This window comes from Orcinus orca, chromosome 6, assembly GCF_937001465.1.
Source record: "Orcinus orca chromosome 6, mOrcOrc1.1, whole genome shotgun sequence".
NCBI classification, from domain to species: Eukaryota; Metazoa; Chordata; class Mammalia; order Artiodactyla; family Delphinidae; genus Orcinus; species Orcinus orca.
The window spans coordinates 13,493,773-13,564,478 of NC_064564.1; the positions used below are offsets into that span (position 1 = coordinate 13,493,773).

General features: G+C 50.7%; 1 protein-coding gene and 1 long non-coding RNA gene across 3 annotated transcripts; both read right to left on the minus strand.

Annotated features, from left to right (window-relative positions):
* Positions 1-10,057: 10,057 nt before the first annotated feature.
* Positions 10,058-38,214, minus strand: C6H8orf74 (chromosome 6 C8orf74 homolog). Of its 2 annotated transcripts, XM_049711265.1 has the most exons (4): positions 34,761-35,071; positions 33,142-33,334; positions 12,789-13,192; positions 10,058-10,414 (listed from the first exon to the last, which is right to left on the minus strand). In XM_049711265.1, the coding sequence occupies exons 3-4, from the start codon at positions 12,888-12,890 to the stop codon at positions 10,175-10,177; spliced, it is 342 nt and encodes a 113-aa protein (XP_049567222.1). In that variant the 5' UTR covers positions 12,891-13,192; positions 33,142-33,334; positions 34,761-35,071; the 3' UTR covers positions 10,058-10,174. The 2 variants fall into 2 exon arrangements, 1 of the variants encoding a protein (XP_049567222.1); XR_007478016.1 differs by lacking the exons at positions 10,058-10,414; positions 12,789-13,192; positions 34,761-35,071 and adding exons at positions 24,989-26,238; positions 36,757-38,214.
* A 39-nt stretch (positions 38,215-38,253) lies between these two features.
* Positions 38,254-43,930, minus strand: LOC117201654 (uncharacterized). Its single transcript, XR_007478025.1, has 3 exons — positions 43,771-43,930; positions 42,517-42,630; positions 38,254-41,991 (listed from the first exon to the last, which is right to left on the minus strand). It is a non-coding gene; the product is annotated as an uncharacterized LOC117201654 (long non-coding RNA).
* Between the last annotated feature and the right edge of the window lie 26,776 nt (positions 43,931-70,706).

Sequence of the window (70,706 nt, forward strand, 5' to 3'; positions counted from 1 at the left end):
GGATTGTGGCATTTCCAGGTACAAAGACTCAAAGGCAGGGAGGAGGCAGCCCTTCCTGCACCCTTTCACCCAGCATTCCGGTGTGCTGGGAGGGTCTGGGCTGGAAATTTGAGCCCTGGGTTGGTATCATCACCAATGACCATGATGGTGACCTTGGGCAAATCCCTTTCTCTCCCTGGGACTTATTTCCCTCAGTTGTACTATGAGGTGGCTGAAGGAGGTACCCCTAGGATCCCTTCAGCTCTGCTGTTCCGTGACTCTGAGGTCAAAAAGCTTCCTGGTCTCAAATAAATAAAGGTGATATTTGATTCTCAAATTTCAGGTAGAGTGACACTGGCTATACGGGTGGGTGGGAGGAATAGTAATTGTTGAATAATGGCTGGTAGCATTAATTAATGAATTTGCTTCTGTAATTAACCATTTATTTAACTCTTCATTTATCTAGTGTTCCGTGCCAACGTGGCAGATCAAAGTTGGCTGAGAATGCTTTGTCACTCCTCTCCCTGAAAGGCATGTCTATTTTCCCACTCCCGTGATTCTGAGCTGGACCTAACACTGCTTTAACCAATAGAATACAGTAGAAGTGATGCTCTGCTTTAAGACGACTGTCACCTTCCACTTCCTCCTTCTTGGAACCCAGCTTGTGATGAAGCCCAGGCAGCCACACGGAGAGGCCCGTGTGGAGGAGGGTTAGGGCTCTGAGTCAATAGTCTCAGCTGAGCTCCCAGCCAACAACCAGCACCAACCTGCCAGCCATGGGGGTGAAGCATCTTGGAAGTGGCTCCTTCAGCCCCAGTTGAGCTGTTCTAGCTGATGCCATGTGGAACAGAGACAAGTAAGCAGTCCACGTGGACCCTGCCCCTATAGCAAAATCCTGATTGTTTTTTTTTGTTATTTTTTTTGCGGTACGCGGGCCTCTCACTGTTGTGGCTTCTCCCGTTGCGGAGCACAGGCTCCGGACGCACAGGCTCAGCGGCCATGGCTCACGGGTCCAGCTGCTCCGCGGCATGTGGGATCTTCCCGGACCGGGGCACGAACCCGCGTCCCCTGCACCGGCAGGCGGACTCTCAACCACTGCATCACCAGGGAAGCCCTGATTGTTGTTATTTTAAACCACTAAGTCTGGGGATAGTTTGTTACACAGCAATCATCACTGAAACTTCAGAGCTAGTGCTGGTCTATGGGAACCCAAAGATACAGACGTGTCTTAGCCTACGCTCCTCTCAAAAGCAGAACCTAAGACAAAGGTTTGCTTGCAGTATACAGTTTCTTTGAGAAGTGACCTCAGAGAGCAGAAATGAAGACCAAAGGGGGAAGACAGAGGAAGGAAAGCCAGTATTTAGGTGTGTCCCTGAGTTGTCCACCACAGTGGGTGACTAGTACTTGAGCCCACTGGGACCGTCTGAGGAGCCCCAAACATTGTGTCTCAGAATCGTCTGCCTGAGGGATGAAAGGGAGAAGCATTGGGTTCCCCCCTCTATTGGCCGGAGGGGTCCGTGGGATGTTCAGTCCCCCCACACTTCCAGGATGTGAGTGTGTGAATGCCACGCGGGTTCCTGACAGTGCCGCAGGCTGTGACATGAGAGAAGTCCCGGGCCAGGAAGCAGGGGACATTGGCATATGTTGGAGTTAGGTACTGTCATCACAAAGTGGACAAAGTGGCATGGAACCATTGCTGTAGCCTCGGCTGGAATCAGAGGTGAGGCCGTGAGAATGGGAGGTGGCCCACGAGAGATGTCTAGAATGACACGGCCCTTTGAGAAGCTGACCGTGTAGTGCCCTTCTCAGCACGTGGGCAGTGGCTACTCCATGAAGCTGTCAGGCTCTCTCAGCCGCACCTGCAGGCTGGTGTTAATTCCGGGCTTTGAGTCCCAGTCACCAGCAACCTCCTGGTTCAGAGTTTGAAAGTGAGTCTCCTCTGGACGCTAAGATTTCCAACTGGCATTGTCCCGGAGACAGTAGCCACTGGGCCAGGTTAGTGCTTCTTGCAAAGAATCTTAAGCAGCGCTGCCCACCTTTCACCAACAGCTCTACTCTTTGGCTAGAAAAGTTCCAAAGCCTTTGTCTACCTGTCTGGCTTAAATTATTCACAAAAAGTTTAGAGGTACTTGGAGTCCTCTAGAAGGAAACACCTAAGGCCGGTTTACATGAGAGGCTCTTTCTAGCTGTGCCACTTCCCCTGCTCAGAGGTCATGGAGGTGACACTTCCAGATTCTGCTGGAACTCTGAAACCCACAGGAAGGGCAGCCTCCTAAGAAACTCATCTGGGATGATGGGGCCTGGAGAATACAGTCTCATCGTAGCAGGTTCAGGAAAGTATGTTCCTGGAACCTAGGCTGGGAATCACGTTGCCGTGTTCTCAGAAGGTTGGAGTAGGCAGGGGGCTCAGAAAGGTCACAAGGGTTACCTTGCCCCTCATTTCAAAAATGTGGGCACTGGGAATGGCCTCTGGTTTCTCAAGCTTTGGAGTAGGTGTAAAAGAACTTCACAGAAAATGTCAGAAAGCCCTTTGGGTTCTTTGGAGGACGTTTTCAAAGTAGCATTGTAAGGAGTTATAATAATAAAACATGAAGGGTTGACAGAGGTTTGCACTTAATGCATTTTATGGCCGAGACCCTGTTGAACAAGCAGGGTATGATGACGTTGCTGTTGGGGTGGATGTTTTCTGAAGAGAGGATAATAGCGTTGGGTAAATTCAGTTCATTGCTGCCTAAATCCTCCACTGGACTTTGAGGGTCCAAGTTCCCAAAGAAGAGGCTCTGTCCCGTGGACCCTGAATAGTCTTCCATCTAAGAGTAGATACTGTGTTCTGACTCAGAGTCCAGAGCAAAAAGTGTGACTTATACCCAAGAGCCATTACACCTGTGGGCAGGGCAGTGCTCTTGGCTACAGGGACCGTGCCTTTTGAGGCAATAGATGAGAAAAAAGCTCTCATCTCAAGGCTGGAGTTCTGCTGCATCTGTCGTGGCTTCGCCCCCTGTTAGTCAAGTGACCTTGAGTAATCATCTCACCTGTGTGAGCCTCAGTTTCCTTCTCTGTCATGGGAGAAGCATTCCCTGCCTCGCCGGCTTGCTGACCTCAGTCAGATAATGGGTGTGTGCACATTGGCTCAAACCACTGACGGGGTGGAGCTGCCTCCAGGTGATCGGTAAGGAGCAATCTCTCAATCAATCCCTCCTCTTTCTTTTCTGCTTCCCTTTGCACTGTGTCTTCCTTCTCTCAGCCAGGAATCTCAGCTACTAGAATATCAGCCTCCTAGAATCCTTACAGCCTCACACCTAGAGGGAGGGAACCCTGCCAGCTCTAGGTAGAAAAACACCTGAATCAATCACCATGGCTGGGGGTGTGGTGGGTGGGGTGACTATGGAGTATTTTGATTGGTCTAGCTTGGGTCATGTGCCCATGCCTGGTCCAATCACTGTGGCCGAGGGCAATGGAGTACTAGGATTGGTCTACTTGGGGAACATGCTCATCCTTTGGCCAGGGAGGGAGGCACTATGCCTGGGAGCGTCCATCAGAACCACCTGGTTGGTGCAGGAGGTGGAGGACAGTTTTTCAGAGAAGGAGCTGTTGATCTGGGCAGTTGAAACTGTAAATGTCCACTGAAGTGGAGGGCTGCTTTGTGAGCCTTTAGGCGCCAGGTGCCTGTAAGGCGACGTCAATATTTCTGTTGTTAGCCCTGTACCTGAGTTTCTGTGAGGAGGACCAGGGGCGAGGAGCCTGCTCCACTCTGAGTATCCTGGCCAAGAAGGTTGGGGACTTGATTTCTCACCTGTTATTGAAAATTCCAATGTCTTATCGATAAAACAGTTCTCCCCTTTAAAACAGAGAACACATGGGACTTCCCTGGTGGCGCAGTGGTTAAGAATCCACCTGCCAATTCAGGGGACATGGGTCCGAGCCCTGGTCCGGGAAGATCCCACATGCTGTGGAGCAGCTAAGCCCGTGCGCCACAACTACTGAGCAGGTGGTCTTTGGCAATGCTCTCTGGTCTACATGTGTACAATGTGCCTGACAACATGTGAAAGTCTAAGAAGACACAACAGAGGTACAATGGCTCCTGGCTCTCAAAGGAGTTGCAGGCTGGCAGGGGGACAGCTGGCAAAAAGGCATGAACGCTCAGGGGCTGTCAGCATGGAGGAGAGAGGGGGGAGGCCGAGGGGCTCAGAATGCCTGGTCTGGGGAGAGGATGGCCCCTGCTTGTGGACTTCTCCCCACTCCCTGCCATTGCCAGGCCACCAATACTTGAAAGGCAGTAACACTCTTTGAAAGGCAAAGAGTATGAGCTCTGTCTGGACTGGCTGGTGTTATCCAGCCCCTGCCCATCATTTTTCTCATCTATAACATGGTGATGATAATAATAGTACACACTTCACAGGGTTGTCATGCAGATAACATGTTACTACATGTCAAGTGCTTACAAGTGTAAGCACACAGCATGTGTCCAACTCACATAACTTGTTGCCATGTGTCACATCAAATATTTGCTTGTTACTTCATTGACTTTCTGTCTCCCCACCAGATTATAAATTTCATGAGCAGGGACTTTTTTACAGCTGGGTGCAGTATTCTCAAGGCTCAGAATAGTTGCTAGCACACAGTAGGTACTTACTAAATATTTGTGTACTGCATACCTGACAGTTAATCTTATACTTGGCTTGAATTATTTTAAGAGCCTCCTTCCTGGTCTCCCTTTTTCCAGCCTCTATATCCCTCCAATCCTTTTGCTCTTACTCAAAAGGTCAGGGTTTTGTTGTATTAAAGCCTTCAGCTGATGGGGTGAGGCCACATGCTGTGGAGATTAGGGAGGGCAGTCTGCTTTACTCAGTCTGCAGATTCAAATGTTAACCTCATGCAAAAACACCCTCACAGAAACACACCGAATAATGTTTGACCTGGGTTTTAGACAGTCTTTTTAAAGTTAATGCTGACCTTTGAGTTAGATGCTGATGATTCTGGAGTGGATTCATGTCTTGTTTTTTATATAGCCAATAACGCCGCTACAGTTCTCAGGGTGGATGGTAAATGCAGAGAAGCATTTGCGCATGTTACCATCTCATCATTAACTTTCTTGAAAAAGAGAAAGTCAAGACCTTTACATTTTCATTACTTATGCACTTTCCTTTTTTGTCAGACTCATTGCTTCTAAGGGTCGTTGAAAAGTGACAACGCGATTGCAAACACTATGATAAATAACTGTAGGTTTACACCATCCAGTAAGTGGCAAAGTTGCTCCGACTACTGCCTGTGAGCCCTTCAGCAAGACTCTTGCCTTTGAGGTCCCGCATGTCACAACTACGCCCTTCGCCTGTCACTCCCCGTCCCCCACTGGCTCTCCAGTGGCCTTGTGGCCTTATGCCTCTTGCAGGCCACAGCATCACCGACTGGATCAGCAACACTGAGCCTGTCCCTTTGCACCACCCCAGCCGGGGGCAGTGAGCTCTCCTGAGTTGCTTGTGTCCGCGAGCATTTCAGCATCCCCGGGAGAGCCGCAAACCCTGTCCTTGAGAGGGTTACCCTGAGACAGGAAAGGCCGGGAAGGAGTGGCAGGTCAGCCCTCGTCATCTTCCGGATTTAGCCTCAAGTTTACTGAAAGCTTGCTCACTGCACACGTGACTCACACACCAAGAAGCTGGCAGGGGAATGTAAATTGATACAGCCACTATGGAGAACAGTATGGAGGTTCCTTAAAAAACTAAAAATAAAACTATCATATGACCCAGCAATCCCACTACTGGGCATATACCCTGAGAAAAGCATAATTCAAAAAGAGTCATGTACCACAGTGCTCACTGCAGCTCTATTTACAATAGCCAGGACATGGAAGCAACCTAAGTGTCCATCGACTGATGAATGGATAAAGAAGATGTGGCACATATACACAGTGGAATATTACTCAGCCATAAAAAGGAACGAAATGGGGTCATTTGTAGAAACGTGGATGGACCTAGAGACTGTCATACAGAGTGAAGTAAGTCAGAAAGAGAAAAACAAATATTGTATATTAATGCATATATGTGGAATCTAAAAAATAAATGGTTCTGATGAACCTAGTGGCAGGACAGGAATAAAGATGCAGACGTAGAGAATGGACTTGAGGACACGGGGAGGGGGAAGGGTAAGCTGGGACGAAGTGAGAGAGTGGCATGGACATATATACACTACCAAAGGTAAAATAGATAGCTAGTGGGAAGCAGCTGCATAGCACAGGGAGATCAGCTCGGGGCTTTGTGACCACCTAGAGGGGTGGGATAGGGAGGGTGGGAGGGAGATGCAAGAGGGAGGAGATATGGGGATATATGTATATGTATAGCTGATTCACTTTGTTATAAAGCAGAAACTAACACACTATTGTAAAGCAATTATACTCCAATAAAGATGTTAAAAAAAAACAAAAGAAGCTGGCAGGAGCTGGAAGCCCAAGTGGAAGGGCACCAGTCGCATCCTGGCTTCTTTAGCAATTCTTTTTTTTTTTTTTTTTTTTTTTTGTGGTACACGGGCCTCTCACTGTTGTGGCCTCTCCCGTTGTGGAGCACAGGCTCCGGACGCGCAGGCTCAGCGGCCATGGCTCACGGGCCCAGCCGCTCCGCGGCATGTGGGATCTTCCCAGGCCGGGGCACAAACCCGTGTCCCCTGCATCGGCAGGCGGACTCTCAACCACTGCGCCACCAGGGAAGCCCTAGAGCAATCCTTATTAACACTCCATTAAACAATGACAAACCAGGCAGGACTCCAGGACAAAAGAGGTCAGCCAGGACTGTCCCGGACAAACCAGAGCGTGCGGTCGCCTCACTTATGGGGCGCTTTATCCTCGGGCCCTAGGGGATGCTCCAACCTCAGCCGGAGTTAGGGGTGGTGTGTGCGTCCAGGCCTTGCACGAGCGTGCGGCACAGGTGGGAACAGCAGACTTGGGGTCCTCCACGAGTTACTGCAAGAGGCTGCTCACTCCTGCTTCCTCAGGGCAGTGAGAGGGAGGGTTTTCCCAGTAGGACCACCCATTCTGTGGCCTTACCTTGATGTAGAAATCCCGGCTCTAGCTCCCGAGGTCTCCACTCCCGTCCCCGAGGAGGCCTTGGAATCCGCTCATCGCGGTGACTTTCCTCCTCAGCTCTGGCCCCTTGTGACCTCTCTGTTCCCCCCTCCTTCACTAATGTAACTCAGCTACACGTGAAGTAGATATTTGACAAGTACTGTAACCAGGACGTTTGCGTGTTTGAGAACGAGCTGGAGGAGGGCGGCTTCCTAAGCCTGCTCGGGCCCCGCGCCTGAAAGCCAGCATTTCCAAAGGCACTTGGTCTGCCCTTGGGTTGGAAGGGCCTTGGGGTTCTGTGGGGTGTCTTTCTCTCGGATGCCCAGCCCCCAGCCTCCTGTGCTTGGCCTTGAGCAGATGACACCAAGTGACTGTGGCAGCCAGCCGGGTATGAGGGGCATTTATCTCTCTTGCTAAGTGGGGCAATCTTCTCAAGAGCAGAGGCTTCCAGCACAGGGCCGGGCCGAGCCCCTGGAGGGTTCCACGGGGAAGGGCAGGGTGGGAGGGTCTCCCTCTTCCATCACAGGTAGAGCCTGCAGCTGTGCTCTAGGCCCTGGCAGGAGGAAGGGAGCGTTACACCTGAGAAGTTTGATAAGCTTCCCAACACCCCTGTGGACAGAGGAGGGAGGCTCAGGGTTTTCTTACATTTTTTATTCATTCACTCTTCCTCCCTCCCTCCCTCCCTCTCTCTCTTTCTTTCCTCCCTCCTTCCTTCCTTCCTTTCTTTTTCTTTCTTTCTTTCTTTCTTTCTTTCTTTCTTTCTCTCTTTCTCTCTTTCTCTCTTTCTCTCTTTCTCTCTTTCTCTCTCTGTTTCTCTCTTTCTCTCTCTCTCTCTCTCTTTCTTTCTTTCTTTCCTCCCCCAAACACTTTGTAACCTCTGCACGTACTATGTGGCTGAAACCCTCACTCTGACCCCACCCAACCCTCCCAGGGGGAGGGGCAGCGCTGCCCCTGAGGGTGAAGGCAGGGTCCGGGGTGCAAGCAGCGTGGACACGAGGCTGCAGGAGCCCCCTTCCTCCTCTCAGCCCCCGCAGCGCCCACCCCACCGCTGGCAGCTTGGCTGGTCCTAGGAGGAGGATCCCGGCCAGGCCAGTGGTCCACCATGGGGTAGCGACCTGGGGCTCCCACGGCAGGAGTCCTCCCGGGGAAGGTCCGGGTCCAGTGGGGAGGACAGCGCCCCTAGTCCGCTGCCCACACAGCTCACTCTCCTAGTGAACTGAGTCTGAAAGCGCCCAGAGCCTCAGGGTTCTCTCTGGGCACCGGCAGGGCAAGGCTGGGACACGGATGTGGACGAGGCTGTGGACAGCATGGTTGAGGCTCCCGCAACCTGGCAGAAAGACAGGGCAGGAGGGAGCTGTGGACCCCTTTACATGTCAGTGACCCAGCCCAGCATCAGCCAGGACTTCCAGTGGCTTCTGGGCACTAGAGCAGTGTTCCCAGCCCAGCTGGTTCCCAGGCTGGCCAGGGCGCCCAAGTCTCTCTTGCTCTAGATGGGGGTCCTCCAGCATATGGCCCGAGCTGGAGGGGTACCCACTTTCCCCCTCCACCTCCTCCAAACACACACACACACACACACACACACACACACACACACACACACACACACACACACACACCACCCACACAGGCTGGGATCCTGGTCAGGCCTGGACCGTAGTGGTTTCAGCCACACGGTAGACATGAATGTTGAAAAATGCTTGTGGAGTGAAGGATGAATCCATGAATGAACGAATGAATGAAAACATTTAAGGAAAACCTGGATCCTCCTTCCTCTGTCCAAAGAGGTATGGGGAAGCCTAGCACACTTCTCAGGTACGGAGCACTCTCTCTGCAGCAGCAAGGTAAGGTGGGCAGAAGAGTCGGGATTAGCTCTCCCAGAGGGGTCCCCTTCCTAGCCGGGGGTCCCCTGTCTCCCGGACTTCTTTCGGAGGCTCCAGGGCTGCTGACATGCCCGCTCCAGGGCTCCCTCGACCTAAATCCAGCCTGGCCTCCAAAAGCAGACCAACTCTGCCTGCAAACGTGTAAACCCAGGCACACCTTAGGGGCAAGACCCAGGGAGCAGCGGTGGCCCTGGAGAGCTGGGTGTGAGGGATGGGAGTCCTGCACAGTGGCCTGGCCCGGCGTGAGCAAGGACCACGCAGCAGACGGCCGAGGAGACAGAGTGGGTCTCTGGCCTGGCGAGAGGCAGCGAGGGGTCCCATCCTTTCTGCCCTGATCTCAGGGGCCACAGTCACCTGTCAGCTATATAGCTGCATTACCAAGCCAACAACCACAGGGTTTGTGAAGCTCTTTGCACGAGGCCAGGGCTGCAGGGGAAGATGCACAGATAAGGGTCCCACGGCCTGAGCTCCAGTCCTGATGCTTTCACTGCCTCACTCTACAGCTTTGAGGAGGTACTCAGCCCCCTCGAACCTTGAACCCCTTGAAAACCGAGAAGAGCCGGCCGTGCTTCGTCTCTCCCTTAGAATGTTAACGTGGGAGAGGGGCCTTCCACACTAGCCAGCAGGCCTCCCACTTGACAGGAGAGAGACCTGGGCTCAGAGATGAAGGGACACGAGCAAGGTCACGCAGCCGGCCAGCGGCAGAGCTGGGTTCAACGCCAGGTCTCTGACATCTAGGATGACACCTGTTCCTCTGCTTCCGGCTAAACGACGTGGATTCACACAGAAGGAAGAGTATCGCAGAGGCGTGGGCTCTGCGGCCCCCAGCAGGAGACCCGGCAGGCAGGGCAGGCTGCACGCGACAGATCGCCTCAGGGAGGAAGGAGTCCCAGCACCTGTTTCCACCCACTGTGCTGGCTGCAGGTCCTCCCTGGCATCCGGTGTTGCCCTCCCTCTTACCTGCTGAAACCCTCTGGGGGCTGTTCTGTCGTCCATGTCTGAGCTCAGGCTTAGTCAATGATGTTTGCCTGGGCTTACAGGACAGCCCTCTCCTCTACGCAAGGAAAATCCATTTGGGTTGGACTTTCACAGGGTGTAAGATGGTTTCCAGCAAGAAGATAGAGAAAATATGATGAGCGTTGTTTTATTTCTTTGAATTGCTAGAAACCTCTGATCTTTGGGGCGCTGAGCACACCACATAATCCTTTTCTATCATCAGTGGCTCTTCCTCAATCAGTCTTCAGACCGTGGTCACCGGGGCCTTCTACATCTTCTTTGCTTTTGCTTTCCTCCCTTTGTTTGCTTTGTACAAATTAAGAGCTTTATCTTGGCCTGACTGGCCCGTGACGGGGAGCGGGGAAGGGGTGGGAGCGTTGAGGTTTAGAGTCTTCTTCTGCAGTTTCAGGTCCAAAATATCAAAGGTTGTCTGTATCTCACACTGCAGCAGCTCCTTCAGGCATTCAATCTGGATGTGAATGGCCTCGTTGATGAGATTTTCTAGCTCCTGAAAGAAACGGAATGTGGCTGGTGAGCAGGGCCTGGGGAAGGCTCAGGCCGTCTGCAGACACAGTCCCACCGCAGTTGCAACTTCTCAACACAGCCTCCTCCTTTCTCAGTGTGCTGGCATCTTCCATCCCCCCCCCAGACCTACTCTCCATCTGTCTCCACCCCACTCTGTGCCCTGGGAGGCTGACTTTTAAGGTCTGCATCAACCAGCTCCCTTGACCTGTGGCTGCTGGCTGGGTTCAGCCAATGGGAGACCCTGGCAGGAGATCTGAGGGTGGGGAGACGAGGAAGTCTCTCACCTTCCTGCCGGCCAGCTGGGGTTGGATATGGCCATGGCCATGGTCCTCCACCTGCAGCTGCACTTCCCTCCCTGTGGCCCTCTCCTACAGCTCTCTTTTTGCTTCTTCTCTCCTTCCTTCAGGCGTACTGTGGCAATCACCCCATTTGAGTGTGTCATTTATTGTTCACACTGCTCTGGGCTCGGAGGCCAGCTCCATATCCCCTACTTTCTGGTTAAGTTCCAGATTTTATTTTCTCTGGGCCCCGCAGCATGGTATGTGGGATCTTAGGTTCCTGACTGGGGATCCAAACGGCACCCCGTGCGGTGGAAGCTCAGAGTCGTAACTACTGGACCACCAGGGAAGTCCCTGGTTAAGCTCCATTTAGATGCCAGCCCCCTTCCTTCCTCTTCTGCCCTCATCTCATTCTCACATCTCAAAGCTCCAGTTGCAGGCTTCATCGGAGGGGTCAGGGGAAATCGCTCAGAGAGTGGGTGTGTCCCCCACCTAGCCAGACTGGGGAAGAATGAAAACTCAGCCACCACGCGCCAGCTTCAACAGGAGACCCTGTCATCGCAATCAGGATCACGGCATCATAAAATCCTGGCGACAGGGACCGTGTAACTGTGTTTCTCCAAGTTCCCTGCCCAAGCAACCAATCAGTAGCGGAGAGGTCATGCTTGTCCTGGGAGTGTCAGGGGACATACCTTGAGTATCTGGTTACCTACAAGTCATTGTTTTGAGATCTCATATTTTAACTTAGAATCCCATGCAAAATCTCACATTTGCCCTAGAAAAATAGCGTTCTTCCCCTAGAGCGTCGGGGAGGATTGGGCTCCGAGAAGACGCACTATGTTTATCCTGCGGTGTTGAGTGTCCCCCGCTCAGGGCCACAGAGCGGAGGGGACTCTAGCCTACAAGCTCCACCTGGCAGGGACCAGCAGGCCTGATAATGGAGGCCTGCAGGGGAGCTGGGGGCAGCAGGAGGGGAGGCGGCCCCTTCCACCCGTGGCCTTGCCCACGTATCTTGGAAGGTCCCTTGAAGGAGGTGGAGACAGGCCGCTGCTTGTGTTCTGCTGGGTCCCCGCTCAATGCATGAAGGGCAGCCGATGCGCTATTTACCGGGAAGACTTAAACTTAGAAGAGTATCATTTGTTCCATTGTATTAATTGTTGTTTAGAGATTTCCCCAATGTTTTATGCATATTTAAAGGAATGCGTCCCAAAGCCACCCACTCTTTGGCTGACAATTCAGAACCAGGACGCTTTTGGAACACAGAGTCGCTGAGACTCCCCATTCCCACCCCAGCTCAAACCTCCCTGACACACGCACACCTACATACACACACGCACATACTTGTCCCTGTGTTCAAAAACAAGCCACAGTGATGCTATCAGTGCCTACATATAGTTAAAAAATGAATTTAGACTTGGCCAGGCCCTCAAGGAGTTGGCTGCCCTGGGACCAAGCTAGTAGCCATTTATTGAAGAGCTGGGCATCAGGGACTCTGGCTCCTGGAGCCCCAGGAGTCCTTAAGACCTGCCAAGAGGGCAGCCAGTTTCCTAGCTCCACACACACCCCTGGGCCACTGGCTCCGCCCCTCCCCCACCCCATCACATCACTGCCCTGAGCTGTCTGTCCCCTACGGCCCTTCCTTCTTTCCCCCACTCCCCGCCCCGCCCAGGCATCCTCCACGGACGCTGGCTCTGCAGCAGACGAAGGGCACTGAGGAAATCTATGGTGGTTCGCAGCCTGGGGGCTCTTTTGGCAGAATCTGCAGTGGAAAGGACTTGGACTTTGGGGCCAGCCAGACCTCAGTCCAAATGTAAACTCTACCACAGGCTAGCTTGGGGACCTTGGGCCAGGCGAGTAAAGTCTCCGAGCCTCAGTTGTCTCATCACTAAGATGGGGCCACGAATTATACATCTCAGGGATGTTTCATGAAACGTGCATGCAAAGCCTGTCCCCTTCTGCCCCCTCCTGGTGTGTGGACCTCTTGCGGGCCTCAGGGTCCAGCCCGGACGTCCTCTTTGTGGGAAAGGACGTTGGTGGGGGGCAGGCGAGCCTCCTCCCGCCCCAAGGACCCCACCTCACCTCTCTCTTCAGGACATGGTGCTGCCACCTGGGCAGCTCCGGGAGCAGCTCCTGCAACAGGTGCTGCTGCTCTAGTTGCAGGGCCTCCTTCAGCTGCAGCATGTAGGCCCTCTTCTGCACCTCGGCCGCGCTGAGCTCCACCACCCGCTGTTCGTGCTTCCAGACGGCCTGGTCCTTGCCCGCAGCCAGCGGGAGGGGCTGAGGCGGTACATACACCTCCAGGTGAGTGACGGTCAGCTTGACGTCCTGGTCCTGGCCCAGGACGTACTGGTAGAGTTTGTAGTGGCGGATGAACGTGTTGTGGAAGTAGTCGCACTGGGCCAGCAGGTGGGTGGTGTTCAACTGCCCCCGGTAATCTCTGAGCTTGTTCCCCAGGATCGTCACAGCCTCAGTGGTGGAGCAGCCTGTGGGCACAGAGGGGCCGGGCATCGAGTGTGAATATGGGGCTGAAGCTGCATTGATGGCTGGTTGATAGACTTGGACCCCAGAGTCCACGTCCTACCAGCTATTCTATGTCACCATCTATTAGGTCTTGAAAGCCGTGGAGTGCATCATGTTTCCCCTTTTACCTTGGCCTCTGGGATGCTCAGAGGCAATTCTATGCAGTAGCTTACCTTTATCCCATTTGTTCTGATATGGTTATCTCACGCCTTATCTCTATTTTGACACGTAACTCTTGTTTTAAAGACTTATTTCAGCTGTGCTTTATGTTGTTTCCACTTCAAACCCTTTGGGAAGGAGATGAGGGTATAAAAAAGGATTCTGAATCGAGTGGAGCATGAGATGATTGGAGAGACATTATATTGGTGACTTGGGTCACAGAGTTCGGCAAGTGTTGCTTAGACCGCGCAGAGATCAATCATTTCTGAGGGTAGCACTGGGCAACGCTCCTTGGAGGGTAAACCGCCTTCTCCCATGTCCTCCCTTTCACGCCTCTTGTTCACAAGCCTGTCAGAAGCCCGGGGTAGGGGTGTGGTTGGGGCTGGGGCAGGACTCTCTCCGGCGTATGATTGCGTCTTAAGACAGGGATGGTTCATTAAAGGGTCGCAGCTAAACGAGGTGCGTGTCCTGTGAACGGACCCCGGGCAGGGAGAGGGCAGAACAAGGGACAGAGAATGACCCTGGCCCCAGTGTGCGAGGAGACCTGAGTCCTCACACGGATGCCGTCCCCGAGGCGCACTGTGAACTCGGCCAAGTCTCACCCGCCCCCTGACTCAGGGTCAGCTCTTCAGATCAGGAGCTTGGGCACAGGCTTTGGGGGATTCCACCCATTCATCTATCCACCCATCCATCCATTATCCGTCTACCCACCCACCCATCCATCTCTCCATTCATCCATCTCTCCATCCATCCAACCATCCAGTCGCTCATCATCTATTCATCATCTCTCCATCAATCAACAATTAATTTGTCAAACTGTTACTGGGGGCCTATTAACTACTAGGCACTATGCTAGGTTCTAGCAATATTATCTTGCGTCTTATCAGATGCAGCTCTTGCCCTCAAAGTTCTCACAGGAGAGATACACGAGCAAACGTTAATACACGTGTAAAGAGGACCAGAATCGGGTGATGAGGGATGCTCAGCTAAGGATGGGTTCTCCTGGAGAAGACGATGCGTGAGTGACATCTCAGAAGCTGAGCAGGACTGAGCCAGCAAAGGTGGTGGGGGAGGCATGGCCTGGGTACAGCGTAAGCGAGATCAGAGGGGCAAGCAGCCACATGGCACGGGTGGGGAACAAGACCGAGTGTGTTGTTGTCGGCACCTGAATGTAGAGGCAGAAAACGGCAAGCGTTGAGTGGAGAGGTGGGTGGAAAGCACACGGGAGGGCCTTGAGTGCTGTGTTCAGAAGCCAGGGCTTTGTACTGCAGGCAGTGCAGGGCTTGCCCAGGGAGACTCTGGTTACATGGTGGCCTGTGGGCAGACTGCGGCCCAGTCCGGACTGGAGTGCCAGGTCAGCAGGCATGGGCAGAAGGGGCAGATTTGAGTGGCAGGACTGATGGCCAGATGTGGAGGGGGATAGAGGCCTGCCCGACTCCCAGGCTCTTCCTGGGGACCCTTGGGGAGTGGGGGCGGGGGACACCAAGAGTATATGATAAGCGTGGGACATTTACCTCTGTTGTGACCCCTGTCCTCAGAGACCTTCCAGTCTGTGGAAGAGGAGACTGTTGAACAGATGACATCCCCTCTTTGTTCTCAGCCCCCAACTCAGAGCTCTGTGCTCAGTAGGGGCCGATAGGTATCCAGTGAGTAAATGAACACATTCTGACATGTGAAGTGTGGTGAAGGAGCTGTTCATTTATCCCTTCAACAAATATTCGTTAGGGGCCTTCTTTCCATGTGTCAAGAACCCATTTATGGTCCAGGAAGGTGGTGAAAGGCTGGGGGGAAACACACAGATAGTATAACCCTGCTCAGGGCTACGTAGGGCTGGGCAGGTGCACAGTAGAAAGAAGTGACTTTCTCAGGGAAATCGGGGAGCAGTTCCCTGAGGAAGTGGTGAAGGAGCTGAGATGGGGAGTGTCAGAGGAGTTACTGGGCAAAGAGAGGTGGAAAAGAATGAAAGCAGAGAGGGGAAACAGCCTGTGCAAAGGCCCTGTGGTTGGATAAAGCGTGGCCCATTTGAGGAAATGAAAGGCTGGGGGTTGGAAGGTTGGCAGGCTAGAGAGCATCCGGTGGGTCCCACTGTTTCTCACAGGGGCCTCCCAGACCACTCCACCCCACACCACAGCCTTATCAACTGGTTACCTTCCTGTATTAAGCAAAAGTTGAAAGTTAAATTTACTGAAAATAGTTTTTAAGAAATTAATTTTGTCCATTGTTTTGCCAGAAAAATAACAGTTTTGAATGACATTTTAAGACTTGCTTGCATTGCTCTCATCATTATATATTTGTATACATTCTTCTTTGTCTACATAATTTGACAATTTACGCACATAAATAAGTCACATTAAAATTTACTCAGAAAGTATAGTTAAGTTCAATGTTGACAGCTTTTCAGGTTTTAATCTAACTTTCAAATGTTATTTAGTCATCTTTAACCTTGCATCGAATACAAAAGGTAAACTTTATGTGTATAAAGCAGATATACATATAGTATATAATCAGACGTACAGAATACCTAGGATATTAAAATTTGATAGCAGTGGGCAGTTAGGGAAAAACATCTAAAATGGCTTCTCAGAAGGATCCAGCAATCCCACTTCTAAGTATATACCCAAAGAAATGAAATCAGGGTCTTGAAGAGATATCTGCACCCCCATGTTCATGGCATTATTTACAAGAGCCGAGATACGGAAACAGCCTAAGTGTCTGCCATGTCTGTAGACGAATGCATCGTTAAAGAAGTTGTGATACACACACACACACACACACACACACACACACACACACACAATGGAATACTATTCAGCCTTAAAAAAGAAGGAAATCCTGTCATTGGCAACAACATGGATGGACCTGAAGGAGAGTATGCTGATTGAAATAAGCAAGACACAGAAAGATAAATACTGTGTGATTCTCCTTGTATATGGAATCTAAAAAAGTGGAACTCGTAGAAGCAGAGGGGCAGGTGCAGGGATCCACACCTGGTTCAGAGTTTCTGGGAGGCAAGGCTGAAGTCTGGGGGACTGGGCTGGGGGACAGACGGCCTGAGGTCTTCAGTCTGCAGAGGGTAACAAGCTGTGTAGGTCACATGAGAATGCTGGACTTCGTCACAGAAGCTGGGCTCTTGAACCGGAATTCATGAAACGCAAGGACATCCGAGGAAGGGCTTCAGGACTGACCGGGACCCCGGAATTGCATCTCGAATTTTGCATGCACATTTTTTCTGGGGAGACTGCACCTTAGAGAGAATCATTAAATTCCTAAAGGAAAAGTGAAGAAGCTCGGCTCAGAGCTGCGGACCACTCAGAGGCATTAAGCTGAGAAGCGAGATGTCAGGCAGGTATTTCCGTAGGATAGTACGTGGAGGACGGCGGGGACGGCCAGTGAAGGTGTCCCAGAGGGCAGGCAGCAGCGTGGGGTCATCGGTCTCTGATAATCAAAGCTGGACTTGAGGTCTGTATGGAGGCATCTTTGTGTGAACTTGGTGAGGTGAATCACGGAAACTTCTCTGGGCTCGGAGGAACTGGATTTGCAGGAAGGCACCCTACTCCTCCTCCCACCTGGCCAGGCAGCACGTGGGGCTGGGGTCACCTGCACCCTCCAGATGTGGGCAGCCCTGGCTGCCTCGTTTGGCTAGGCCAGCCCCGGTCTTCTCCACTCGGCCCTGGCAGCCACGCATGGAGCCCAGGTTTGAATCAAGTGCGCGAGCCCCATCGCGCTGACACCCGCAGGTATCCCAGCTGCCTGTCATCCTGGCAGATGCCCTCCTACGGGCTTGGCCATGGCCTCAGCCATAGGACACAAGTGTGGGCCTTGTCCCGGGTCAACAGGGAAGGACCCCTGGGCTGGATTCTAACTTTCAGCCCCAAAACATTCTTTGGACCAGTTCTGGTTTTCAGCAAAAATTGTCCCAAGCTGGCTCAGGAGACACACTTGGCCCCCAGACCACCCTCCATTTGTCATGGGTTGAGAAGCCCCTGATGACTCAGAGAGCCAAGGATTAAGTCTCAGGGAGAAGCCTCTGGCTTCGGGAGGACAGATCTGTCCTTGCAAGTTGCTCTTCAATTACAGGGAGTGGCCTTCATTTGCATTGGCTGCTAGGAACTTCCTGAAGACGGTCCGCAAGGGCCTGGAGGCCAGTACCTGCGCCGAGTACAGGGGAGGGGCGGAGGGGAACACGGGGCCAGAGCGTGGGTGGAATAGCCCAGTTGCTCCAGAATCAGGGCAAAAAGGCACTGGGCCTGGATGGGGCGCTCTGGGCTCCCTCCCGCCCATCCCTCACGGGCTGGGTCTGGGGCTGGGCGAGGGCGAGCACAGGGGTGCATCCTGGGGGCTTGGGAAAGGAGAAGAGGGGCTGTTCCTTCGGGTGGGTGAAGGGGAGGATCCAGCTGCCACTGGTGCCCCATGACAAACCAGTTTGTTTGCCCCTGCCTTGGTTGTGAGGGGAGGAACCCAGTCAGGCTGCAGCCTGGCCCGGCTTACCCTTCCCAATACCCGAGCACCTATCAGGGCAGCCTGGGATGGTGGGAAAGGAAAGCCCGCCGCTTCACCCTCCACTTCACCCCCATCCGGGGTCCGGAATGCTGCTCCCCGCCCCCTTTCTGCTCTTGAAAAGGTTCTGCCAAACTCATCCGCCCTGCGGCGCCCTTGCCAGCTCAGAAGGGATGTGTTTTCTTTGACGGGGAGAGGACTCTTGTTCGGGGGGCTCCCTCTGTGGCCCGCACGCCCTGCGTCATCTCAGGCTCTGCCCAACGCCTCCCAGCAAGGTGAGAGCAGATGTAGCCACCATCCCCACTTTACCTGTGAGAGAAACTGAGGCTCCAAGAGGTCAAGGGATTTGCTGCAGGGCGCACAGCTGCTGAGTGGCAGAGCCAGAATTCCAGCCCCAGCCTGACCGGGCAAGGCCCCTCTCAGCAACCAGACCTAAGAGGCTTGGGCTTGCTTTGTAGACCCTGGAGATGGACACCGGAAGGGCCGGTTTTCCAAAGGTTGTTTTGCAACAGGTGTTACATAAAAATGCATGGCCTTGAACACACGCTGGATCCAGGGAAATTAAACAGATGTCCTGAATATGCTAATGAGCTCAGCAAAATATGCTAATAGGCTCAGCAAACGGCCAAAAAGGGTTGAGCCTATGCGATGTTTCTTAGATTTAGTTGAGGCAAATACAGGCAGACCTTGGAGATATTTCGGGTTCAGTGGCAGACCGCTGCAATGAAGCGAATATTGCAATAAAGCGAGTTTCCCAGTGCGTATGCAAGTTATATTTACACTATAGTGTAGCCTCTTACGTGTGCAATAGCCCTATGTCTAAAAAACGATGTGCATACCTTAATGAACAAATATTTTATTTCTAAAAAATGCTAACCATCATCTGAACCTTCAGCGAGTTGTAATCTTTTTGCTGGTGGAGGGTCTCGCCTGGATGTTGAGGGCCGCTGACCAGTCAGCACTCTGACCACCGTACCAAGGATCTGGTCGTACTGCACCTTGCCAGCCACGTGCTCTGTTTTCAGGCACCATTCACAGTCACGAGGAGGCCCCCAGTGAGCCCAGGGCACCCCTGGCCTGAAGATGGCCTTGACGCTGGGGCCGTTCCTTAGGACCTGGTGTGGTTTTAAGAAGCACAGACTGGGGATTCAGACAGCTGTGGGCTCACAGCCTGCTTCTGCTTCTTAACCACTTGTGCGAGTTATTTTGCCTCTCTGGACATCAGTGTTCTCATCTGTAAAATGGAGGCAATAAAAACGTCTACCTTGGGCTTCCCTGGTGGTGCAGTGGTTGAGAGTCCGCCTGCCGATGCAGGGGACACGGGTTCGTGCCCCGGTCCGTGAGGATCCCACATGTCGCGGAGCAACTGGGCCCGTGAGCCATGGCCTCTGAGCCTGCGCGTCTGGAGCCTGTGCTCCGCAACGGGAGAGGCCACAGCAGTGAGAGGCCCGCGTACCGAAAACAAAAACAACAAAAAAGTCTACTTCGTAGGGTTAGATGTGGGCATATGTGATGGAGGTTTCCGAAGCGCCAGGTACACGGGGGCACTCAGTACATCACGTGGTTGTCAGCATCGTCATCGTGAAGATCCTAGGCGTGGCCTCCAGCTCCCCGGGGACTGTGAGCTATTCTGGGATAAATCTGGCTTTCCAGAGGATCCCGCATGCTCCTCGGGCAATGCATTCCTAGAGGAGCATTCAATCCTCTCCCTCCTGGGTCCTCACCTGGAAGCTCTCTCTACCTTGCTGGGGGTGGGTCATGGATGCTGACGTGCTTTTTCTCCTGGCCACACCGGCTGCTGAGGTCAAAGGATGGCTGGGAGTTGGCTGTCCCCAGTTAGGGGGTTCAGAGGGTAGAGGAAGGGGCAACTCTTCTGGCGAGACCATTTACTGAATAACCCAGTAGTTCATAGCTCTCCCCAACAACTCTGGCACATTCTCTTCTCTCTCTCCCTGCTACTGTGAGCTCCTCAGTGGCAGGAACCTGCTCGAATGGACCAGATTTCCCAATTCCAGAGGATCTTTCCAAAAAAACTCTGGACGTGTAGCTGTTGCCCAGTGTTCAGCTCTCAGTAAATAATAATACAACCAGCCTACCCTGGCATGCTACTTTAGAGTTTTAAAGCATTTAATTATCCATCAATTTATTTAATTGGTCATAATCAACTCATAATAGAGGTGACTGCTGTCATTTAACAGATGAGGAAACTGACGCTTAGTGGACCTATGCAAAATCAGGACTCCAACCCAGATTCCCCAGCTCCAAGGCGAGTACACCTCAGCTCCTGAAGTATTTTTGAGGAGTGAACAGAAGATATGACATATACAGAAGTACAGCACTTCCACTACGGCATTTTAATTTTAATTTTATTTTTATTGTGGTAAACTATACACGACATAAAATTTACCATTTTAACCATTTTTAAATGCACAGTTCGGTGGCATTAAGTCCATTTGCACTGTTGTGTAGCCATCACCACCATCCATCTCCAGGACTTTTTTCATCTTGCAAAACTGACACTCTCTCCCCGTTAAACACTAAGTCCCCATTTACCTTCTCCTCCCAGCCCCTGGCAACTCTAGTTCTGCTTTGTCTCTACAAATCTGATCACCGTAGGTACCTCATAGAAATGGAATCATGCAGTATTTATCTTTTTGTGACTGGTTTCTTTTCTTTAGCAGAATGTCCTCAAGGTTCATCCATGTTGTAGCATGTGTCAAAATTTCCTTCCTTTTGAAAGTTGAATAATATTCCATTGTATGTACAGACCATATTTTGGTTATCCGTTCATCTGTTGATGGATTTCTTCTACTGTTTGGCTATTGTGAGTAATGCTGCCGTGAACAAGGGTGTACAAATATCTGTTCCAGTCCCCACTTTCACTTTTTTTGGGTATATACCCAGAAGTGGAATTGCTGGATCATAGGATAAGTGTATGTTCAATTTTTTGAGCAAGTACCCTGCTGTTTTCCCGTTCACTAGGTTTTTTGTGTTTGTTTTAAACATAAACCAATAGTCACATTAAAGGAAAAATCTACCTACACATTAAGATTTAGAAAGACTTTGTTGTCCTTTTAGAGATTTTCTCCCTGTTCACTTTCCTGGGACTCAAAGGGCAAACACAGGGTCGGGTATTTTAAAGACTGTCATGGGCTTTTGCCCAAGTTCTTCTCTTTGTCCGTAGTGGTCCCCTGCCTTGTCTGCTTAGCAAATGCACCCCTCACCCCCATTCCTCAAGAAGTTGGCTAATACTAAAGAACTTTGGCAAGAAGGACTGCCAAAACTCTGGGGCCAGATGATCTCAGGGTTAATGCTGTTTTTGTTTTTTACTGTGTGACGATTTGCAAGTTACCTAACCTCTCTGAACCTCAGTTGCATCATCACGAAATGGGGACAGTAGTACCCACCCAACAGAGCTTGTTGTGAACATTAAATGAGATGATCCACGTGGAGGGCTTGTACGTCAGGACTGCTGAGTGAGTGGATGTCCGCTCTTCTCCACGTCCTGGCGCGGTGCTCGGGCGATGCTTGCTGGACAATGGCTGAGTGAGTGGGGCAGGATTAAGCTGATTTGGGAGGGTTCGGAGGTCAGAACGGGAGCCAACAGGCGGAAGGCTCAAAGAGAGAGATTTCAGTTCAGAAGCAGGAAAAAATTTCTAGAAGCAAGAGCTTTATCAGCGGAGAAGTGAGGAGGCATTTAGCTGGGGAGAGAAATCCTGAATAATGTGTGTGTGTGTGTGTGTGTGTGTGTGTGTGGTGGGAGGGGCCTTGGATCAGGTGACCTCTCGGGTCCTTTTGACTCTAAGAGGCCACGGTGATTTCCACTGAGCTGACAGTCCCCTGTAGCCACATCTAGGGCATCGTGTGTGCCCTCTGCAGCCACCTCAAGTTTGGTGAGGGGCCTCTGACTTTGGATTTCATCATCCTCCTCATCGTCATCATCCCCGAGATGAAAATGACCACCTAATCCCACCGTCTCAGGGACAGGGCACTGTACTGAGACTAAAAGTTGGCAACTTCTTACCCGTCCCTTGTCCCCTCTGCTGCTGGGGAGCTCAGAGACCGGCCAACATGTCCAGCCGACCGAGGAAGAACGTGGGAAGTTAGAGGGAGAACAGGGAGTCATTCCAAAGGGCCAGAGCTCTGGTCCCCAGGGCACCAGTACCACCTACCCACACTCGGGCACATCCATGCAAGAACACATTAGCCGACGGGCACAGCTCACCCTCTGGGCTGGGCCTACGCCACCCGCCGCATCGGAGCCGCCCTGCTGGGGCCAGGATCCCAGGCTCGTGCTGGGAGTAGCTCCAGGTGACCAAGTCAGGAACCCAGTCCCCAGGTGTGCCACCTGGCTTTCCAGGTGCTCAGCTCCCCTGGCATGCCAGCAGCCTCGTTCCACTCACCGCAGGGCTGGGGGCTCCTCAGCTTCTTACGTGCCCTGTGTACAGATCCCTCAGGTCAAGATGGAAGGTCGCATGGCCAGGGGTGGTGGCGGGAGGGCGGGGTAGGGGGTGTGCTCTGCTGTCAGACAGACCTGGGTTCAAATCCTGACTCCACTTTGACCTGGGGCAAGCTGGTTAAACTCTCTGGGCCTCAGTTCCTTCATCTTTAAAATAATGCCCATGATGCAAGGTCACAGTGAGGCTTACAGAGGCTACATGCGGAAATGCCAGGATCTCTGTGTCCCCCTACACAGCAGGGATAGCCCCTCAGGGAACGTTGGGGAAGGTTCCATGGCATGGTTTTGATTTCTGGCCGACTGACGGGCTCATCCTCTCCTGGTGGGCTGTGACCCCACTCGGTGTCAGGGGCTGTGTTAACACAGTGCCCCCCACTCCCCCTCGCCTCCGCCCAATGCATATGTTGAAATCCTAAGCCCCGGCCCCTCGGCATGTGACTGAACTTGGAGATAGCGTCTTTACAGAGGGCATTAAGGTTAAATGAGGTCATGTGGGTGGCCCTAATCCAATAGACTGACGCGTTTATAAGAAGAGATTAGGACAAGATACACAGAAGGGCCATGTGAGATACAGAATGAGGCCACAGGCCGAGGAGAGAGGCCTTGGAAGAAAGCAGCCTTGCTCACGCCTTGATCTTGGACTTCCAACCTCCAGAACGATGAGAAAACACATTGCTATAGTTGAAAGCGCTCAGTCTGCAGAACTTGATTACGGCAGCCCGAGCAAATGAATACGCTCAGGGAGGGACCTCTGGAATGAGAGCTGAACCTTTGCCCCAAGAGATGCTCTAAGATCTCAGTCAGTGGCTTCTATGGAAACTTCCACTCTCCATCAGCAAAGTTGCCTCCAAAGGCCTCTCCTCCAGGTTTGGTCTGAGAGGTGTGGGGTTTGGGCTGCCCAGGAGAAAGCCGCTGGACAGGCAGCCTTTCAGGAAGACAGAAGGGCCCCTGCTCTCTGCGGGGCCGCTCCTGAATGGCTGGAGGCTCGCCAACGTGGGCAGATGCTTGGGGGCTGGTGGCGTGGCCCTGGGCATGGCCGTGAGTGCGCTGGCAGGGAGAGGTTGTGCAGGGAGCCTGGGGGAGTCATTGCCTCCCTTCAGCCCCGGGCTGTCGGGGTCGGCTGGAGTGGCTGCCTTCCATCCTACAGCTGCCTGGATAACATTTCCGGGAGAATCAGGAGTGGCCGTGGGTAGGACTGCAGATGCCAGCGCCGTGACGCACTTCACCGGACACTCGCCTGGCCGCCTCGTGCCTCCACCAGCCGGTCATTGAGGCCCACTTCCTCCCAGACTCAGGATTTGGGGGCCAGGCCAGCAGGAAAGGGGTTCTTCCTAGCCCAGATGTCCAGGGGGAACACCAGAGAGAAGCCAGTGGCTGCCAGATGTCGACGACGACACGAAGCAGAAGCTGCAAAGTGGCTGAAGTGACGGTGGGCAGGTGGTCACAGGCCCCGGGCGAGCATCTGCGCTGGCTCGGGTGCCTGCAGCCTTGAGTGAAGCCTGAGGCAGGGGGAGGCTGCTCTCCACCCGCTTCCCCTGCTGCAATGTGCCCATCGGAGATAAGAATCGTGGGGCTTCCCCAGGCACCCTGAACCTCTGCAGCTCCCCGAGGTCCCCAAATGGCCCAGCATCTCTCTCCTTTCCTCTCCGGGACCCGAGGCAGGGTATGCAAGAGCTGCTGCTTCCTGTGATTTCCTCCCACCGGGATGGGGCTGGCAGCCTTCTGTCCCTCTGTGTCCAGACTGGTGACTTCACCCTGGGCCCCAAGGACGCAGCAGGATGGGATCTGCCTGGGGCTTCCCGGAGGCTGGCAGAGGAGGTGCCGACTAAAGGACTGAGACCAGGACGTCCTGGTGAGCCATTTGCCAGCACGGAATCAGCTTATGCTTTTGAATAATGGGCCACGCTTTCCCTCCCGGTTCTGAGACTCGATTGGGCCGGGAGATAAGCGGAGCTGGCGGCCGTCCTGGCAGAGCTCTGAATCATTGTTGTGCAAACATGACCCTCCTTAAGGGCTGTCTGCCAACTTTGTTACCTAGTATGCAAACAGAACTCAACCATCACTAGCCCTAGATTAACCCCCACCAAAAAAAAAAAAAAAAAAAAAATTCATCCCTGGAGAAGCTAGCTTCCAAGAAGAGGGACAGCCCACTGTGGACTTTAGCCGAAACAGAAGCTGGAAGGTGAGCTGGCCGGCTAGTGTGATCCCCCCCCGCCCGGCTGTGTGCATCCCACGGCCCACGACCTGTGATGGGTGGGATGTGCCTGGGGGAAGGGGCAGGCGGGACACGAGATGCGAAGGACTAGAGCTCATTTGGGATCTGACCTTCCTGCCCCTGACGGCTGGGGTCCCCTAACAGGGGGAATGAAGAGACACCATCTCCTCATGCTGGTGGGCACTGGGCCCTCCTCACCAGTGCGCCCGAGGGCGGGGCAGCTGCATTAGGGGCCAGTCTGGACCTCCATTAGGCGGGCCGATGACTTGAACCCATCTGCAGTCCTGCCTACAGGGGGAGGGAGAGACAAGAAATGGCCCAGACAGCAAGACCCCGGGTGGGGGGGGTGGGGGGCAGCGTGCAGCAACCTCTGATCCCAGACCGCCAGCCTCTGTTGTGCGGCCTGCCTCACCTCCACGGGGAGCTAACCTTTGCCTAGCATTTCCTACATGCCTCCCACTCTATTATACTCTGCAGGCCCTGCCTCTTTAGTTTTTCCAAATGCCCTATGAGTTGGAAATATCATGGCCCTATTTTAGAGGTAAGGAATGGAAGGCACAGAGAGGTAAAGTACTGCTCTCTAGGTTGCACAGTAATGTGTTGGAGGCAGACTGGAATCCAGGTCTACTGACTGCAGAGTTTGGTGCCTGATTGCTCGGCTATGCGGCCTTTAGCCTGGCCCAGCCTGGGCCTGGAGCTGATGCACAGTAAGGAGGAGTGTCTGGGGGAGAGAGGAGGTGCCCGCTGAAATTCCACCCCTGCCTCTGAGGACTGATACGCTTGTTCACGCTCTTGTGAGTGTTCCAGTTGTGGGTTTCTGGGAGGCAGTGTGGGCGTGGCTCTGCGGGGTGATGTCGGGCCAGCGTGGCCGCTTTCTACAGCAGCAGGCGTCATCCTGATGACAGCGTGGCGGGGCCTGAGGTGCGTGGGCCTAGCCCAGGAGGCCGGGTTCTCGGGTGGCTCTTCCCTGCTGCACCCACACTCTGCACCCTCCAAGCCCAGAGTCAGCTGGAGTCGGCACTCACAGTGGGTCCGTTAGCCGGGGGTGGAGCCGGGACCATCTTATCTGCGTCTTTTCTTGCAGCCCCACTTCGGGGACGAGTCTGCAGTTTGCTTTACCTCCAGGCACCCTGCTCCCTGCCCGTTGTCCTGCCCTGCTCCCTGGGACGCATCTGAGGAGAAAGGGCCTGGGACCATCTCTGCTGCTCTTGAGAAGGGGCTGAGGTGACTCCTGGACGTTTGGAGGCTGATGTGAAGCGGGATCTGCACACAGCATGGCCAGCCACACCTGATCGATCAGGCCATCTTGGAATCCCATCACCCCCATCGCATCTCCGGGTCTTTGTGGTCCCTCCTGAAACTAAGGGCCAGTCCTCACTGAGCGCTGACTAGGCAACAAGCGCTGTGCTGTCGGCTTCATCGTCATGAACTCAGTCCTATGAAGTGGGCACTCTTGTTTTTCTCCTTCTCTCAATGTGTAATTAGAGGCTCAGAGGTGGTGTGGCTGCCCAGGTCCTCATGTCTTGCAAGGGACTGAACTAGGATTTGAGTCTTCTCTCCAGGTTTGGAGCCTCCAGATGGACGCTATCTTTGCCGAATCCAATTTCAGGCACTGGGAGCCCACCCAAAGGCTTCTTCCTACTTGATGTGTGTACCAGCCATGTTTCACACATTTGGAGCTGATTTAAGAGTAAGAGGAAAATCTTGTAAGCTGAATGTCCCAGGATCAAGAGTTAAAAGATGCCAGAAGGGGAATTCCCTGGTGGTCCGCTGGTTAAGCTTCTGCGCTCTCACTGCCAAGGTCCCGGGTTCGATCCCTGGTTGGGGAACTAAGATCTCACAAGCCAACAATGGGCCAACACTGACAAGACGGAATCAGTGGGGATGATTGTAAAGCCTTGCATGTGCATTCAACATTGCCATGTGCAAGGACAGGATTGGGAAAATGGCTAGGGACGGTGCAGTGCCTGTCCAATATGCTTGTGACGTTGATGCTGATAAAGAAAATATACCCATAGGCTATATGAATGGCCAGGACAAGGGTGATGATAAAATCCCTGGTCACTTCATTGATCAAATCGCAGGTGGTGTTGTGTTGGATCTAGGTGCCATATTTTAAGAATGATATTGACAGGCTTCCCCAGTGGCGCAGTGGTTGAGAATCCGCCTGCCAATGCAGGGGACACGGGTTCGATCCCTGGCCCAGGAAGATCCCCCATGCAGAGGAGCAACAAAGCTCGTGTGCCACAACTACTGAGCCCGTGTGCCGCATCTACTGAAGCCCGTGTGCCTAGAGCCCGTGCTCTGCAACAAGACAAGCCACTGCAATAAGAAGCCCGTGCACCGCAATGAAGAGTAGCCCCCGCTCGCCGCAACTAGAGAAAGTCCGCACGCAGCAACGAACACCCAACGCAGCCAAAAATAAATAAAATTTAAAAAAAAAAAAAAAAAGAATGATATTGACAAACACAAGGATGCCCAGGGAAGGGCAGAAAGAGAGGGGGGACGGGGTGGGGAGGTGGGGTGGAGGGGTCTATGGAAATGATGCAGTGTTAAGAATGATAAAGACAGGAAATAGTCCAGTGGAAGATTCTGAGCAAGGGAGGTTGCCCAGTGTCTTCAGTCAAAAGCTGATGTGCTTTGGGCCTTTTCTCACCTTCCAAGATGGCCCACACTCTGTCTATGGAGTGTGTTTCTCTGTGAATAAACCTTTTTTCTCTTTAAAAAAAAAAATGATAAAAGGCACTTGGGGATGTCCAGTCAACATATGAAGATATAATGGTCAGAGTGTATGAAGCCCATTCAGTATCTGCAGGGCCAGCCCACTGCTTCTAGAGGACAGACTTTGGACGTGTGAGTAGAAGGTGCGGAAGACGGGTGTAACTAAAGGAGGAATTCCTAATGATGAGAGTGGTTGTATAAAGGAATGAATTGCCTCAGAAGGAGGGAGCTCCCCATCGCTTGGAGTGCCAGCAAAGGCTGGGAAAACCTCGCTGGCTGGTTGAGGGGTGTCCCTGCAGTAAAGGGAATTACATTTTCTAATCACCGAGTCTCCTAGCAACTCTAAGGTTTAGGTCTACCAGACACAGATAGACTGTACTGGTAAGGTATGTGATAGGCAGAAATACTGAAAGCCCAGTGCAATCTAATCTCCTCAGTTTGAAGCTGGGTTTGCATCATCATCAACTGTTTTTCAAGGGTTCAGCCTGTGGAAGGCTCTAATGGAAACTTGAAAGAGTCCGAGTTCCCACCTGCTTGGGGCTGACATTCTTCTCCTGCAGTCAGTGTTTGTTCTGGCCACGAGCCACTGCGGAGCTCAAACAACAGGGCTGAACTCTGGTAGCCAGGTGTTGCTGTGAGCAGTGGGGAGCGGGACCCAGAGGGATGCCAAGAAGGCCCCGAGGGGGCAGGGGGTGTCTCGGGTGGGATGAATTTCCCAGGGATTTCTGGGAAATTTCTCTGAAACCAGCCCATGAGCATTGCCATGTCTTGCTTAAGCCTACAGGCTGGGACCTCTGAGTTGGAATGCTGGCCTGGAGGAGAGACATGGAAGGGCACCCGGGCAGCTCAAAAAATAAAGAAAAAGGCTGATGCAAGTGCACATAATATGTATGGTAGGAACACTGCATGGCTTGAAGCAGAGGAGTGATGGGATTTTATGTGTGTCTGAAAAAAATCACGGTGCAGTTTGGTGAATGGGTGCAGACATACAAGATATGAAAGCCGTGGACTGGTTAAGAGGTGGTGGTGGATGAAGACGTGGTGAAAAATGGTGAGACTGGACGTTCGGGTGCTGCTCATAGGACAGGTGGGTGAGCTCTGGGTGCGTCTGGGACAAGGCATTGTGAGTCCTGTTTGCTTCGCAGCTGTTTACGATCTTGGTCAGAAGGCCAGTGGAGGACCTCAAATTACAGATTACAAAACTTTCATACTAAAACAATTGTTCAAAATAAAGAAAAGTTTCCCCAGAAGTACATAAGGCAGTGTGATATTGGCAAAACGATAGACAAATAGACCAACGGAGCAGAATAGAGCCCAGAAATAGACCCATGCAAATATAGGTGACTGATATTTGACAAAGTAGTGAAAGCAGTACAGTGGCGTAAAGACAATCTTCAACAGATGGTGCTGGAGCAAGTGCACATCCACATGTAAACAAACAACAACAAAAGAATCGACACAGACCTTACACCCTTCATAATCATTAACTCAAAACGGGTCACAGATCTAAATGTAAGATACAAAACTCTTAAACTTCTAGAAGACAACAGGAGGAAATCCAGATGACCTTGGGTTTGGCAATGACTTTTCATATACAACACCCAAAGCACGATACGTGAAAGAAGAATTGATAATCTGGACTTCACGAAAATCAAGAAGTTCCGTTCTGCAAAAGACAGTGTCAAGAGAATGAGAAGACAAGCCACAGACCAGGAGAAAATACTTGCAGAAGATACATCTAACCAAGGACTCTTAGGCAATATATACACAGAACACTTAAAATTCGACAATAAGAAAAAAAACCTGACTGAAAAAAAGGGTAAAAATCTTAACAGACCTGTCACAGAAGAAGATATACAGATGGCAAATAAACTTATGAAAAGATGCTTCACATCATATGTCACCAGGGAAATGTAAATTAAAACAATGACAGACCACAACATGCCTATTGGAATGGCCAGAATCTAGAACCCTGACAACACCAAATGTTGGCAAGGATGTGGGGCAACGGGAACTCACATCCATGGCTGGTGGGGATGCAAAATGATGCAGCCACTTTGGAAGACAGTTTGGTGCTTTCTTACAAAACTAAACATGCTCTTACCATATGATCCAGCAGCTACCCTCCTTGGTATCTACCTAAGGAGTTGAGAACTTATGTCCACGCAAAAACTTACAGATATTTCTTGCAGCTTTATTCATAAGTGCCAAAAGTTGGAAGTAACCAAGATATCCTTCAGTAGATGAATGGATACATAAACTGTGATATATCTAGACAATGGAATATTATTCAGCCCTTATATCTAGACATTGGGAAATTATACAGCCCTTAAAAGGAAGTAGCTCTCAAGCCTTGTAAAGACATGTAGGAAACTAAAATGCATATTACTTTGAAAGAAGTCAGTCTGAAAAGGCTACAGACTGTATGATCCCAACTCTATGACATCCTGGAAAGGCAATACTACAGAGACAGTAGAAAGATCTACCGTCTGCTCATTGAGGGGGAGGGAAGGATGAAGAGGTGGGGCACAGAGAATTTCTAGGGTAGTGAAACCATTCTGTATATATATATATATATATATTTTTTTTTTTTTTTTTTTTTTTTTTTTGCGGGCCTCTCACTGTTGTGTCCTCTCCCGCTGCGGAGCACAGGCTCCGGACGCGCAGGCTCAACGGCCATGGCTCACGGGCCCAGCCGCTCCGTGGCATGTGGGATCTTCCTGGACCGGGGCACGAACCCGTGTCCCCTGCATCGGCAGGCGGACTCTCAACCACTGCGCCACCAGGGAAGCCCCGTTCTTCATATTTTAATGGTGGATACACACCATGATACATTTGTCAAAACCCTTAGAATGCATAACAGCAAGCAGGAACCTTAATGTAGCCTATGGACTTTGAGTGATAATCATGTATCAGTGTAGGTTCACGGACTGTAACAGATGTACCCACTCTGTGGAGGGGGATATTGACAACGGGGGAGTCTGTGAGTGTGTGGAGACAGGGTTTCTGTGGGTGATCTCTATACCTTCTGCTCTATTTTGCTGTGAACTTAAAACTGCTCTAAAAAATAAAGTCTATTAAAAAAACAGTACAGTCTGAAACCATAAAACTCCTAGAAGAAAACAGTGAAATCTCCTTGACGTTGATCTTAACAATGCTTTTTTGGGGGGTATGACACCAGAAGTAAAGGCAACAAAAGCAAAAATCAACAGGTGGGACTGCATCAAATTAAAGCTTCTGCACAGCAAAAGAAATGATCAACAAAATTAAAAGCCATCCTACAGAATGTGAAGAAATATTTGCGAACCATATGTCCCATAAGGGGTCAGTATCCAATATATGTCAAGAACTCATACAACTCAGCAGCAAACACCCGAATAATAAAATATTAAAAATAAAATAATAAAAATGGGGAAAGTATCTGAATACGCCTTTTCTCATAGAAGACATACAGATGGCCAGCAGGCACATGAAAAGATGCTCGACGTCACTAATCGTAAGGGAATGCAAATCAAAACCACAGTGAGATCTCACTTCATACCTATGAGAATGGTTATCCTCAAAAAAACAAGAGATAACAAGCCCCGGAGAGGATGTGGAAAAAAAGGGCATCCTTGTGCACTGTTGGTGGGAATGTACATTGAGACAGCCACTATGGAGAACAGTATGGAGGTTCCTTAAATAACTAAAAATAGAACTACCACATGATACAGCAAACCCACTTCTGGGTATATATTCAAAGGAAATGAAATCACTCTTGAAGAGATATCTGACCCCCACGTTCATTGCAGCGTTATTCACAATAGCCAAGGTATGGAAACAACCCATGGATCCATTGACAGACGAATGGATAAAGAAAATGTGAATATATACTATATATGTGTGTGTGTGTGTATATATGTATATGTGTGTACACACACACACACACACACACACACACACGAATATTATTCAGCCATAAAGGAAGGAAATCCTACCATCTGTGACAACATGATGAACTTTGAGGGCATTATGGTATGGGAGAAAAGTCAGAGAAAGACAACTATTGTATGATCTAACTTACATGTGGAATCTAAATAAAAGTCAGCTCATGGAAGTAGAGAAGAGACAGGTGGTTGCCAGCAGCATGGGTTGGGATGTGGGCAAAGTGGGCGAAGGTGGGCAAAGTGGGCAAAGGTGGCCAAAGGTACAAACTTTCCGTTATAAGATAATTACGTCCCGGGGATATGATGTACAGCATGGTGATTATAATTAACAATTCCGTATTGTATATTTGAAAGTTGCCAAGAAGGTAGGTCTGAAAAGTTCTCATCACAAGAAACAAAATTGTAACGAGGTGAGGTGATGCTCGTTAAACTTATTGTGGTAATTATTTCGCAATATATTCATATATCAAATCATGTCGCATACCTTAAACTTATACAGTATTGTATGTCAATTATATCTCAGTGAAGCTAGAAAAAAATAGTACAAAGAAGAATTTCCCAAACTACTTAAAGAATAAGTGACCCACCTAATGCCCCACCCTCCAGGATCCTTTTGTGTGCATTTTCTCACGCAAGGACATTCATAACCACAGCCACCAGAATCCGGAGAGCACCGTCGACACGTCACTACTGTCCAATCCCAAGACCTGACCCAAGTTTCTCCAGCTGTCCCAATAACATTCTTTACAGCAAAAGGACCCAACTTGGGACCACCTGTCGTGTTTAGTGGACACGTCACCTCAGTGTCTTTCAATTTGGAACAGTTCCTCTATCTTTCCTTGCTTCTCAAGACCTTAATGCTTTGAAGCTTACAGGAGAGCGACTTTGTGCAGTGCCCCTAATTGGGAGTGGTTTTTTTTTTATGACATCACGTTCTGAGTCTTTGCTAGAACCATCACAGAAGGAGGCTGGCTAATTCTTTTGCATCCCGTCAAACGGCAGCATATTCTGTGTCCTCTTACGGATGGATCATTTGATTAAGGGGGTGTCTGCCAGGCTACCTCACTGTAAAAGCATTCTTTTCCCCTTTGCAATCAGTGAGGTTCTTGGGAAGTGTGTAAATATCCCATTTCCCATCAAGCATTCACCCACTGGTGCACCTACTGATGATTCTTGGCCAAGTATTACTACGATGGTGGCCATGGATTTGCTAAATGGATGAATTGGCAACTCAGAGCCTAAGGGGTGGACAGATGTGGCCACATCCCCTTGTGCCATGGATCACGGGGAGAGATGCTTACCCTCTTCTCCTGAAGCCCAACACAGGGTAGGGGTGGGAGAGATGCTCCCTCCATAACCTGACTGTTGTCCCCCATCCCTGCCAGCAAGCTGACGCCTGTAGAGGATTCCCTCAAGACACGCAGCAGAGCAAAAACTGATGCTGGGAGCAATTTGCAGTCTCTCAGCAGTACCGTGAAAAGTCAATGAAGGGCTTTAAGCAGAATAGTGACACATTTATGTTAAGCAGAAACAAAACAAAAATTCTAAATTATGGTCCCTCCTTCTCTCTTTTCTAAAACAAAAATTAACTTCCCTCTGAGCCTGCTCTCTACCAGCTGCCCCAGAGGTATGGGTCTAATGATGAAGTTCATACTAAAGTGTAAATGACTGACTGAAAAGCAAACACCTCCGGTTGCTTTGTGAACAGCTTGGCGTGGTGCAAGAGTTTCCACCAGGGAGATCAGGGATAAGACTCAGCAAGGACATTCTGTTTGCTCCACTTTCCAGAAAATCTGGATGGGGACCCTCTTTGTGAGCATACGAGGAGGCTAAATGCCAGGGAAAAAAAGGAAGGGGCTCCAGACTCCTCGGAGAGCTCCTGGGGTTGTGTGTCCTCCCCAAGCCTCTCTGACTCCTGCCCTGGATGCCCCGTACCTTTGGTTTCTTTGAGCAGCTCTTCTGTGAACTTGACCACCTGGGCCACCTCTACCCAGGGGAAGCCTTTGTCCGCAGCGAAGATGATACTTTCGTAGAGGGTGTCCAGCAGGATGCTTCTGCGGGAGTCTCTGAGCTCGTCAAACTCTTCCCAGTTCAACAGTCTCCGTAGGTGCTCCCGACCTTCTGGTTTCTGCAGGGCATGATATGTGAGGGGTAGTGGATGAGACTGAGGAAGCAGGATGCCATCGTCACTGGGCAAAACACTACTGGGGGCCCAGCATATGCTCCCCAGCATCCTGAAGTGTGACCCAGAATGGGGGTAAGCTTGGGCAGAATTCATCTTTCATTTCTGGACAGGTTTCCCTCACCTTTCTAGCACTGCTCCTTCCTCTGGGTGTTCTCATGCTAGCTGCTGCAGTTCCAGGTTTCTACACCTCCAGCAGGCCTCAAGTCCTGAATTATTATGATCTTTGCTTCCCCTTCCCTCAAACAAAATTTGACATTCCTCTGAGATGACTCCCAACTAACTGCTCCAGAGATGGCGATCTGATCATGAAATTCATACTAAAGTGTAAATGACTGGCCAAGAAGAGGTTGGGAGATGCAATGCTTTAGCAGAGAAATGTGTCTTGCTTGGTGAAGCTAGGCGATAGAGACTGGTCAGGGTACCTCTTATTCCCCTCTATAGGTTAGGATTCATTTTACTTGAGAGTTCGCCTGGCCCTTCCAGAAGGTTCTTAGAGATCACACTGACACATGTAGGAGAATCCAGTGCCTTTCAAGGAGGGGGTAAGAAAAGGTGTGGCATGAAGTGGGCAACCACCAAACATTGGAGCTCGCCTGGGGTGCAGGGAGGGGGAACTGATGGAAAACGGTGCCCGACTAATGAGTATCAGCCCCTGGTCACTCCTCTCTCCACCCCTGCAGCCCTTTTAGATCCCTAGGTTGGCACCTGATGGGACAGCTGGCTGGAAGATCCAGGGAAGGTGGTGAAATCACAGGTCCCGGGCCGGGGGCTTCCCCAACAGTTTGAGGCTGCCGGTCAGAGGCTGACCTGTGCACATAGCTGGCCTGGGGTCTTCTTGCCTGAGGTCTGCAGCAGAGCCTGGACACCCCTCTGTGGACGGCTCAGAGGCCCGGGCCCTGCAGGCTGGATTCTCTGCACTCCGCAGGTGCCCACCTTGCTCATGCCTTCCGGCCTCAGAAATGGTTCTGAGAAACCATCAAAATCTGCCCCCTTCTTTGCCCTGGAGACACAGACCCCACCCTCTACCACACACACAATCACACACACACACTCCCTCCACACGTTGGCGTACAATCCCAGAGGGCTCACAGGGCCCTGGAGCTCCTGGTGAGGGTGGCACCCCTGTGACGAGCCCCTGGGGCCTCCCGGGTCCTCCTTGGAGTGCGGGGGGCTCACAGTGCCTCCACGCCCACCTCCTCTGTCCCTCCGCGCGGGCTCTGCTGCATCAGGCCCGGAAAACAGCCCCAAGCTCCAAGGGCTGGGAAGACTTTGGCCTGGCATCCCCCGGGCACACACCCGTGGCGGGCAGGCCTCAGAGCCGGCGTGCTGGGACAGGAGATCCTGTCCAGGGGTCCCTCAGAGGACACACCTCACTGTTAGATCAATCTGAGCACACTCCCTTGGAAAAGTCACGTGTTCTCTTCACCTGAAGTTGGAAGACTTTTTTCACTCCCTGGGGTGTCAGGAGTGCCATGGCCGCTACATCCAGTTGCTAGGAGACCTAGCCAGGACTGACAGAGCTTCAGGCTTTGTGAGGTCATGAAGACCCGCTTGGAGGTGGCTCTCCCAGGCTCCTTCCTCTGGCCCTGCTCTCCAGCTGGCTCTGGGTCCCAGCTCCCCACACCTGCTCGGCCACCTGGAACCCTTTCCTATCTCCAGCCTCCCCCTCATAAACTGTTCTCCTTCAGGCAGTGAGCCTTCTCAGGCTTCCCTTTACACACACACACACACACACACACACACACACACACGGTCCCCCATGCTCCACAGTCTACCCACCCAAGTCCCACCCCCCTCCTTCTAAGCCAGGTCCCGCTTCTCCGCTTCCTTCCACAGTAGGGATCTGTCTCTGTGGGAAGGTGAGTCCTGCTTCCCCCTGCCTCCCTGCCCATAAGCCCCGACTCCGTGCCCAGGAGCCTCAGGGGGGAAAGCCCGGGGCTCTGGGGGAGTCGCTGGCTGAGCTGTCTGGTCCTGGGGTTGCCTCCACTGGTACCTGCCCAGACTCTTTGGTGTCGGGCCTGGCCAGGGGGGGGTCCTGGCCATGAGTGAGAGCTCACGGAGGTCCCAGCATCTGCCACGTCAACCACTCAGAGCCATCATTCCCGTCGGCCACGTGACTCCACCTTCCTTGTCCTCGTGGTCATATTACTTCAGGGCCCTCGCTGCCTCTCCTGCCGCTGGGAAGACCTGGGTTAGGGTTGCTTTGTTCCACTCCCGCAGATTACTAGGGACAAGGGGAGTGGGAGGGGATCCCTGGGGCCCCTCAGGAAAACTTACCCGTTCCCTCTTCAGCAGCATTCACACCCCTGTTTATCTCATGGAGGGAACGAATGGACCAAGTGTGCCCCTTTGCAATGTGTAGTTGCTATGCCGCTGTCCCCTTCTGTCCTTGCCATCCCTGGCCGATGCTTCTGTCGAACATTTATTTCTTGGCTTCTAACGAGCCACTCTCTCCTGAATGATCTTATGTCTCTCCACCCATTCCTTCTTTGCCTTCTGTGAAGACCTCCTTGCCTCCGTTGGTCCCTTACATGTTGCCATGATCCAGGGTTCTGTCCCCAACCTCCTGTCTTTCTAGGTCATGTATCCTTTTTAAAAATTCTAATGGTGAGAACACAACACGAGATCTACCCTCAAAACATTTTAAGTGTACAATAGAGCTACAGGCACCCTACTATACAGCAGATTTCTAGAACTTATTCATCCTGCCCACCTGATACTTAATGCCCATCGATCAGCAACTTCCCATCCGCCTCTCCCCCCGTCAGCCCCTAACAACCACCGTCCTATGCTCCGATTCTATGATTTGACTATTTCAGATATCTCATATAAATAGAGTCATGCAGTATTTGTGCTCCATGACTGGCTTAATTTGCTTAGCATAACGTCTTCAAGAGTCATCCCATGTACTCTCTTTTTATTTTTAAAATTTAATTCTTTTATTGGGGTAAAATATACATAACATAAAATTTACTTTTTTTTTAACCATTTTTAAGTGTAAGTTCAGTGACATTAAGTACGTTGACATTTCTATGCAACCATCACCCCCATGCATCTCCAGAAGTTTCCCAACTCCCCAAACTGAAACTCTGTCACCACTAAACACTACCTTTCCCTTTCCTCTCCCCCAGCCCCTGACAGTCCCATTCTGCTTCCCGTCTCTATGAATCTGAGTCCTCTAAGACCTCATGTCAGTGGAACATACAGCGTCTGCCCTTGTGTGATCAGCTTCTTTCATTTAACATAATGTCCTCAAGGTTCACAGGCCACATATTCGTGAGAGATTTTACACAGTGCATGACATTGACGTCTGTCCATAGAAGCGACGTATTTCTTCCAGATTTAGGTAATGGAAGTGCACTAACCTCTGTCTCAGCTTGGGGTATGCTGATGCCTTTCCCCGGAAATGGATGATTGAGAAGTTATGCTGCTTGGTAGGTTTCTAGGGGTCTCCGGGGCTGATTCGTGTTGGGGAGTGTTGCCAGAGGGAGTCTTCATGCAGTGGTCCAAGGGGGTGAGTCTCCGAGTCTGGGCCTGCCCAGCAGGAGCCGTCACAGCCTTCAATGCTGGGGTAGGGCCTACAGGATGGCCGCCATGCCTGGACTCTCAGGTGATGCCCCTTACTTGAGTTCTATCCTAAGTCTGGGGTCCCAGAGCTGCGATGGGGCTTGATGTCCCAGACATAGAGCCCCTTCTCATTTCCTTCCCCATCCCTTTCAATGTTCTCCTTGTGGTCTGTAAGTCACAGTTCTCTTTGTTGCATCGGAAACTCAAGCTGGCTTAGACCAAGTGAGGATCTATTGTTTCACAGAACCAAAATGTCTCAGTGTGTGTGCTTCAGGCGAGGCTAGATCCAGGTGCTCAAATTTGTGTTCATTCCCAGGATCATCCCTGAGCCTTTCCTTTACGAGCCCCTTTCCTGAAATGCACTTCTAACCCCCGATCACCTAGTTAACGCTTACTGATTCTGCAAAGCTCCACTTGTGTGTCAGCACTTCTAGAAAGCCTCTGGACCCTCTTCTCCCCCAGGCTGACTCAGTGTTCCTCCAGCTGCCCAAACCAGCAACCTGCGAGTCATCTTACCTGCTCCTCCCGCTATTCCTCCTTCCCAGTCACTCCAAGTTCTGCCGACTTTACCTCCTAAATATTTTCGGGTCCCTTCTCTTCTCTCCACCCCCATCACTATGACCCAAGGATAGGCCTCCATCCTTTCTTGCCTAGGTACTATCATACCCAGACCCCAAACAACTATTCTCCACACTGTCACCAGAGTAAACAAAAACAAAAACAAACAAAAATCTGCTTATGGACTGGAAATTGGCAAGGGGGAACTTGCTAGAGTGATTATAATGTTCTGCATCTTGTTTGGGGCGTTGGTTATTCTGGTATAACCTGCTTGCTTAAGATCTCTGAATTTTATTTTATATAGGGATATATTGTTCCCTCTCTCTGCACACACAGATACATAGATATTTAAAAATGGACTATGTCAATTTCTTGCTTCAAAACCCTCAACGGTTGTTTGTAGAGCAGCCCCCGAAGACTTCACGGGGATCACAAGGCCCTCCGTGATCGGGGTCTTTCTTTCTTCTCCAGCCCTTTCTTCTCCTCCTTCCAGAACTTTGCGTATGTTGCTTCTCTTCCTGGAAGCTCCTCTACTGTGTCTCTGCCTACATCCTTCTGGTGCCTCGGGTATCAGCTTAATCGTCTCTTTCCCAGGGAAATCTTTCCCGGGTCCCTGTGACAAGTCTGGTAGCCCTGAACGCGTTACCAGCAGCACTTTACACGTCATGCGTTCACTTAACCGTTTTGATGATTTGTTTTGGTGCTGTTTCCTCTAGGTTGTGAGACATGAGGGCATTTCTTCTTATTGATGACTTTTGCTCACCACTCTATGTGCCGCGGTATGCTCCACGGCCTGCTGAATGGCTGTGACTATCTTTGTCGTGACCCTATGATGTGGCCTTTCACCTTTCTACTGAACAGTTGCCTCCCCGTCCAGCCTGCTTATCACATGAAGGCATGGGCAATGTCTTCTTCACCCCTGGGGCCCCGGGGGTTGGTGTGTGGCCTGCATGGTGGCAGGCACTCAGTAGATGTTTGCCAGCTGAATGATTGGAAGCATCGCGAAGTGATACTGACAGAAGGAAAACAGGCTATAGACAGAACTTTCCTAGGCGCTTGACTCATTTTGGCCACACCCAGTGTTCTTTCATTAAAAGGAACATTCTCAAATTTCCCTTGAGATCCATATAAAAGCCAACTAGGGGCTTCCCTGGTGGCGCAGTGGTTGAGAGTCCGCCTGCCGATGCAGGGGACACGGGTTCGTGCCCCGGTCCGGGAAGATCCCACATGCTGCGGAGCGACTGGGCCCGTGAGCCATGGCCGCTGAGCCTGCGCGTCCGGAGCCTGTGCTCCGCAGCGGGAGAGACCACAACAGTGAGAGGCCCGCGTACCACGAAAAAAAAAAAAAAAAAGGCAAGCAGCCTTAGCCCTAAAAATTACGTTTTGATAGGATTTTTGGTTCCATGTGGTTACTTGCACATGGAATGGACTGGAAGCAATTAAAACCAAAGTCAACTAAGTTTTGAGAGAGACATTTGCCATCGGAAGCCCAACCTGACCTGCAACATCCTATGATTCTTAAATCCCTAACACTATTCCTGAACATCCAAACCCAAACAAGAGGCACGATTTAAGGGCTGTGAATTTCTATGGAAAGTTATCCTCCCAAACACTGTTCTGAGATGCAGCTGGGGGGGGGAAATGGATGAGAAAGAGGCTTCCAGAGGGGAGAACAATGGGGAAAATGTTTAAGGGAGATTCTCCCAGAGGGAGAGGGTGAAGCAACTGGCCAGGCTGGTTAACCAAGGACAAAAGACCATGGCCAAGGCCAAGAGACCTCACTGGTTCTGTTCCAGAGTTTTCCATAATTGCTATGGACCAATGACTGCTGTGGGCTTCCCATTATTCTCTGTACTTGATGGGACTTTTACGACAGTTACCTTCTGTGCTAGGGCAGACTCTGACTTTTAGTTCTTAGAATTTTGGGCCACAGGGACCACATCTATACATGATGGAAAGGAGGGCATTGCCCTTAGTGGACATGAATATGAATGTGAAGAAGGGTTTTTATGGTTGATGGGTAGCTCAAGAAGTGGATCCTGGCAGATAATCTTTGTGGTCTGTCTGATATTTATTCTCCCCTAGCCTTACCAATAGGGGCCCAATTTTCCCAGGGACAGCTGAAAAACATTTCCCTGCCTACCTTGCAAATTGGAGTGGCCATGTGACACAGCTCCTGCATATGTTTTCCAGGCTTTGAAAAGCCCTTTTGTCCTTTGCCCCTTTCTTTCTTCCAGTTGGGAATGCAGAGATGATTGCCGGAGCACCAGCAGTCATGTTGCAAGCATGTGAATGGGAATCCCAACCCAGGGCCCTGATGATAGCCAAGGTCGGCTGCACCAGCCTCTGAGTACTGACCTCAGGACTTTTTGTGATGTGAAAGGAAAAAACACCCCCATCTTGTTTAAGCCACTGTTATTTGGGCTTAGAGTTACGTGTAGCTACACTCAATCTCTCAGTGTATGGAGACTAATTTCTGAACCTCTAGTTGGGTCAAATCAGGTCATGAGATGGACCAGGCAGTGAAACGTTCTTGTTCACACAAGTAAAGCGATTTGCCAGAACCAGGAAGTGGAGGCGTTCAGGTTGCAGGATATGTCCCCTGGTCACCAGTGTGAGCTGCACGTCCAACTTCCTGGCAGGACCCTGAGAAAGGGACAGTCAGGCAGTCATCTTGGGAGATTTTTCCAGGGCTGGGGAGGACGGGAAGTCTGCTCATTAACATAAAAGGAACCCCACTGAGGACAAATGATCCTGATGAAACGAGTCTACCCTACTGTGGACACTTCTCGGAAGGCAGATTTAACCTTTGTGAGTGTGCAGCCCTTTGACAGGTGGGACATTTTGTTTCCCTGGGGAAGGACCCCTAGAGGGATGGGCAGATACACAGTGGACAGAGGTCATTTTTAGGACACCTCAGCATGTTAGTAAACCTCAGCATGATTCTAAGCGTTCGTTCATTCATTCACTCCAAGAATGTTCATGGAGCACAGGAGAGTAGCCATCCTGCTAAAAGTGTGAAAGGATGCAGAGACAGCCTCCAATGTCTGCTCTGACACGGCCCCTGGCTCCCTCACCCAGCCCATCGCACTCACTCTCCTTTGCTTTATCCGCACTGCTGGACCCTCTAAGCCTCGGGGCACACTCCTCCTCGGGGCTTTTAGACTTTTTCTTGCCTCTGTCCCGGAGGCTCTCCTCCAGGTGTCTGCTTGGCCAGCTCACTTCACTCCAGCCTTGACCACAGGTCACATGCTCAGAGATGCTTCCCCTCACCCTGCCTCTCCAAGGGCCGCCCCTCCTTCTCTCTCTAGCCTCTGGTTCTGCTTTTTCCTTCACAGCACTTAACGACCTCCTGCCATGTATCAGTTACTATGTGTCTGTCTTCTCCCACAAGAACGTAATCTCCACGACAGCAGGGCCTTCGCTCTGCTCACCAGGGGGACGCTGTGCCTTGAACAGTGTCTGGCACGCGGCAGACACTTCATGTGTATTTGTTGAACGGATGGACACACGCCTTGCCCTCAGATGCTCCCAGTCTCAGGCAGGAGCAGACCAAGTCACAAGCAATGCCATCTAAATGGGAGGACAGGGCACTCAGGGGGCTGTGAGGGAAGAAAGGAGGGGACCCCAGTCCAGATGGGGACAGCTTCCTGGAGGAAATGGCTCTGCCAGAGACAGAGTGGGAATAACAGGGAACTGTAGCTCGGTGCAGAGAGAGGAGGGGTCTGGTAGGTTAGCTGGGCAGGGGAGGTTGGGAGAGCCCTTCTTCTCCTAAGCCCGGGGAAGTGGGTGGATGATAAGATAGAAAATGGTGAGTGCGGGTGTGGGGTCCTGACGGAAGGCTGAGGCCCGAATTTCACACCACAACACACCACACAGCCCTAATTTCAACATGGGAACGAGAAATGTGGAAGTTAGCCTTAGAGCCCGGGGTAACCTCTTGGGGAGGGATTTTTTTAATAGCTTTTAATGAGCCTCTTTGGTTGTGGAAAGATGGCCGTGGGGAATGCTGGAGCTGAGGACAGAGGCCACATGATTGCTAGATGGCTGTGCATGGAAAGTGGCTGGACTCTCAGTATTCAATCCCAAAGAGTGGGGTTCTGTTGGCAAGGAAGAGAGTGGGCAATCAATCCCTCCTGCCATAGCAACAAGACCTTTCTGCCTGGGATGAGGGCGCATTGGCTGGAAAAAATAGGAGTGGCAGGACCTCAGAGGCAGGAGAGGTGAGGGATCTGGGGGGCGGTCCAGGAGGTTGGGGCAGAGGACACGATGGAGGAAGCTGGGGTCTGGGGAGAGGTCATCGAGGAAGGTCCCCAGTGGTGGGGGACAGTGAGGACCAAGGGGTGTGTCAGAGCCACTTCAGAATGGCCTCCCTCGCTGGGCTGCGAGGAACCCGACTGCCATTCCTTGCCTTCTCCAAGGCCACAGACATCTATTATGCACGATGAGCCGGTTGTGGAAGAATCCAGATCAACCTGGGATAGAGACAGGTGGCAACTCGAAAGCCACTCAGCAATATTGGGAATTTAGCCACAGTAAATGAGACTCAGGAGCAACGAGATGAAAGATCTAGCCCCCAAATCCCTCCAGAGATGTGGGGAGAGGCGCTGAGCTTCCCATCTACATGAGATGGGCTTGGAGCTTAACTTCTCTGAGAGGAGAGTGACCCCAGTCTGGTTTTCACGTTACAGTAACGGGGCAAAGATGATGTCATCACCGAGGGGAAGGGGGCAGGGAGGGGGTCCGGCTGGTGGGATAAGAAGTCCGGAAGAACAGCTGTAGAGAGCAGGACAGTGACGGATACGAGGATAACCCTGCATCCCTGGACCCCGCACTGTGGAAAATGTGACTCAGTCAGAGCCTTTACCACTCTGGGTGAATGCGCTCGGTCGGGGTCTGAAGCTTCCCTGAGGGCCTCTTTTGGAGAGGAGACTGTGGCGGGGACGGCAGAGGCTGAGATGCTGGTGGGAGGGGCACGCAGCAAGAGAAGTAACGCTAACCCTGTGAACGAAGAGCCTAGATCCTGTTGCCCTGGTCAGAGGTCAGTGCAGACAGTGACTTGGGTTTGGAGTCATCCATAGGAAAGAGTGAATTCCTCCAGAAGATTCCAACCCCTGGAGGTGGAAAAAAAGAGGAAGGAGGTGGCTGGACTGATCAGCAAGAGAGTGGCTGAAGCCACGCCCCGTGGACTCTGGGCGAGTGCAAAGCAAAGTGGAGCTGGGAAGGGGTGACGGGATCGGGGAGGGTGGCAAAGGTCAGCTGAGAGTGAAGAGCAGAGGCGGTGGGAGGGGGAGAGGAAGAGCCAGGGCCCTAATGGCCGGGGCCCAGACTCACCCCACAGCACTGAGTTTTCCGGAGCTGAGCCTGGAATGAGGGACTAGGCCTGGGCAGTGAGCTGGTGAGGTGGGGTGTAGACACAGGGGATCGAGTCAAGGGGATTTGAGGCCAGGTTGTGGGCTGGGTGCCACACAGACAACCCAGTCTCTGGGCACGGTGGCTAGACTGGAACGGGAGGGAGAGTCTCCCTCAAAGGTGCCTAAGGGGACTGAGGAAGACAGTGCACGAGGCCAGACAGGACAGGTGGTGAGCCCCGCAAAGGGAAAAGGGGATTTGCACCATGGTGAGAAATGTGGTCTGGAGGCCACCGTTTTGTGGAAGACCAGCCCCGTCCCTGGGAGGGCGAGGGGGTGACGCGGAGTCCCTTGAGGACATTAGGAGAGCAGGGCTGCAGTGACAGCGAGGAAGTGGAAGGTTCACTCCACGAAAAGGTGGATGAGGCAGAGCTGTCGAGCTCAGAGAACACTATGCACGGGGCAGGGCAGCATCCTCTGTGCAAAGAAGAGTGAGCTCAAGGGCCACGTGGGGCAGCGTGTGCAACGCCCATGAGGGAAGGAGGGCGGCCCAGAGAGGCCCGAGCTTGGTCTGGTGCTGGCATGACGGGGACGGGCACCCAGGAGGAATGGCAGTCAGGAGGTGCAGCAGTCCCAGTTCTGGGGACACAGAAACCCGCAGAGGTCTCTCCCACCTGTCTGAATGGTCTGTAGCAGAATTCACACGACGGTCCCAGGTCCCACTGGCGAGCGGTTACCCCTCCTCTCACTGTCCCCTCCCTCCTGCCTCCTCCGTCTTTCCCCTTCATTGGCTGGTGCCTTCTGCCGTCAGGCTGTCCCCTCTGGCCACCACCTCCTTTCCTGCCTTTCACCGGCAAACTCCCTAATAGAAACTCTCTGTAGCCCCAGCCTCTGTTTTCCCACCCTGCTCTCACCCGCGGTGTCTCTCGTGAGGTTCGCCGAGGCTTTCTGCGCTGCCTGCCCGCAACCAGGGCTGCTCGTCCCCCCACCTTTCTTCTCCTTGACGTCTCGACTGCCTTCACTGGATTACTGCTCCTTCACACCTGAAACGTGCTTTTCTTGGTTCTCCTGATGCTGGACTCGGCTGCTTCTTCACTCCTCCTTCCTCGTTCCCTTATGACCCTTCACTCTCTTCCTGTTCCTGTAAGAAGATCATTTCTTCTTTGGGCATAAGCTGCTCTCTCTACGGAAGGCAGAGCACAGGGGTGAGACCCAGGGAGGCTGATGCCAAACTGCCTGGATCCAAATTCTGGATCTGCCGCATACCAGCCAAATGACCTTGGCAAAGTTAGTTAACTTTTCAGGATCGGTGACTGCTATATAGTAATTACAAAGCCTGTCTTCTTTGGAGTTTTCTCATCAACTGCTTTAGCTCCAGATAATGCCTATTTTTTTAAGCCTTTTTTCCTTTTAATTTGTTTATTTTATCTTATTTAGTTTTGGCTGCGTTGGGTCTTCGTTGCTGCACGCGGGCTTTTTCTAGTTGCGGCGAGCGGGGGCTACTCTTCGTTGCGGTGCACGGGCTTCTCATTGCGGTGGTTTCTCTTGTTGCAGAGCACGGGCTGTAGGCGCACGGACTTCCGTAGTTGTGGCACGCGGGCTTCAGTAGTTGTGGCATGCCGGCTCTAGAGCACAGGCTCAGCGGTTGTGGTGCACAGGCTTAGTTGCTCTGCGGCATGTAGGATCTTCCCGGACCAGGGCTCGAACCCATGTCCCCTGCATTGGCAGGCGGATTATTAAGCACTGCGCCACCCAGGAAGCCCAGATAATGTCTATTTTAAAGTCTTTGTCAGACTGTCTCATGGAATTAGTTTCATCTGGAGTGAATTCATGTTCTAATTGCTGATTTTGTCATCTGTGTCTTTCCTGACACTGTATTTGTCTTATGCTTTTAAATTTTGGTTTGCAGGTTTACCTTGGGGGGGAGGTTTGTTTTTGCTTTGTCTTCTCTCCCTCTCTCGCTGCTGCCCCTCCCCGTGTAGTCGTTTTATGGCTGTCTTCATGTGCTTCTTGGTCTCCAGTCAGAACTAGTCATGACATTTTTAGAGTTCTTGTTCTACAATGATATTGGGGATATCCCAGACCCAGTCACCAGTAAAGAGGCCCCTCCCCTCTCCACTTATTAGGCCAATCACTTCTCAACTCCAGCACTGCTGACCTTTTGGGCTGGATAATTCTTTGTCATGGGGGACTATTCTGTACATTGTAGGATGTTTGGCAGTATCCTGGCCTAACCCACCAGATGCCAGTAGCTACCTCCCCTCCAGCTGTGACAGCAAGAATGTCTCTAACCATTGCCACATGTCCGCTGGGGGCAGCCCCTGCTTTATGAGTGGAGATCCACTGCCATAAAGTCATACCCTGACCCTGGGGCTCAGCATTACGTTTTATAGCTTGGTTTTCCTAGGAAGAGTGGGTGAGCCCAGCCAGCCTATGGTTTCAGGCGTAATCACTGCTTCATGTTTTTCTTCTAATTTGGAGCAAAAGAAATGTTTGTCTTTTTTTTTTTTTTTTCCGTAGCCCAGCTATACCTTTTTGGTTTTTTTTTTCGTTTTATCTCTCATGGCTATGAACTTGGAGGGGAGCATGTGAATTCATGCATGCATTTAATCTGGATCAGAATTTCCTCTCTTTTGTATGTTTCAAGAACGGCATCCTCCTCTGTGAAACCTTCCCGATCACGCTAGTCTTTCTGGCACTTCCTGTGTCTAATACTCACTTGGCGTGCTCTGCTTTGGGCCAGTCAGATGGTTGTCGAACGCTGGGATTGATAGTTAACTTTGGCTTGCTTGTCTCTTGTCTCTACAATTTGACGTGAGCTTATCTAAGATTTCTTTGCCCCTTAAATAGTGGCTAAAGAGGCAGTAGGAACATAGTAAGGATCTTAGAAACCTATATAGTCGTGAATCCCTTACGACTATATCAAGGCTTTGATTGATTCAAAGGCTTCTGAGGGTCAGGCACAAAATTCTAGTGACCTTTTTACAGCTTTGAGTAATTTAAATCGGTTCTCTGGAGGACAAAATCTATCTGACCACACAACTCATGGAATCATAGATATTTACACATGGTTGTTCTTTTAGGTAGGGTAGCCCTAGGTCCTAATTGTCCGGGACAGTCCTTGTTCACTCCTGTCGTCCCAAAGTAATTGATCATTTCCTCTTTCCCTCCCCAAAGTGTCTTGGTTCGGCTGATAAACTATATGGTCGCTCCACTTAGAGGTCACTTGGTTCACGTATGTGAATCAAATGTGGACATTGAACAGATTACATTTTCCTTTCGCTTGCAATGATTTCCCACATTCCTCTGGGGGGGAAAAAGAAAGCCAGTGAATGGTTTGATTATCCTTACGTGCTTATTCATATGTTCAGATGAATTGACAGTTATTGAACACCAATGAATGTTGTCCACTTCTCAGGTGCTCAATAGACGTGAGCCAACACACACCACCTGAAATTTCTTTGTGCCACCCATATTCTGCACTTTGCATGAAGAATGTGGAGCTCAGCCAGTGACGCTTGTGTTTGTTTTAACTTATTAAAATTACTTGGGAAAGTGCAGTGTGTTGGCTAACTGTATGTGTCACCTTGACTGGGTAAGAGATGCCCAGATAGCTGGTAAAACGTCATTTCTGGGTGTGTTTCTGGAAGAGATTAGCGTTTGAATCGGTACACTGAGGGCAGCAGATTGACCTCACCAATGCAGTGGGCACCGTCCAGTCTGCTGAGGGCCCCAACAGACTGGCGGAGGAAAGGTGAACGTGTTCTCTCTGTGTGAGTTGAGACACCCATCTTGCACATTGGGGCTTCCGGTTCTTGGGTCTTCAGTCTCAGACCAAGACTTGCTCCATCAGCTCTCCTCGTTCTCAGGTCTTCAGGCTTAGACTGAAACTAGACCATCAGTTCTCCTGCTGGCAGACAGCAGATCACGGGACTTCTCAGCCTCCGTAGGTGCACGAGCAAGCCCTTCCTTATCACTCTCTTTCTGTGTGTCTTTCTGCACGTCTATAGGTATCTTGTTGGTTCTGTTTCTCAGGGAGGGATCTCCATCATCCCGTAACCCACATCCACTCATATGTGGTTGTTTGGACTGAATTGCTGTATCCGTCAGCCAGAAGCAAGCCTTGAATGATCCTGTTTGCAGAATTTGTCAGGCGTATTGATGTTGATTGTACAGTGGCTAAGTCTTTGCCTCTTGATGACCCAGGACTCTCAGGCCCAGTAGTTTCCACAGGTGGCTCATTAATCTGATTAATTTCCAGTGAGGAAACTTCCAGGCTTCAGATCCCATAGTGCATCCCTGCCTATAGGCAACCCTGCGCCACCTAAACACGATATCCTAGGAAAGCATCATTTTCTGGCCTCAGAGAGGGTGGATTTGAAAATTCCAGGCTTCCCCCAAAGCGTTGCCAACGTAAAGCCAAAATGATCAATTTAGTCTAAATTAGTAAGGACGGTCCTCCCAGGGGAAACTGGTTACTCAGCATTGGTAGAGAAGACAGCTGACGGATGGGTTTAATTGTCAGCTGGTTCTTTCAGGCCTCCATGCACCTAATTCCCCTAGTGTCCTCTACTCAGGACTGGTGTTTCCGTGGGGTACCCCAGTGTCCCCTGCCAGCACAGGCTGCTTGTGGCCCACGCGGGCAGCTGGAATCAGGCAGGGGGAGACCCTGGTACACCTGGTGCGTGGAGGGCTCCTCTGCAAACCCACAGACTGCATTTAACTGTCTTGAAGAGTGTACCCTTGGGCAGAGGGCCAGGAAAAATCTGTGTAGCCCACTAAGCGAATTATTCTCTCTGCAGATGGCTTCCCCCTAATCCTCTCTGGGTTTGTCATAATCCAGCTCTCTTCTGGGGAGAGCTGCCAGGTGCCTGGTCTCAGAGTAGGCAGGACGCCTGCTCTGTGGGGCTGGGGCTCTGGGCTCTCGGGCCAAGGAGAGCGGCCGTGAGGATGTTCCAGAGGAGGACCACCAGCCCCGTGGCCCCAGGAGGCTGAACCGCGGCCGGGAGAGGGGAGGCACCCACACTGGCCTGACTTCCCTCCGCTGGACGTTTCCCTGGGGCTCAGAGGACTCAGGGGAGCCGGCCGTGCCCTTGTGCCCCCCGGAGGATGGTGAGTAGTAGCCGTTGGTGTCCCATAGGGTCAGTCACCCGAGGGGCAGAGCATCTGGGTCTGGGAAGTCACAGCCAATAGGGAGGCGCTTCTGCCTGAGTCTCCGGGACAGGCGTCCTGAGTGGGATGCTTGTGTGATGCAAGGCTGGGTCCCTTCCCCCGCCTGCTGGGCTGGTCATGTTGAAACACGGCGCTGCTGAGATGCAGGTTCCTGCACGTTGACTTACAGGATGTTAGTATCATAGCCTGTCTGGTTCAACAACCTGGACCTGGAGGGGGAACAATGCGGTCGCTGGAGCCAGAGAGGGAGAGATCCCTCCCGAGGACCCTCTTCGGGCTCCTGGAGAAGCGGGGCTGCCCCTCAACCCCTTCAGGGGGAGAACCCCTATGTGGCAGTCGGGGCATCCTTGCTTCTCAGAGGATCTGGAGCCAGGGCAACAGAGAGAGTGAAAGGAGTGGGTCAGGGTCCCCAGACATCGCTTCTTTGAATTTTCTGGCCTCAAGGCTAACATCACTGCGCCCACTTCTACAGAAGAAGGTAGGGAGGCGCAGAGAGATTAAGTTACGTAAAGGCCACAAAGCCAAACCCGGGTCTGCCTCTACCCTCTTTCCTCCTCGTTGCTCTTTTCACTTCACCCCTGGGCGAGGCAAGTGCCATCCTCCTGTCCTGGGTTTGCCGACAAAGAGACCAAGGCCAGGGGAGTGGGGTGATTGGCAGAGGGCTCTCGACCAGTGAGGGCCAAGCCCGGCGTGACTGCCACAAACTGTCCCTGTGCCTCGGGTCTGCACCTTCCCCACGCCCCCGCTGACGGCTCCCTCCAGAGAGGAGGCATCTGCTCCACGGGAAGGGGAAGGGCAAAAGCCACTGCCTCTCTGCGGTGTGACTATGGAGGGGGCCCCGGGAGGGCATCAGGTCCTTCCTTCATCCAGAAGCGTCCCTCAGACGGTGCAAACACCCCCGCTTGGGGCAGCCTCCAGAGAAGTGCAACCCATGTTGTCCTCTGTGTGCCCTCTTAGACGTGTCGACGTCATCCCGAATTCCTCTTATCAGTTACGGAGACCTGGGACGGGCCTGCTTGCCTCGGCCAACCTTGGGGGGAAAGAAGAGCTTGTTGCTATTTTCAGTACCTTGGTGCTTAAATGCATGTCTGTGTGTGCGTGGTGGGGGGGTATGTGAGCCTGCACGTGCATGTATGTGCACGGGTGTCCTTGTGTTTGTGCATGTGTGCGTGTGCTGCTGGGGAGACCTGGCGTCGGGGAGAGATCGTTGCTACCAGCAACCACAATGCCCAGCCCTGCTCTGGCTGGCCACGTGGTAGCCCTGATCTCTTGGCCCTTGTTCCCAGGTGGGAAGAGACTTGGTTAGACGTGACCAGCCATCGCTTCTTTCCAGCAAGACGGTGTGTGCACGTAGCGCTCAGCAGCTCCCGAGCTCCAAGTTCAATAACCCCAGTCCCTGTAACCTTTCCCTGTAAAGCACATTTTCCAATCCTTTAATCATATTGGTGATTTTCCTCTGAACTCCCTCCAAGATCCCTATGTCATTGGATAAGTATGTCGTATAAATTAGTCAGTAAATCAATCTGTGAACAATATCTCTTGAGCAACCACCCTGTGGCTTACAGGAGGTGCTTGGCTGACACAAGCCAACTACACAGGAACTCAAAGAATGTTCACTCTGGCTCAGATCATGGGTTCATTTGTCCGGCAGTGGCCAGAGGCACGGGGGTCACGCTGGGAGGACACTGTTCCTTTTAATGCCAGCATCCCCCAAGGAGCAGGGCTTTTCCCCAACATCAATGTCTAAAGGTACTTGAAGGAATCATTGAAAGAATCGCCATGAGGGTTACAAAAACGGTCGTGATGCAGTCCCTGACCCCTGGGACGGGAGGCAGGGGCACAAGGTGGAGAGCTGTGGGAGTGGGCACGTGGAAGCCAAGAGGGCTAAGAGGAGCCTCAGTGGGGACCTAGCCAACCTCAAGTTTGCAGACGAGACATCGGTGCTGGGTGTGAGCTGCTTTGAAAGGTTTCCTCCCAGATGTAGCACAATCAATAATAAAGTGAAGCCGCCAAAAGACTTCCGAATTTGGAGAAAACCAGACCTTTATTTGAATAGTGATTTCACCACTCATTAACCGAGTGAATCTCGGGCGAGTTATTTAAGCTTTCAGAGCCCCAGGTTCTTTAAAGATAACGTGGCAGGATTATACCTACCAGGAAGGATTGTTTGAGCTTAGATGACATCACATTTGTAAACGGCTGGTGCAGAGTAAGTTATCCGTATTTATCATCTCTTCTCTGCACCAAATTATGGACCCGTTTCTGAAGAACGTTCAGCTCTTTTGGGTGGGTATATATTGTTGGGCGTTCCACTGGTTGGATTCTTAAGTTCTGTTAGTCTACTATGTGAGGTGCACAATAGTATTGCCTCTGCTTATGAATACTAAGATATTTTCTTCCGGGTTGAAGGACAATCTTCTCTCAATAGCACAGTGTATGCGTCATGATTATATGGTCTCAGGACAACAGTTGTGATCTTCGCCGTTATCTTTATGGTTCAGGGTCCATGTTCTCTCTTTTTTTGGTTTAGTCTCAGTTTTCTGTATTAGAAAGAGCCCTTGACTCTTGACGGAGACCCCTGGCTCACTGGGCGGGGCAACTTTGGACCGTTCATCAAAGAGACAGTTGTGGTGCAAAGCAAACGTGAGTGTGCATCAGAATCACCTGGAGGTCTTGGTAAGAGATGGCTGGGCTCCACCCTGGAGATTCTGATTCAGTGAGTCTGGGTGGAGCCCCATAATTGGCATCTCTAGCAAGTTGTCTGGTGATGCTGAGGCTGCTGGTCTGGGGCCTGGTCCGTGAGAACCACGGGTGTAGGAAGAGCATCCCTGGAGCTTAGTGGAGCGTTGCCCAAGTGAGCTGCCCCTCTGAGCCTGCTTCTTCATCTATAAACTTCCACCTTACAGATTGGATTGAAAGGTAATAATTAGACAAAGTATGACGTGCAGAGCACTTTATAAACTGTAGGACACAACATAATTATTAATAGTTTAATATTCCCCATCAGCTTTAGCTTACTCACCTGTAAAATGGGGATAATAACAGAATTTTTGTAAAGATTAAGTGTGATGATCTATATAAAAGCAACTTGTGAACTATAGAGAACTGTGGAGTCTTATTCTTATAACTTCCCTAACCCTCAATTTCCTCATCCATCATATGACAGGATGGCCCCTGGGTTCATCTTGTGCGCCAGCGCTGAGCATATGGCAGTTCACTGCTCTAGATGTGGATAATGCCAGTTTGTGATTGATATCCTGGCTAATGCTACCCTGTGTCCCTGGGCCCTTTCACTCAAAGCTGTATGTTGGGCCACTGCTACAAGCTAGGATGCTTCTGCCCGCAAGAAATAGAATTTCCTGCTAAAAGTAGCTTTCAGACATGGGGTTTGTTGTCTCATCTGACAAGAAGTCCAGAAGGAGGGTGGTTTCAAAGTTGATTAATTCAATGACCTGACCAAGTTAAGACTCTGGAATTCTTTGGGCTTTTTCCTCATGGTCACATGGTGGCTGCAGTGGTGCCAAGCATCACATCCACATTTGGCAACAATCAAAAGCAGGAAGAGATGAATCCCTGACTTGTATTCCTTTTAATGGATAAAAACTTTCTCAGAAGTCTCTTGTTGGCCAAGGTTGTATCACATGCCCTATGACAAGGAAATGGAATTGCATGATTGGCTTAGACAAGTCAATATTCAACCCCTGTGTCTGGGAAGAGGCCTATGAAACATGTGGTCACCCAATCAGTGTCTGCTGCACTCCGTGCCTTTTTCCAACATAAGGGCTTGACTTGCACGTCTACCACACAACATGGGGAGAACTTCCTGTAGCTGGGGGCACAGCTAGGAAGGGCTTCCAGCGGAATCTCAAAAAGCTGTTTAAATAGGTATTTGTGAGCCTTTACAAGAGGGACTGAACTCTCTGGAGGCAGAGGCAATGATGCAGCCCTCCGTCCTCCAAGTCTAGAGGGCCAGGGCAAGACCACAGCCTGTGGACCCAACGGCCACAGGGTCTTTCCCAGGCAACATGCTTGACCCTAGGGATTTACAAATCAACATCACAGCATTACTAATGCATGTGGTGCTTCCTCCTGAATCCAGCGTAGGCCTAGTACCAGAGCAGGAGCCTGACAGTCACCTAAGTGCTTAAGAAAGATGCTCAAGGGACTTCCCTGGCCGTCCAGTGGTTAAGACTTTGCCTTCCAATGCAGGGAGTGTGGGTTCGATCCCTGGTCGGGGAACTAAGATCCCACATGCCTTGCAGCCAAAAAAACCCCACCAAAACATAAAACAGAAGCAATATTGTAAAAAATTCAGTAAAGACTTTAAAAATGGTCCACATTAAAAAAAAATCTTAAAAAAAAAAAGGATGCTCGAACTGCCACAATTGAAGCAGTCTGGTCAGCAAGAGGGTGTGGGGAGAGCGAAGAAGGCTTGTATGTGGAATAGGGGTTGCTGGCTCTGAGACAGGCGTGTTTGTGGGTGGTTCCAATCTCAGTCTTCCTTCTCCGTAAGAGCTTTGTGGACCCATCAGAGCGGCGGATCCAGGAGTTTTCTGTAGGAAGGGGAGACCCCACCGGGTTTTTATTCTAAGGAGCAGGCTTCCGTCTGGGCTCGGGAATGGCTGTGCCCTGAAAGGAAGCAGGGCAGGGAGGGGAGGGCATGGCGCAGCCTCACTGCCCTGAGCCCTCAGGCCTGTGCGATGGGTATCCTTGGGCCGGGAGCCCCCTCCTAGCTTCTATGAACTGTGGTGGGAAAGCTGTGTGGTGGAGACCCTCGGGGGGGCAGTCCCTAGGGGCGGTACATGCAGGATTGAGGAGGATAGACACCAAGAAGGAGGAAGACTGGGTCCGATCCCCCTGTGTGGGTACGGTGTCTGTCTGTGCTCAGTAGAAACGATCTCTCCCAACGAGGTCCTAGCTGAGTCTCATACCCAGTACAAGAGTTGCAGCCGCATGGCACAGGGATATCGGGCTCGGTGCTTTGTGACCACCTAGAGGGGTGGGACAGGGAGGGTGGGAGGGAGGGAGACGCAAGAGGGAAGAGATATGGGAACATATGTATATGGATAACTGATTCACTCTGTTATAAAGCAGAAACTAGCACACCATTGTAAAGCAATTACACTCCAATAAAGATGTTAAAAAAAAAAAGGGGGGTTGGAGCCAACGGCAAAGTCAAACAGATCTTATTGCTCTGCTGGTTCGAAGCTCCCGTTGTATTGGCAAAGACCACTTTGAAGGCCGCTTCAAAGGAGACGGAGGACACAGGGCTCTGGACATTAGGGTCCCAGGCCTGTTGCACCGTTTCTTGGGATGTTCGTTTTGAAAGCTTGGAAATGCGTATCCGATCTGTGCAGGAGCGGGACGCTGTGGTTACTGGATTTCAGAGCTGTGGTTCTCAAACCTGTCTGTGTGTCAGACCTGCCTGGGCCACCTAAGAAACGCAACACGTCTAGCAGGGGCCTGGGAACCTATATTGAACCAACAGCCATTAGGATGGCTACTAGCAAAAAACCTCAGAAAACGACGCATGTTTGTGAGGATGTGGAACCGTTGGAACCCTTGTGCGCTGTCGGTGGAAACGCAAAATGGTACGGCTGCTGTGGAAAACAGTAAATCAGTTCCTAAGAAAATTAAACGTAGGATTACCATACGGTCTGGGCTGCCGTGGAGTCTCGATGGAGACGCAGCGCATTTTCACAGGGAGTCTGAAGGTGGGACTGCAGCCCCAACTCGGGGCAAGAGGACAGGCCTTCAGATCCGGGAGTGGATGTGTCATTGGATGTGCGCTGCCTTGCGAGGGCTATGGCCTTGGGCAAGGCTGTCTTCCACTGAAGCAAGCTCTAAGGCGGGGGTGACAGCTGAGAGCTGTCAATTGAAAAAAAATGCATGCAAAGTGTCAATACCCATCCTTTTGTGCTCACGGTAGCACTTTGAGGCAAGCAGTATCTCCTTGCTTTGTACGTAAGGCACCACACACTTAAGTCGTTAGCTAGGAGCTAGGGAGTAGCTGAGTGGGTTCAGAACTCCAGCCTTTGTGTCTGAGTCCGGGGCTCTGTCCACACCTCCTGCCCTTAGGTGCTGGCAATGGAGGCTCTGTCGTGGGCCCTGGACGTTTGAGGGGCTGGCTCTGGCCTTCTTCCGTCTACACCCCGCCCTAGGGGACGAGGAGTCCACAGGGACATGGAGATGCGCCCCGCCCAGAGCTCATATCCTTCCCTCCCTTCCTACCACACACTGAGGACCTGGAATTCCCAGGAAGTTTCTAAGGCTTGCATCACCTCTTCTCTGGGTCCATCCTCTCAAGGGCCCTGGTAAGGTATGCAAAATCCCTCGATAGCTCGTGAATAAAAGACAAGGTCCTAACAGGACACAGAGAGCACCTAGCCATTCAGAAAACCAGCACTGGCGTCCTTGCTTCTGGGCTCCAACCCCAGCTTCACTCCTCAGCTGCCGCCTGCCCCTAGGTCATTTAAACCTCTGAGCCTCCGTTTCCTCCACCATCAAGTGGAGATGACAACAGTGGGTCCTGAGGACACGTTGGCAGGGTGAGCCGTCCACGATCGGATACTGAGGCTGTGAGATCCCCATCACGGCGGACTCTCAGCAATGTTTCTGGGTCTGATGCCCATTGCTGCTGCTCCCGTGGTATCTTCTGCTTTTCCTGACACAGCCCAGCCCTTGCCTGTTTCCCAGACGAGACCCTAAGCTCCAAGGTGCAGGCGAGGCTTCTGTCGTGTTCTCCGTGGTGGCCCAGTGCCGAGCCTAGGGCTCCATCTGTGTCTGCTGAGGGAAGGGATGAAGACGGGGCAGGACGGCCTGCCGGGTGCTGAGGGATTCAGGCTTTCTGATTGAGCTGAGGGGCGGGAGGGAGGGGGGAGCCAGCCATGCCAGCAACAGCGTGAATCTGAGTTCGCTTGTGGCCTCCACCTGGCTCTGTTACGACAGGGGCCATACTCCCTCACATGACTGCCTGTGGGCTAAGTGCCCAAGCGTCACCAGAGCCCATCATTTACGGGGTCCCATTTCACAGTTGGAAACACAAAGGCCCAGTAAGCAGAACCCGGAGGCTCAAGGTCGTACCGCCTCTTCCTTCCAGGAGGCCCTTTTTCCTGGTAGGATGTGCCCATCCTGGAAGACACTAGCAGAGATTCTCCAACCTGGCCGTGTTCAGGACCACCTGGAACGGTGGTTCATACCCTTTCCCCACTTAGAAGTTTGCACTCACTCTAGGGAGTGGAGTTTGGAAAATTTGTAACTTCGATCAAAACCTCTGGTGGTTTGGACGTATTTGGTCTTGAAGACTGATGAGTGGAAACCACTGGTTTGGAGATCTTTACAGAGATTAATTTAAGATTTTATTTTTTCTATTTGTTTATTTCCTCATTTCCACAAGAATCTGAAGTGTTATAGAAATCCAAGCAAGCACTGTATCCGGTCACTCAATGTTATGCAGAACAATGTTAACATAAACAGCCATTAGTACAGAAATGGGTCAAACCGGTTGTTAGTTTTGTATAAACTAAATAATTCCTTGACTGAAATTTTTATCTCTACTGGCAATAATGGCCCCCATATTTATGCAGAGTTGGAGAGAAGTGTTTCTATCCCCGGCTGTACACTGGAATCCCGCAGGGAACATTAGAAAAGTGCCCACTCAGTAGGGGTCTCTGAAGGGGGCTCTGAGTGGATTCTACCAAACAGCTAAGTGTGAGAACTACTGCCCTGGCATCCACAGAGCTCCCACCATCACCAGCTTCATGGCATCCTCATGGAAAGCCCGTGAAATAGGCAGGCATTTGTTTTTTGTTTTATTGATGAAAGAGTTAAGGTCCAGAGAGGTGAACAGACCAGTCAAAAGCTCGACAGGGAAAGGGCCGGTTCCATGTCTCTCTTCGTGGATGTGGTAACCTCACCTTGACCTGGTCAGCTCTTAGTCATCACGGCTCTCTGCATAGTTGAGAGCAGGGGTGAATCAGACTCGTGTGGTCTCGTGTGCACCTTCTAAGGGCAGGGGGGAGGCAGGGATGGACTGCCATAGGCTTCCCTACAGTTCAGGAGAGCATCTGGCTTCCTGCAGAATCACAGACTTTGAAGATGGGCAGACTCTTTTGGGACCACCTTGTCCAGCCTTGTCACTTTTTAGAGAAGAAATAAGAAGTCCAGAGATGTGGAGTCCCTGGGTCCTCACCGCCCCAGGGGGACAGCATCCGGGTCACCCAGCCCCAGTCCTGAGCACTCTCTCTATGGTGCCAGTTGCCCAGTCCTTGAATGGAGCTTTGGTCCTCCTGGAGAAGAGAGCCAGGGCAGGCAAGCTTCCCCAGACGGCAGAATTGGGCTGGATGCTCTCCGAACCCAGTAGGGCCTCCTCACATCCCAAACCAGTCCCTGGCGACACACGTCCTTGATTCTGCTGGGACATTCTGCTACTTTCCCTGACTACCTCCCCACCTCCTTCCACCCACCCCTGGCCTTGTTTGCCAGAATGACACACAGTGTGTCCAGTTTTATTCCTCTGGTCTTGTACATCAGTTTTTGGGTAACATTCCAGTTGCTTCCATTCTCTGAATTTCCACGGATCTGTCAACACACTCCCGGAACTCCTCGTACCACCACCTGCCCAGGTGAGAGGTAGTCAGCAAGCCCCAGGCGAGAAAGGAGTGTTTTTGCAGTGCCCACACTAGGTTGTTGGCTGAACCAGGATCTTCTCTTTCCTGATGCGAGGACTGGCTTTCCTCTCCCAGGCAGGAGAGACCACATTCCAGCCTCTTCCAGACTCTGTGTTACCTGGCAAGAGAAACAGATGGGAAGACCCTGCTTCTGCCCCCCACCCCCACCCCCAAGACATTAGTATAAATGCTTTCTCCTCCTTTCTGAGAAGCTAAGAATGTGTCTCTCATCACCGATCCTCCAGGCTTTCAGGTAGCTCGCAGCAGATTGGTCATGCTATGGAAGAAGTTGGATTAGGAATGGTTAGAAGAGGGTCAGAATCGGCATGAGTATCTACTGTGTGCTGGAATTTTCAAATGCATGCTCTCATGTAGAACTAGGGGTCATTTTTATTTTCTTTTTCAGATGAGCAAACAGAGGCTTGGGGCACTGGCTAATATACCCAAAATTACATAACTAGTAAGTGGGGAGAAAAAACAAAACTTGATCGCACCTGTGTAGCTCTGAGCTTCGTTGTACCTCGACTGAAGTTCAGGTCTGCATGAAAAAAAAAGGAGAAAAAGAACCTCCCTGACTTTCCTCTTAAAAATTACTTTTTGTACTTTTAAAAAGTTGATCATAGTTTTGCTAGAACAGATGTTCTTCTGCCTGTGCCCCCTAAAATCACCTGCTTTCTTCTTATCTTTCACTTACATTACTGAACATCAGTATGTTACAGCTCAGGACACCCTGGGCGTGTAGGCCATTTGGGTGTAACCCAGATACACTTGGGCTGCCTGGCGGTCCCTCTCAGCATGCTGTCACACTCAGGGAAACACTGTTCTGATATTTTAAAAATAATTTTTCAAAAGCCAAATCTTTACTAAAACTTCCCTAAAGGCCCTGAGGAGGTTATTTCACAGCAAAACACCCAACAGATCTTCATTGATCATTTCCCCCCAGACTTTCCTAGAAGCTTCTCAAAATTTTTCTCTCTGGATCTTAGGCAGTACAATTCACTGTTCTCTCCTCTTCTCCCTCACTCTCAAATTCCCAATTATTTTTGTGCTTCTTAAATGAGAAACTCAGAGGCAGTCCTGGGCTGGTATGGCGTCTTAGATACAGCCATTGGTATCCAAGCTCCTTCTGTCCCTTATCCTTAGTCCTGGATTTCATTGTGGTGGTAAAATGCTGTCTGTAGCTCCAGCCATCTTGTACATGTTCCCGGAATCTGGAAAGAGAAAGGAGTGAGGGAAAAGAGTTTTAGCAACCTTGAAAGAAGTTTCCTAGACGTTCCTCCAAATGACTTCTGCTTAAAACTCATTGGGCATTCCCATCTGAAAAAAGAATCTGGGAAATGTAGTTTTATTAACTGGATATATGGCGGCTCCAATATATAGGACTTCAGCGACTAGGAAAAAGGGGAGAATAGATATTGAACCCTGCCACACATGGTAATAATTTTTATCTCTGTCGTTCTTTAAAAAATTAAACCTTTTATTTTGAATTAACTGTAGATCTATACGCAGGTGTAAGAAATAATACAGAGAGCTCTCCCGTACCCTTTACCCAGTTTCCCCCAAAGGTAGCATCTCATAGAACTATAGCACAATGTCACATCCAAGATATTGACACTGATGCAGTCGAGGCACAGAACTTATCATCACCACAGGATCCCTCATTTTACCCCATGATGGCCACACTCTCTTCTCTCCTTAACCCCACCAACCATTCACCTCTTCTCCATTTCTATGATTTTGTCATTTCAAGATTGTTGTATGAATGTCATCATAGAGTGCGTAATACTTTACATCACAATGTGCTGTGTGCATCAATAGTTTGTTCCTTCTTTGTTTTTTTTTTTTTTTTTTTTTTTGCGGTATGCGGGCCTCTCACTGTCGTGGCCTCTCCCGTTGCGGAGCACAGGCTCCGGACGCGCAGGCTCCGCGGCCATGGCTCACGGGCCCAGCCGCTCCGCGGCATGTGGGATCTTCCTGGACCGGGGCACGAACCCATGTCCCCTGCATCGGCAGGTGGACTCTCAACCACTGCGCCACCAGGGAAGCCCAGTTTGTTCCTTCTTATTGCTGAGTAGTGCTCCACGGCATGGATGTACCACAGTTTATTTAAGCATTCACTCACTGAAGAATATCTGGGTTGTTTCCAGTCTGGCTATTATGAATAAAGCTGCTATGAACGCTTGTATAGAGGTTTTTGTGTGAACCTGTTTTCATTTCTCTGGGATAAATGTGCGAGAGTGCAATTGCTGGGTCGTATGGTAGTTGCTTGTTTAGTTTCTAAGAAACTGCCAAACTGTCTTCCGAAGTGGCTGAACCACATCCTTACCAGCATTTGATAGGGTCATTATTTTTTATTTTAGCCATTCTGATAGGTAGGTAAAGATATCTCATTGTGATTTTAATTTGCATTTCCCAATGGCTAGTGATGTTGAATACCTTTTCATGTGCTTAGTTGCTATTCATATCTCCTCTTTAATGGAGCATCTGCCCACGTCTTTTGCCTATTTCTAACTGGATCCTTTGTGCCCAGTTTGTCTTGAGGTCTCTTTATATATTCTAGATACTACTTCTTTGCTGGATATGTGGTTTGGAAGTATTTCTCCCACTCTGTGGCTTGTCTTTTCGCCTGCTAAATGGGGTCTTTTGCAGAACAAAAGTTTTAGATCTTGATGAGGTCCAATTTAATCAGTTTTCTTTTTCTGGATCATGTGTCTAAGAACTTTATTCTAGCCTTAGATTCTGACAATTTTCTCCTATATTTTTCTAAACGTTTTATTGTTTTATGTTTTACATTGAAGTCTGTGATTCATTCTGAGTTAATTTTTGTATAAGATATGATGTTTAAGTGGAAGTTAATTAGTTTATTTTTACCACGGATGTCCGATTACTCCAGCACATTTGTTGAAAAGCTATTCTTTCTCATTTTGCATCTTTGTCAAAAATCAGTTGGACATATTTCTGTGGGTCTAATTTTGAGATCCCTATTCTGTTCCATTCATCGATCTGTCTATGCCTCCAACAATAACTTTTGGGGGGCTTCCCTGGTGGCACAGTGGTTGAGAGTCCGCCTGCTGATGCAGGGGACATGGGTTCGTACCCCGGTCCGGGAGGATCCCACATGCCACGGAGCGGCTGGGCCCGTGAGCCATGGCTGCTGAGCCTGCGCGTCCGGAGCCTGTGCTCCGCAACGGGAGAGGCCACACAGTGAGAGGCCCGCATACTGCAAAAAGAAAACCCAAAAAAACCCACAAACTTTTGGGGCTTTTAAAAGAAAATTATTTTTTCCACTTAAAATAATATATTACATTATAGAATATTGAAAATATACAAAAAAATTTTTTTTAATTACCTGTAAGTACCATAATCTAAAAACAGATTTATAAACATTTTGGAGTGTTTTCTCCATGCATTTTTTAAAAATGTGTATTTTTACTTTTGTTGTTCTCATGTTTATATTATGTATTAGTATGGATAGGCTAGGTTATGCTGCAGTAACGAATCTCAGGGGTTTAATCCAATGACGTTTCTTTCTTATTTACACAGGATTGTTGTCAATCCAGACAACCTTCTGGGGCTATTGTGTTATAAGTGGTGACTCGGGGATCAAAGCTGCTCTAATTGGCTCTTCTGTCCCAACCCGAGGCCTCCACATTCACTGCCTCAGCATAGTGATGACACGCGTCATGTTTGTCCACATTTCATTGGTGAGAGCTGGTCACGTGGCCCACCTACCTGCAAGGGGACAGAAAGTGTGGTCATACATAGGAAGAAGGAATATGATACAGGATTTGGTGAGCCGTGGCATTGCATCTGCTACATATTGTATGAAAAATGTTGTATTTTATTTTATAGGTTAATATTATGACACAACCTCTTTCCTACTTACAAATTCTTCCAAAAAATTTTGGAACGACTTACAGCAAAAAAAAAAAAGAGTCTTAGCGCTTTACAAAGTAAACTTTTGTTATCTGCAAAGTTGACTTCTGTAAAATGGCTCCTTCTCCAACTATGTGAGATAGATGAGGCCTCACTGTCAGAACAGTATCATTGTTAAGACGAAAGGGACAGAGTGAAGCATTTGGGTCATGCAGGTTTACATCCTGGGCCTGTCCAAGGCCCCTGTCAACTTCACTCTAGAACCTTCCACGTTTAGTACGTTCTTTCCTATGACCAGATCATTCCAAAGTAGCTTTATTTTTTGTTTTGTTTTTAACTAGAATAGAGTAGAACCAAAAGACACACAAAAAAACCCTAACCATTTAGAAGCCTATAATAAATACATCCCATGCAACATTCTGCCAATACCATCCCCTAAAAGGAGGGAAATGCCCCAGGGCCTTTGCCCATGCCATTCCTTCTACTTGAAATGCTTTTCATTTTGTCTTTGCCAAGTTAAACGCCCTTCATCTTTTGGATTTGTTGTCTAGGGATATTTTGATGCTTTGGTAGTGTAAATACAGCCAAGTTTTCCCAGGGGTCATGAAATAGGCTCACAATGAGATGCTCAAATAGCAGGGTTTACTAAATAGATTAAAAACACTGGCAAGAAGCAAAAGGAAAGAGATGGGACAGGTTGACACACCTAGGATAGGGCTGCATTACATGAATCCTGGATTACAAAATATCTGTAGGTCCTGTCAATGTCTCTCTCTCTCTCCCTCTCGCTCTCTCTCTGCTGCATCACCTTTCCTGCTGGTAACGGGGTTACAAGGACCAGAACGAAGGGTGATCAAAGAGCCTCAGCAGAAATAACACGTGCCTGCCCCATCAGAGAGCAGAGGTGAGAATGCCTGGCCCCAGCTCCCCATGGGTAGCTCCTCCATCAATCTGTTGAGCAGCTCATGGGTTTTATCTGCATCCCTCTATCTGGTGAACTCCCTTATTTGTCCTCAGCTCTGGTCTCCAAAATTCCAAACCTCGAAAAGTTTGAGAAATTTTTATCTAATTTTGTGAGAAAATAATCAAGGCAATGAATCATTGCAGTTCTTCCTTCAATGTTTTTTCCACATGAAACAGTCTCAAATTCCTAAGTCCCCAGCATCCACGAAAATCTCCTACTTCATCCCTCCACTTATACTTTTATCATCAAGGTTAACCACACTGCTTTACTCTTAGGTCAGGCCTCAGTGAGGATCACAGCTGCCTGTGGATAAATGGAAATGTGTTGGAATGTGTGTTTACTTTGCACAGGCGAGCTGAGCCAATATTTTTGTGTTCACACTTGTCACCGACATAAGCCATACCTGAAACAAAGCAAGTGTTTCCTAGTTGTTCTTTCTTGTCATGGATTGAGGGCTTTTTCCCGGGTCTGGGTCTGTGGGGTCTAAGCTGCTCACCAGCTCCCGGAGTGAGTACCTCGCCTGCTCTCACTGCAGAGGGGACCCGGGTCTGGGGCTGTAGACGGGAGGGCGGGGCCATCCCAAGAACTAGTTCCTTATCAAGAGGATACAGAGTCCTGAAAATCCCCCCACCCCCGGAGCTTGTATTTCCTTTTGGATCTCTGAGCATCTTTTGATCTTGAAACTAATCCATTTTTCCTCTCTCTCTTCCTATTTCCCCCCTTCTCTTTCCTCTCCTGTCGCAACCAATTTAGGGAAATAAGAGCTTATGTGGGAGATAAGTGACCACAAATAACAGCTCTATTAACTCTTTCCCTGCCGGAAAGCTCAGCTGAGCTGTAATTAACTAGAGCAGCTGGTATACATCAAGTGGGTTGGCTGACTAAAGGGGGAGTTCTTTTGAGTATATTTGTTATTGATATGTTATTTAATGCCTCCATTTAATGCCAGAGGAGTCTTCTGGTCCCCACATAACATCACACACAGTACGTGTTCTTTAAATGTATCACCGAATTGGCTTTTGCTTTCAGTGCATTAGAGAAATACTGAAGGAGATTGTGGGCTCGCTCCACTCAGGGGCAACAGGGCCCTGTCACTCAACAGATTCTGCGACAAGCCTGGGAGGCTGATGTCTCTGACTGTCTGGGTCGAGAAACCTGATCCAGAGGGTTCTGCTCTCTCTTTCCCTGCTCTGTGGGCCCTCATCAGGCCCGTCTCTTCTCTGGGCCCAGGTTCTTTCCTTCTAAACGCTCTGCCTGTCTATCTCCCTCACAAGGTAGCTGCAAGGATCACCTGAGATGGGTGAAAGTGCTTTGTATATTGCAAAGGACCTCCCCAAGCAGGGCCTTTGGTCATGGCCTCAGGTCCTGAGGCTGGGCTGTCTTGGGAGCTGTCTCAGGGAGCCGTGTGGACAGGCTGACCCTTGCCCCAGGCACTCCTGCTCTGTTTGGGCATCTGGCATCTTCCCAAGGGGCATCTGTGCCCAGACAGCCTTGGTGTCATCAAGGAGGGGTTGGTTCCAACCTGCTGCAGTCATCAAACCCAGCTCTGAATTACCTAATCCCGGCTAAGAGCATTTCTGATTGCTTGACCACTGACCTCCTGCAGCTGGATTATCAGATGTGGCTTTGGGGAATAGGCTTGTTTATAATGCTGGAGACAAAGGGAGGAAACGCAGAGCAGTTAAAACAACAGTCCTTCCTGTTGCCCCAGCGCCTTTCATCCAAAGAAGTCATTGCGAAGCAGACTCCTCGGGGCTGGCAGGGCCCTGAGATGCGATTTGAGGGGGAAGGGGAAGAGGGAAGGCATTGAGCGAGGGCTCAGGGAATCCCCAGCACAACCCCGAGGGCAGGTGTTGATGTCACCACTTCATAGGGAGAGGTGACCAGGCGCAGACAGGTTCGTTCATTAGTCCAAGTTCAAGGTTTACAGATGTTAAAGGGTAGCCCTGGAACATCGAGGGGGTCTGGCTGACTCCAAACCTGCTTCTCTTCCCTTTGCCTTCTGTATGCTGGATAAAGCAAGTCTTAACCTACCCCGAAAGCCCCCAGCACCCCTTTTCAAGGTCCAGACATGAGATGGCCCAGAGCCTTTGTTATGGACTCAGAAAGGGTGAGCATTAGAAAGACCCATAAGCATCACTGAGTCCAAATAACTCGTTTTAGAGTTTAGGAAGCCGAGGCCCAGAGAGGGGAAGCAATTCATCCACACCCACACAGCATTCCACACCGTACCTGGTAGAAGGCGGGTCATCCACAGAGAGCTGTTGAATAAATGACGGAATTCGTGGCGAAGCCGGACAGGAGCCCAAGCCCATCCCCCAGCCTGGTTCTCTCAGCCTGTGCTGGCCGCTGCAATGGGAATGGTGTTTTCCCAGAGAGGTAAAGTGACTTCCTCAAGGACAAGGATTGGTCCGTGGCAGAATTAGGATGAAGCCCCAACCTTGTGACTCTCAAGCCTTTGCTTGTTTTCCCGACTCAATTCAATTGCTCTGTGCATGGATTGTAGGCCCATGTTAATGTTACAAAGAGGAGACAAAAAGCTCACAATCACCCTACGCACTTTCACAAGGGGCATTTCAGGAAAAAAGTGACTGAGAAGGCTCAACAGTACCCCAGGTACTGCATTTCTGAGGGAGGTGGGCCCCTAATTCCTGGTGAAGAGGGTCCCAAGGAGACTGGAGAGGTCACGTCTAATAGGCTCCCTTGAGGAGGGGGAATCCCCATTGAGGTTGGGTGGGCTGATACCAGGTGGAAGAGCCGTAATGCCCGGAGGTGGATTTGCTCTGCCCACAGGTGGGGTGGGGTCCCCAGACCTGGTGGGTTCAACTACAGCAACCGCCACCATGCCTGTACACGTGATTCCTGTTGGGATGTCCCACAGCCTCTGGGATGGTGTCCAAATCCAGCAAGAGCCCAGGGACTTGGTACACTTCTGCCAGCTGCCCTGCCAAACCCGGAGCCTCCTTCAGCTCCAGCAAGTGGTACCCAGGAAGTGCCAGTGACTTTGGGGGTAGTCATGGAAACCAAGCTCTCCCCATGCAGCAACACTGGACCCAACACCCACCTTCTATGCTCTGGCTGCTTCACGCTCTTTGATTTGATCTTCCTAAGTCTGTCACAGTCACAGAGGGTCAGCTCATGTGTTTGCAGAAGCCTCACAGATGCCACCTGAAGATGAGGTTGGCCTGTAGGGTGCGTCTTGTTCTGGGGTCCATGTGCTGAGCATCTTCCTGCTGTTGTCCCCAGCCCTGGTTGCGGCTCCTGCTTGGATCCTGGGAGAGCATGTTTTCTGAACTGTTTCCTGAAGAGAGGAGTAGACACGTGGTTGAGCTCACATAGGAGGTGAGGTGGTATCAGAGAAGAGCCAAAAGAACCTTTTCTCCCAGAGGGTGCTGCGTGGCATGAGGACTCTACCCTGTTCCATGCACCCATCACCTCTCTTTCTGTTCAGACAGCTGGGGTGTGGTCCAGCCTGACCCTCTGAGCCCTGTCTACCCTGAAGCCACCTCAGGACTAGCTGGGGAGCAGGGTGAATTTGGGAGCCTGGTTAGGCCCGCAGACACCCTTGTTCATGGGTGAAGCGAGAGGACAGGGTTTCTAGGGTCATAAAGCCTGGGTTCCCCTCTCATCTGTCAATCAATTTCCCCACCTGAAAAAATGTAGGGATGGTGGAAAGAGATATTAGTTCTTGCGTCCCTCACGGGACTATGTGGGGATTATACACAATAATATGAAAAAGCCTGGTAGATAGTGACCCACCACGAATTCCTGGTCACTGAAGTTCATATGATCTTGATGTAGCTGTAGACCGTGACGTAGGTCTGGAGAACTTTCCAGGGTAACTCGGGTCACAGCCGTCTGGAGCTTTGGAGCCCCACCTGTTGCTCTAGGTTGACAACAGACTCAAGAAGGGTAAAAAAAGAGGTCATTTTGCTTCTTTCCCAGGACTGTGAATTCCTCTGGGCAGGCTTATGACTCCCAGCAGTGCCTGGCGTGTAGAAGGGCTGTGGAGAGAATTTATGGAGCCAAAATGTACTCAAAGTCTCCAGGATGCTACTGGTGACGCTGCCCAGGGTTTCCTCTGGCTGGAAGCTGATCTCCTTTGAGGTGTTTGGCTTGTTAAATCTCCATCTGCCCTTCCTGATCTATTCTTAGTCCTTTGACCTGGGAGTTTGACCTCTATGGATTACCTCTCAGGCTCCCTGGCCCTCTGGCTTCTGGTTGGATTTGGCCAGTGGGAGGCACGAGCGGGAGATCAGAGGGAAAGGCGAGAGAGAGGTTGCGATATTTCGTTCCCCCTTCCCTGTCAGGTCATAGCTTTGACAATGTCTGCATTCTTCTACTCAAGGCCCCTGGGTGGCTGCTGTGCAGCTCCAGCTCTCACTGCACCAGCAGTTCTGTCTCTTCCCCGTGCCCCTTCAGACATAGGGGCAGCATCAGCTTCCCACGGATACTGTCTCCTAGGCACATTTCTGTCCCTTGGTGGACACAGAGTGTTGGACACGCTACCCATGTGTTTTCCCTAAACTCCCTTCAATTAACGCTTTGACTGCATCCTGTGTTTCCCACGGGGACCCTGACTGACACAGATAGGTACATCAGATGCTGACCTGCCCTCTCAGATTGGCACCCGGGGTTCAGTGGCCCCAGGCCCTGAGCTTCTCGGGGGGGCCCAGTCCAACATAATAGATACGCAAGGGCAGTGGCTGGGGTACTTCTCGTGTATCACAGTCTCAGCCCAAGGAGGAGTGAGTGGAAACTGATGACTCTGATGGATGGACCGAGCAGTCTCAGAGGTCATTCTCGGCTCCAAATAGTGTCAGAACCATCAAAGGTCCCTCAAATGCTTTTCAATCCTAACATCGACCTCACTGACCCTATATCAACCTTAGGCGGAGAATCATAGGCCGTTCTGCCCGATGAACGTTCATGCATTTATTCATTCAGGCACTCAACACACATTTCCTGAGCACCTCAAGGTGCTGCAGTGTGCCATGCCCTGGGGACCCCAAAATAAATGGCCTAGTGCTCACTCCCAACCATCTCCCAGTATAGCAGGAGAGATAAGCTGTGCGCGCACATGACAATTATCCCGGCAGCATGAGAACGAGACAGGAAGAGATAAAGTGCTGAAGAAGTTAAGGGCAGAAAAAGGAAATGGGGATGAGATAGGGCATTCCCTCCCCTGAAACTTGGGTGGAGATAATCACATAAATCAATAGGTTGGATCGTGTAGCCAAGAGCTGTTTACCAATAAGCTAAACCGAAAGGGAGACCTAATCTTTATTGATGTCCTACTATGTGCCAGGTGCTTCATAACATCACCACAGACTTCCTGGTAAACACTGTCATCCCCCCTGCGCAGGGAGGAAACAGCGCAGCTTTGAAGGTTGGACGGTTGCCCAGCGAGCTCCAGATTCAAGGTCTGTCTCTTTGCAGCCTCTTCTGCTTCCAGACATCACACACAAACTGCTTCCATCCATTTTCCAGAAGAGAAGAGGCTGAAGTAGAAGGTTCGGCCTCCATTCCAGGGAAGGGTCATGAGTGGAGCGCTGGCCGGTTGCACCTAAACGTAATCAGGAAACCTGTGGCTTCCCCAGGTTATTCTGTGTCATTGTTAGAACCGGTGTGGGATGGTTAATTTTGTGTGTCAACTTGATAAGGCTAAAGGGTGCTCAGGTAGCGGGTAAGATTTTATTTCTGAGTCTGTGTCTGTGAGGGTGTTTCTGGAAGAGATTAGCATTTGAATCGTCAACTGAGTAAAGAAGACAGTCTTCACTGATGGGGGTAGGAATCTTCCCATCCATCGAGAGCCTGGATAGGATAAAAAAGAGGAAGGAGAATTCTCTCTCTGCTTACGCTGGGACAGCCGTCTTCGCCTGCCCTTGGACACCTGTGCTCATGGTTCTCGGGCTTTCAGCCTCCTCTAGGACTTGTAACTTGTTCTCAGGCCTTTGGACTCCGTTTGATGACATCCCTGTTTCTCCTGGGCCTCCAGCTCGCAGATGGCAGACCGTGGGACTTCTCAGCCTCCGTGATCATAGGCTGCAATCCTCCATGATGAATCTCTTTCTGTGAATCTGTATGTATCCCATTGGTTCTGTTTCTCTAGAGAACCCTGACTAACACAGTGACAGGACTGTGAAACCAGAGCCCTCCAGCCTGCACCCCCGGGCCTCCTCCCAGGGCTGGGTCTGCCCCATCTTCTCTCCCTTTCCTTCCTCAGCAGGACCCAGCCTCTGGTGGCCCCTCCCACGCCCCTCCCCCATCGCCCCCCACCGTGAGAGGCACGATGACAAAATGACAAAAACATTCTCGAGGAAGCAAGTTGCCCGGCTCACGGAGGCCACCGTGAGTGCCAGAGAAAGCAGGATTTGGAGTTATTCATTCCACTTCCATGGAACGATTCCAGATCTGCCCTGGGCTGGTTTCCCCCTTCCTGTTTTTGAAACCAGACACTTGCGGTCACAGTATCTTCCCCTCGGTGGGTACAGAACCCTTAAGGGCCGGCCGTCCTTGGTTTCCATTTCGTCAAGAATGGACTGCTCCTCCTTTGCTTTCAACCAGCCCTCATCAACGTATGGAGGCCGCACTGGGGACGAGAAGGCAGAGTCTGCAGCCCGAGGGCCGAGGAAGGCTTCCTAGGGCATCCACATCCACGACCCGGGGCCGAGGGACCGACAAACCCTGGAACTCTGCCCACTCACCACTTCTCCGTTGTTCAGTCGGGTTTCCTGGCCTTTCCTCTTCTTGTAGGTCACTGTAGGAGCAGTGAGATAACACTTATGTATATATATTTATATTATTTAAAGGCTACTATATTTGTATATTATTTAAAAATTGTTCTATAAATAAATATTAATTTACATGTATATATTTATATAATATACATATAATCACTTTGTAAGCTGAAAAGAGCTTTACACATGTGGGCTTTAAGAGTTCTTTAAGAAAAATTTGGGGGGGCTTCCCTGGTGGCGCAGTGGTTGAGGGTCCACCTGCCGATGCAGGGGACACGGGTTCGTGCCTCGGTCCGGGAGGATCCCACATGCTGCAGAGCGGCTGGGCCTGTGAGCCACGGCCACTGAGCCTGCGCGTCCGGAGCCTGTGCTCCGCAACGGGAGAGGCCACGACAGTGAGAGGCCCGCATGCCGCAAAAAAAAAAAAAAAAAAAAAAAAAAAAAAATTATGTTTATAAGGGCATTTATTTCCGTGTCGTATATAATAACCTCAGTGGGAAAATGTCCACCCATAGGGTATTGGTTACGTATGTGTGGTAAATCTCTTCAATGGGATATCATGAAGCTTTTTTAAAATTTAACTTCATTTTTATTGAAATATAACGTACGTACAAAATAGCGTATAAATCAGGAGTAGGAAGCTGGATGAGTTATCAGTAAATAAGCCAATACAAGCACCACGCAGATCAAGAGTCAGAACATCACCAACACAGTAATTCAACTATACTTCAATACAAAAACAAAAGGAAAACAAAAATTAAAAAAAAAGAGAGAGAAGCAGGACATCCTCAGTGTTCCAGAGCCGTCCGCGGTGTGCTTTCATCCCGCCCTCTGCCTCACATCGAACCTCTGTCCTCTCCTGTAACAGCATAGATGCATTATTCCTGTTTTGAACTGCATAAAGGATTACATACTCTATGACTTCTTCTGTCCAGTTAAGAATTCTTTAGGCTTTGTGAGCGCTTTCTGAGCCGTGGTTGCATATTCACTATGCGTTGAGGAAGCGCCCCTCCCCTCATGGGTGTGTGTGTGTGTGTGTGTGTGTAGGTACTGTTGCCATGACAATATCCCCGCCTGGGCGTTACTCCCCACAGGCCCTCTGATCCGTCCTGCTGGCTGATCCTGGGCGATCACCGTGTTTACATCGTGCTTGTGCTTAGAAGCCCACCATGGTTCCCCACTGTGGTGGCCGCTTTATTTACAACCCCTTCTCCCTCAAACCAGGCAATGCCACCCCTCCTGAGAGGCAGGCGTTCACGATATCAAGCAAGGCCCCACTTGCAAAGTTGCTGGAGGCCTCGCCCTGCTCTGTCAATGTAAGTCTTCCTATCCCTTCCACCCACTGGGAAGTCTCTGTCAAATCCTCTGGCCGTGACGGCCAGACACTCCTTTGACGAATCTCTGTTGTACTTAGACTTCACATCATCGTGTGGGTTGGCACGCAGTTGGCATCCAATCGTGTCCGGCTGTTACTTTAGCTCAGTGGTATTCAACGCTGGCTGAGAATCAGCTAGGGAGCTTTAAAAAAGAAAGAAACTGAAAACATTTTTAAATACTAAAAAATAGTTTGGGCTTCAGGCCAAACCCAAGTCTCTGAATCTCTGAAGGTGGAGTCTGAATGTCAGTACTTTCAAACGCTTTCCAGGAGGTATGGGTTGAACTGTATACTCCCCACTATACTCATATGCTGAAGCCCTAACCCCCAGTGCATTCCAAGGAATGTGACTGTATTTGGACACAGGGCTTTTAATGAGGTAATTAATTAAGGTGGGCAGTAATCCAATATGACTGTGTCCGGTTACGAAGAGGAGATGAAGACACAGAACCACAGAGGGAAGACCATGTAAAGACACAGGGAGAAGACGGCCGTCTACAAGCCAAGGAGAGAGGCCTCAGAAGAAACCAACCTCCTAACTCTTTGATCTTGGATTTCCAGCCTCAAGAACTGTGAGAATATAAGTTTCTGTTATCGAAGCCACTCAGCCTGTGGGATTTGCATGGCAGCCCAAGCTGACTAATACACCCGGTGATTCCTCTGCACGTCCAGGGTGCAGCTTTGGGCAGAAGCCAGCCATGTGAACCCCCCCATCCTCACCTCCCACCTAGATGGTAACCTCCCTGAGGCCAGGGATGGGGCTGTGCCTTTGATTCCCTTGGTATAAAGCTGGCTACTGACCCATCGGTAAGTAACGGCTCATTGCACCATAGGACGTGGCCCCCATGCACTTGTATTCATGGTCCTTTACTTCTCATGCCTCCATCATACTTGGAGATGCTTTAGACATTTTTTTTTTTACAGTGTTTTTCTGCTTATCATCTTGGCCAGTTTTACATCATAAACAACTTCTATCATTTTCTGTTAAAGGCTTTTTTTCTATCCCAAGGATCCTGACTTTTGTTGGCATGTTTAATATTTTC

Excerpts from the sequence above, each read along its gene's own strand:
- C6H8orf74 (XM_049711265.1), bottom strand. The coding sequence starts at position 12,890 with ATGCTGCAGCTGAAGGAGGCCCTGCAACTAGAGCAGCAGCACCTGTTG. Across the intron at positions 10,415-12,788 it reads ACCATGTCCTGAAGAGAGAG|GAGCTAGAAAATCTCATCAA; the intron begins GTGAGGTGGGGT and ends CGTTTCTTTCAG.